Genomic DNA, 68,736 nt, shown 5'->3' on the forward strand with positions numbered 1-68,736 from the left:
CCAAATTGCCACTAGGTGTAAATGTGCGAGTGAATGTGAGTGTGAATGGTTGTCTGTCCCTATGTGTTAGCCCTGTGACAGACTGGCGACCTGTCCAGGGTGTACCCTGCCTTTCGCCCTATGACAGCTGGGATAGGCTCCAGCGCCCCCCGCGACCCTGAAAAGGATAAGCGGAAGCGAATGGATGGATGGATGGATATTACATTAAGCATTACATTGATATATAAAATGATTTTTTTTGTATTCCATATGGATGGATGAGTGGATAAGAATGTAGCTGAAGATTATGTATCTGAGTGAGTGATTAGCTAGAGAGAAAGAAATAACATTTTAAAAAAAGCATCAAATTGAAATAATATATACTTTTAATATTATGATGACTATACCTTCTTCTGTTTTTGGTTATGTTAGTGTACTACCAGTACACTGCAATGTACCAGATTACATCAGATGTTACCCATAGATTACTAGAATGTATGTTTATAAGTGTGTGAAAGCACAATTAAATATGTTGCAGTATGTAAGACTTGCTTTGATCCACGTTTATTGGGAAATATCGCAAATAGTTATCTTGAATCCGCAGTGAATTTCTAATGTGCTTGTTTCACTCCCAAAACTACATTACCCAGAATTCGTGTCTCACTTGTGATTCGCTGCTACCGAATGACAGCATGTGACGCAATCTGAAGGCGCGCGCGAAACTCCAGCAAGTGGTCTTGACTGAGTTTAAGGTGTTTCGGACTTTAACTGAAGACTTCTTCGCATTTTAAGTCTTAAAGACATTTTATTTACCGGCATGAATGTTTCCTCAGCACCCTATGGTTTTTACAGCACATAATTTTTGATGATATTACTCCTTTGACTCATTTTTTTTGTCTGAACAACGGAGTTCATTCGTCGTCTGGTTGGAGTTGGACGAGCTGAAGCTAACGTCAGTCAGTTGTTTTTAGCAGAACTCTGCTGAGCTCACCTACATAAACGGTGTGGTGGTAGCATGACGGCGCTGTTGCAGCACCCGGGATACGACGAGGAGAGGTTGAAGGGGGTAGCAGAGAAGTTGCCCTGCAGAGAGGTCCAGGCTGAAATGTTGCTGTCGCTGATGGGGCAGGTAAGAAGTCTCCACTCATCTCCGTTTAATGTTTTAAAGTATGCCACATTAAAAGACGCAGAGACACATGCTAATTCAGTTTTTAACGTCCTAAAAACTCAGTGTTTTATGTGTTTGATTTAAAAAGTTTTATTACTGATATATGATGCATTAAAGACCATTTTCACTCTTTTACAATTTTCTTGTATTATTATTATTATTACTATTATATTTTTTGTTTTTATAAAAAAAAGTATAGGAAAAATAAAAGTCATTTTCCTAAACCTTAAATCTCAATATCTCAGTAGCTCAATGTCATTTTCTTATTTCTAGGGTTAAGTTTTGCATTATTTGTGTTATCCAGTGTAATTTAGTAAATATGTCGACATATTTGGATCATCTGATGAGATTTCCCTTTAAAATTCATTGTTCAAAATGTTTATCTTAGATTATAAAATGTAGATCTGAAGCTTTGGACAGTTTAGTACCAGTAATTGATGTCTGTCTTGGATTAAAATCATTAATAGATATGCAATTCATTTTATCCTTGTTATAAAAATTAATTACTTGTCATTTGATCTCACTCAGGGTTTTAAATAGATTCGTTAAGTAAGCTGAGTCTATGAGCTGTTAGCACTATGGCTGATTACTGACATTAACACTGGGTTTAATCATATCAGAGCTTGGCTGTTATTACTTTGCGATGTGCTGATGAAAGCTGATAGAAGGTTTAAGTGGATAGTGGTCTTGATCGAGTGAGACAGTTCTACTGAGTGTAAAGATGCTGAATTTTGTTCTTCCAGCCGCACCAGTACAGCTACCCTTCAATCCTCATTTACGGTCATCGAGCCTCAGGGAAAAGCCACGTGATGCACGTTTTGATGAAGGAGCTGGAGGTGAGGGAGATATCTGCTATTTAGTGAACGTTCTGAATAATGTTCTTATGTGTTCATGCTACAGGGCCCTGTATTTAAAACCATAAAATAAAAACTAACTTCACTCTTAATTCCCCTCATACATGGCAGGTAAAAGTGCGATAAAGGATGGACAGCTAAATATTATTGCACTGGCAGTTACTTGAGTTAGAAAAATTTGACTTATGGACTCCTTTAAGCCTTTATAACTTTAATAAAAAGTTGACACTTGTGTTATTATGAACTTTTTCTTTATTCAATCACTTAAAGAGTCCTTGAAAATACTTAGTTTTACTGAAAGTACAAAATCACACAAGAACACAAATCTTTGCATAGTTTGAGTGTGTGTAAGGTGCATTTTTCCCTTAAAATCACTGGGAAAAAACATTAAAGAAAAGCAACAATTTTACTGCTAGCATTCTTGTATAAATTAAATTTAAAGATCAAAGACCTTCAGATGTTTTTCTCTCTTTGCACACATACTTTATGCCAATGCACTCAGTATAGATGGGTAATGGCTACCAAAGAAGTCTCTTTCTTAGAAAGCAGCTATTTTTTTTTTAAATATCCAAATATTTTTAATATCCAAATATCTAGATAGTCCCATTGAGACTCAGCGTCTCATTTACAAGAGAGACCCGTTTCATCTGCAGTGAGTTCTACTGTAATTTTGTGCAGAGCCTGATGTTAAACATTTAAAGGAGACAACCTGAACTGTGGTGCATGCCAGCATGCTATCCTGTGCCACTGAGGGTGTCCATATCGCAGAAAAATAAATGTGGGGTAAAGCGTATGTTACTCTGGATCAGACCTGGACTTCCAAGAAACCCTCACCACCTTCAAAGAGATGTCTGGCAAATGTAAAACTCATAGCATGCTTTGTTTTACAGTTTAATGATACTCCATTAATGATCATATCTCGCATAGCCACAAAAATGTGACTTGACAACATGGAAGTCTTCTTCTTTTTTTAAATAAATAAATAAATTCAAATACGGAGAATTTATAGCCTTCTTAGGACTATTGTTTCTTAAATCACTTGTTCTTGATCTTTTTGGTTCCTGCAGTTTCTGAATAATGTTTTACTCCCATCGGGTGGTTTCTCACAATGTGAAAATTTAATTGCCAACTAGGGCTGCAGCCTTTAATGCAGATTAATCCCTGATTATGATTTTGTTTATTATAGATGAATCCATATGTAGGGATGGGTACCGGTATCCGGTGCCATCATGGCACCGGTTCTGACATAAACGGTAGTAACCAGACCGAAAAGCAGCGCACATTTCGGTGCTTTATTTTGGTGCTTTTTTTCCCTGAGCTGTGATACACTTTAGATTCTAGCCAATCATTTTACGTTTCCGAGGATAGTAGGCGGGGCCAGGTACGTACGTTCTTTTAGAGCAGAGCTACAGATTAAAAATGACCAAGGCAAAGCGGTCAAAAGTCTGGCTGTACTTCACAGCAAAATATGCAAACTCAGCAGCCTGCAACAAGTGCTTTAAGCTGATACTGTGATACTGTCAAAGGAGGTAACACCTCAAATCCGATGAAATACCTGGCGACGCATAGCGTTTTTTTTAAAAGCCGAGAAATGCGCCGTATTTGATAGCTTGCTGTGAGACCTCACACCGAGCACATCTACTGCGGGTGGGTTGCCTGTTATCGGACCCGGAGTTAGCAACATCCCCCAAAAACACGAAGAGGAGAGTCCTGGCCCCTAGCCCTGCCAGTGTAGCAGAAATGATGACAGATGATGATGGCAGCAGCAGCCGTTCTTCTCTGCATGAGTAGCTTCATGTTGTTCGTGTGTAATTTGTTGAGTAGGCTAACCACGTTATTAAATTAATGCATGTAAGGTGAACTAGCAAACATCATCATAGCTACATACGGCTGTCTTCTTGTTTGATGGCAGATGCTCCCTTCACCCTGGCCAAAAAGGCTAAAATGACCAAAGAAAAAGAGGGAAACAGCTGAACATGAGAGGTTTTTGGACAAAGGGGCGATCGTGGCTCAAGAGTTGGGAGTTCGCCTTGTAATCGGAAGGTTGCCGGTTCGAGCCCCGGCTTGGACAGTCTCGGTCGTTGTGTCCTTGGGCAAGACACTTCACCCGTTGCCTACTGGTGGTGGTCAGAGGGCCCGGTGGCGCCAGTGTCCGGCAGCCTCGCCTCTGTCAGTGCGCCCCAGGGTGGCTGTGGCTACATTGTAGCTTGCCATCACCAGTGTGTGAATGTGTGTGTGAATGGGTGGATGACAGGTTGTGTAAAGCGCTTTGGGGTCCTTAGGGACTAGAAAAGCGCTATACAAATACAGGCCATTTACCATTTACCAAAGTTTGTCTTTTTTCCATTGATTAAGCACTGCTTCCAGCCAAGAGTGATGCCATAAATCCCCTATAGCTGCAGAAAAGGCTAACATTGTTATCTTTTTACAAAAAAACAGCTGAACATGAGAGGTTTTTGGACTAATTTTGTGTTCTCCATTCTTTAAGCACCGGTTTAAGCACCGTTTAAGCACCGGCACCGTTTCAAAAGTACCGGTTTGGCACCGGTATCGGATAAAACCTAAACAATACCCATCCCTAGTCATTTGGCTATAAAGTCCTGGGGAAAACAAGGAGTGACCTCTTAAGTTGGACCTCAAGATATTCAAAGTTATCTCTCTAATGAACCCACTGTTTATATAACTTGTCCTTGCTTTCAATAGGTAACACAAAATTATGTAATTTGTACATATTTAGGGTCCAGTGCAGTCAGAAGATTAAGTCAACACAGTGTGAAGATGTGTATCATCTCCACAGACATCAGACTGATTCTCTTTCATGCTTCCTTTTCCTTCTCTCTGCAGCTTCCTCACGCCACAGTGAGCTGCGTCGAGTGTGTTTCTATTGCGTTGCTGTTTGAACAAGTGCTGCTGTCCTTCTTTGGCTGCGATGCCCCCTCTCTTCTCCCCCGCAGTCCCTCCCTGTCTGACTTTGTCCGTGTCTACAGACAGCAGTGCTCCCAGTCTCCTGCCAAACAGACGCGATACATTGTGAGTGCCGTGCACTTTACACACAACCACTCCTCACTTGGCATACGAGATTATCCCTAATCCCATGGCATGTCAGATTATTTATTCCTCGCATGTGTCACCTGAATGTTTGTGTGATGATATGATTAGTAGTGATAACAAGTGCAAATAGATGCTAAACAAAGCTGCAGATGCATCAGCCTGGAGAAAACAAGTGTAATTTTCAGTCAGAACAGGAGTGGGTTTAATCAGTAATGCTCTCTGATAAAACATCCGTTCACTGCCTGTATTATAAATGCGATAAAATGAGATCAAATTAACATTAACTGTGTAATTTGTAGGTAATGGAGAAAGCCGAGCTTCTGAGAGATACTGATGCCAGTCTCCTCTCTGCTCTCCTGCGTCTTCAGGAGCTGGTGAGAAAGTGCTGCATGCTCTTTGTGTTATCTATAAAGTGAGTTGCTTTATTGTTGTTGCTCTGTGCGGATGATGAAGAGGGGACTGGAGGAGCCTCATTTGTAACGGATGACCTTGAGCTGAGTGTGTGGTGCTTTTTAATGCTATTAAGGAAGGAAGGATGGCAACCACTCACAGCATTTTAATTAAAAACACCAAAAGTAAAAAGACTTATGTGATTATTTGTGTTTCATCCCAATGAAAGCTAAGTGCTTAACGGCGGATTGTGAGCGTTAAGAGGAACCTGTCTTTTTAATGGCTTGCTGCTTCAGTGCTGCCACACTGGATTTTGAAGTGATAATTAGGATGCAGATTTACACTTACGTGGAGGACGGGAGGATGATGAGGAGTTGTTTCATCTCTAAACTTCGGGAAAAAATGTAATAAAACATTAACAGGAAAGACGTAAAATGTGTGTGTGTTACTGACATGCAGAAAATAATCTGGCTTAACTTTTCCTATATTTCCTACACAAGAAAAAAAGGTGACTGGTGCAGTTTTCCAGTTTCTGTCTATCGTCCATGCATCCTTTTTCTGAACTGCTTAACCAGTTCAGGGTGACAGAGTGGCTGGAGCCCATCCCGTTTTTCAAAACAGGCAGGTTATAACTTGAGAAGGTTAGCAGCCCATCACAGGGCTAAAAGAAAAAGAGAAGGAAGCTGAAGTACCCAGACCAAAAACCACTACCATGCCAAACCCCGATAAACATTCAAGAAGTGCTTCAACTCTAGATTAATGGTCTTGTGTCTAAACACATAGAAGTTATAGCGATTAAGGCTATTTCTTGCATTAGGTAACAGTGGTGGTCACAGTGGACATATTTTATTGATGTTCACAGATCCCTTTTATCTCTGCACATTATATACATGCATGTTTCAATGATGCAGCAGACTTTTAGAATTAATAGCAAATTATGTTGTCATCTCTTGTTTATAGGCATCTGCAGTATTAAAGCCACTGTGTGTGTTTAAATTAAGTATGCTTAACTGCAGGTGGTGTTTGTAGGTATAAGAGCAGGGCGATATGACCAAAAATATTTATCACGATATACATTTGAAAATTTGCGATAATGATATAACTGACGATATAATTGATACTAGACAAAATACTTTACAACTCCACAACTTTATTAGTGCAAAAAAAAAAAAAAATCAATGTATTTTCACTTAAACAAGCAGCTGTTTTTAATGTGCATTAAAGTTATATAAAAATTTAACAGTGCAAATGCAAATTCCTTGTTGTCAGTTTACCCAAAAGGCATTTCCAGTGGAAACTGGCCGACCCATTCTCAGCATAACCATGTATAATATCCACAAAACTTAAAAAGAGGTTAAACACACACAATACAGTAATATTATGTTGAAGCACAGTACGCATCACTCCACGAGGCTCCTGCCTACGATAGCCGTAATGCTCCGACAATCCATCAAGCGCTGCGGGTTCATAGCTTAGCAAAGTCGTACTGAAACATTTGACAGATTTTTGAGCGCCATGTACCACATGAAATTGTTTCAAGGTCAGTAAACACAACCAGAATTCATACATAAGGCACACGGGATTATAAAGGGCACTGTCGATTTTCAGAAAAATCAAAGGATTGATTTTAAGTGAGCCGTATTTAACAAAAAACACGGTAATAACGACGGTCCACTAGCATGCTCTACCAAAAGTAGTGTTTTGTTGTGTATCTGACGGACGAAAGCCAAACCAGTTCCACACCACTGAAGTTGCAGAATTTTTTTAAAAACAATTCTGGTTCATCCGTTTCATTCAACGGTCCGCTTTCATTCTTCATTCATTTCATTCTCCGTCGCCGCCGCCATGCTTTTTCCGCCATGTGCGTATGAAAACAAAGGCACTGTGCATGCGCGTTTTACCCATATTCTATCGCGATATTTCATTTTCTTATCATTGCCCAACATTATACCGGTATTACCGTGAATGGTATGATATGCACCTGCATGCTTACAAATTGACTTTAATAATAAATCTTAGGCCTTAAAGGGAATCTAAGTAAACAAATAAAATGAACTGCAGGATAAATCTTGCATACAATGAGGAAACCCAAGCAGTCATAGTGAGGCTTGAAGATGCTTGAAGGGACAGCCCTAACCACACTACCACTGTGCTGTCTTTCTAACATATCCTCTGTAGTCCTACCTCTGTCGCACCCTGATGGAGATGGGATTCCTTATTTACAGTATTTAATTATGATATAGGAGGAGGCATATGCCTAGGACGTCTCCTAGGTGAGGTGTATATGACATGGCCTACTGGAGAAGACCCTCGCGTACACTCAGGACATCCTTGGCAGACTTTCAGAAAGTTCAGATGTACCTTTAGAAGAGCTGGAGGTAGTGGGAGGTCTGGTATCTATGCTTAGACTGTTGCTCCTAAGACTCACAACTGGATAAACAGCAGAAAATGAATTGATGTTTTCAGAGTAGAGGATCTGAACTGTTGTGTATGCCATTCGTAGGTGCAGTACTTCTTCCTGTGTTGTGGCTGCTTTAGCTTTAAAGTGAATTATTTCTTTTAAATTTTCCCATATATTTAGAGACTCAAATTCAGAAGGTCTTTTATTATATGCTTATAAAATATTGTTCTCTTTAAGGAAAAACAGAACTATATTCAGTTTCACATCACACGTAAGAAAAAAACCTACAAAATGTTCACATTTGAAAAGCTGAAACCTGTGAGTGTTTATTGTTTCTGCATAATCAAAAATGCGTTCATTTGTTTTGTTTAGTCAACATGTCCAGTAAGAACTTAATCAAGCAAACAAAGCTAAACATCTAAATATATAAAACACATGAATCAACTGAGGAAAGAGGTCTGTAACTGTGAAGTTCTCAGAGTCTTCATCTCTCTGAGCTCCCTGATCCTAACTACATACATCTGTTCTTCAGGTTGGGGACAACGTTACCGTCATCTTGCTCAGTGAAATCGCCTGGGACAAGTTCAGACCAAACACAGGCTGCTTTGAGCCGCTTCTGCTGCATTTCCCTGACTACAGTAAAAGTATATAATCCTCCTCACACATGCTACGGCAGCCAGTGTCACGAGCAACTCACAACACGCTGCGTATTGATGACGCACGGTCAGCATATGCAGCGTGAGCTGTGACATTTGTACCTGTGATACTGTTCTCACACTCCAGGCAGCGACTCTGGGGAAAAATGTTGCGTTCTTAAGAACCACTGTATAAATTCAGCACTTGGCGTGTGAATGAATCATTTTACTTTATATTGTGAGACTTGGCTGGTTTTTGGAGAAGCTTTATTTCTTGTTCCTTAAACCGTTTGTAGGTGAGCTGCAACAGATTTTGTCCCAGAACGTGCATTCTTCATATTCAGCTGGGTTTTACTCTGCGTACATCAACATCCTGCTGGGAGTCTTCTACTCTGTCTGTCGAGACCTCAGAGAGCTGCGACACCTGGTCAGAAACACACATTAACAAGTTGTTGCATTGATTATTTTTAATTCTTCCACCTGTTTTCTCATTTTCTTCTGTTCTTTTCTACTAGGCTGCCCTGAACTTTTCAAAGTTCTGTGAGCCTTTGGCAGAAGGGAAAGGTAATTGTGAGGAGGTCTTTTCATTCATCTGAAAAGAACACACTAAAACGCACACTACCTGTATAAAGTTATCATGGAAACTGTAATTGCAGAATACTTACACATCCAGCAGACACTGCGGATCATTAGCTTTTAGATATAGATGTGACATTTACAGTGGCCAGAAACAGACCTAATGCTACTAATCATTGCTTTTGTGACAACTTGCAGTCAAATGCCATCTTGAGAGAGACTTTGGGGCCTCAAGATGGAGATAAAACAGCAATAAGACAGAGTCAGACTGCTATCAGTTTGAGACTGAATGAGGTCAAGCTGGAAATTGCATTTAATCTGTGATTAACTGTGATAAATTGGCCCAGATCTCAAATCTGTTGCAAAGCTTTTTCCGTCTGTGGAGACAGAAACTCTCATTCTACAGAAATTCAAACTAGTTCTGAGTGTCAGAGTCCAGCCAAAACCTCATACAGCTGCTGCAGGATGGTGATTTAACTGCAGAATGACAAAGGTGCTGGACAATCTTGCTTTAATATAGGAATATAACCTGAATACAATCAGTTGGCACCTAAGTTGTTTTCTATTGAGATTAGCCTCCTATTTCTAAGAGACGCATCACAGGCAAGTTGCGCTCATCGGAGTAGATAGAGTCAAATTGCAGTGTGTTGGCAGTCTGTCTACATATTAAATTAGAAGGCAGTTTTTTTTACAACCCTTTGCCAATATGTCTGAGAGTGATCACAGCCAGTCCAGTCCAGATCACCTTGCAATCTAAAAGTGGTCAACCAGAGCCTGACTTGCTGCATGCTGCAATCACTTGGTCACTGCAACTATTTCCAATTGGTCGCCAAATGTGAAAAGTTCAATGTGATCACCTGGTAACCACTGATTCTTTATAGTCAAAAATAGTTTACTGTCCTATTTTAACTCAAGTGTGTCTTTATCTTTGGAAATAAAATTGTTAAAATTTTATAATACAAATTACTTCCCAGTATAATGTGAAACTATGACTTTGCAGACCTGGAATTCTGCCTCTAACCAACCAAAAACATGTATTCAGATGATGTAAACACTCAGATCTAACAATGTTGCCTTAAAAATAAAAATAATAGAGCAAAACTTTTGTATTGTTTTGGGCTGCCTTCACTTGTACAGTTGTACCCAGTAAAGAGGCCACTGGGTGTATATTTCCTGAGTGTATGTTATGAGCGATGTTGTGAAGGCTCCCCTTTGTGCCATAACTGTCTTTGTGTTTATTTTCTTTGATTCAATGATGGTAATTTTCAAGCTACTTCATGTTGTCTTCAACAAGCTTCGAAGACAAAAACAAGAAGCCCACGCGGGTAAATCACAGTCCCTGCTTTCAAACCCTGTGGGGTAGCTCCACATTTCTGATATACTGTAGCTTCAGAGGCTCCTCATATTCCAGACACTAAAATGAATTTGACATTTAGAAATCCTATCTTGTCTCTTTTTGGGTCTATTGTGAAAACAGTATGTGGATGTTTGTCCGTTTGATGCTTCGGCTTCTCTCTGGGCGCCCGCTGTGATTGGAAATGAGTGTTATGAGAGTAGAGTTTGGAGACTGTCAGCACATAAAAAAATACCCAAAAAGCTTGAAGGAAATCTGTGAAATAGCTGAGCCGAGTGTTCATTCTCAGCTGGTTAAAATATTGATCTGTGCTGCTTTAATTGCTTTGTTTCTACAAATGTTTTTGAGGTTTTCCTGCTGTTTTTCCACCACTTTCTGATGGTGTTTGTAATTATGCTGTGTGTTTAGTGAAAGAGACTGACACCCACAAGCTGTGGAAACACATTGAGCCACATTTGAAAAAAGCCATGCAGACGGTTTACCTTCGAGAGGTGTCCAGGTCTGAACTTTTTGCATTATTTTGCTATGCGCTGCTTTTTAGACTATTAATGGGGTTTTTTTTTAGCCTCATCATCCATGTGTATTCTCTGTCCTCTGCTTAGTCTGCAGTGGGAGCAAATGCAGCAAATGGAGGAGGAGGAGGCCGGAGCCTTGCGAGGTATTTGCACTGATTTCGATTACAGAGCAGATGTCAAACTGAAACACTGGTCACTTACGCTTAAATTCTTTTCTTCTATGCAAGAAAACAGAATTTTAGTGCAGGAAAGAATATGACGACGTGGACTTATTGCATTTATTTTGTCTTCTGAAAGGTTTATCAGCTCACACTCATGTTGAATTGCCTTATTACTCCAAGTTCCTGTTGATTGCTGCCTATCTGGCTTCCTACAACCCTGCACGCACAGATAAACGCTTCTTTTTAAAGGTAAAGGAATATAATAATAATACTTTTTTTATGTTCAGCCATGTATACACTGTAATGCAAAAAATTCTTATAATGAGGTCAGCATAAGTACAAAGTTTGTAGTGAGTCAAAAGTTATTTTTTTTTTTATTCTTGGCTGTGTTAGTGAGAATGAATATCCCAAATATGCTCATCTTTGGGAGAAAAATACATTTATTAAGCTTTTTTGGGGGGGATTTTTTGTTTTCTTAACCTTCTCCCCTAAGTCATGGTTTTGTGAATGAACCAAATGAATCACATCTTCTGTTTCTGCTCAACAGCACCATGGTAAAATAAGAAAAACAAACTTCCTGAAGAAAAATGAAAAGGTGATTATTCTGACATAACTCTTACATCTTCGTTGATTTCATTTGGAAACATGTAACACAATGTTTATATTGATCTGTCTGTCTTCTAGACAAGTAATCACCTTCTGGGTCCAAAGCCCTTCCCTCTGGACCGCTTGCTTGCCATCTTTTACAGTGTGGTGGACAGCAGAGTCGCCCCGACAGCGAGCATCTTCTCACAGGTCAGTCTGGTTTAAAGCAGTCGAGAGTTGCTGTTTGTGCCAACTTTCACTAAAAATTCAGACCCCTGAGAGGATTGGCAGCTGTCTTGAATCTTTAACAGTTGTGGATAATATTTCTTAATGATGGATTTTGGACTTTTTGGGAATGGTATTAAAACCCTTCCCAGATTGATGGGCAGCCACTGTTGCTTTTTTAGCTCGTTCCCCATAAAGATGACATTTGACAACAACGTCAGTAGGTACGCAAGCGGGACATAGTTGACATTTTTCCTCCTTGGCACTGTGCTGACACATTTGAATGCTTGAGACCTGAAGGCTGCCAAAACTTCTGCTTTTATGGAGGTGCCCACATTTACTGAGCACATCTGATTAGCAGCTGGCTGCTGCTCATCCTCTTAATTCCTATTCCTGGCTTAATTTTTATTAAACAAATAATGGCGCTATTTTGTCATGTGTTGTTGTTCATCTGTTGTGTTTAAATGATTCTATAATGTGGTATGGAACAAATAATTTGAATTTGAATTAAAGAGTTCGTGTTTTCATTTCCACTGAACTGTGTGTGCACTAAGATAACTTATCCAAAAAGAATTCATCTCCTAAGAGATCTGATAATATTTCTCTCCTTAACTTGTTTAAACACCACCACCTTGTTATGTCAGAGCTCTGCAATAGTCTGTTTCCCCTCATTTAGTCCTGAAGTGTAGTTTCGTACCCTGAGTTGGCCTCAGGGTACGACCCAATATAGAAAATAATTTCACACTTTTTTCCAATTTGCCTGATAAGCCACTGAACAGGAATGTACACTGTTATAACAAAAGGATGGTAAAGGATTTTTTTGTTTCCTGTGTGTAACAGTGCAGTGTTTCATGTTAAATCAAGCCTGATTTTTTATTTTTTTTTTAAGTTTAAACAGTTTCCTAGCCATATGGTCAAAGGCAGCTAAACACAGACCTATCTATGGACCCAAGCATGAAATGTTTTTAGGCAATTAGGCTCGCCCCATATCTGTGTGACTGGCTACCATCATTTAATGGCTCTGCTTCAAAGTGGAGAAGCTGCGTTTTAAGAAGTGGAGCAGAGACTCATTTTGGTTTTCCTCTGTCCCCGTTTAGATTTCTTCGCTGGTGACCCTGCAGCTGCTGGCTCAGGTCAGTCATGACGACCAGCTCGACGCCCCGAAGTACAAATGTGCCGTTTCTCTGGACTTCATCTGCGCCATATCCAGGTCTGTGCGTGTGTGTGCATGCACGCTCATCCTTTTAATGCACATGAATGAGACTGACTGAATTATTCAAGTGAACTGACCTTTTACAGTTTTCCTTTTTTTTTTTTTTTTTTCACTGAAAATCTGCTTTGTGTGATTTATCTTCCAGGACGGTGAACTTTGATATTGTCAAGTATTTGTACGACTTTCTGTGAGCCTCCAGTGCATTAACAGAGAGATGACACGCAGTGACAGTCAGACAAAGGCACATTTGTTTCTGCAAGAACTCACCTAAGGACAAGTATTTGGAAACACAAGAAGCTCCAGGAGGAAATTAATCCAATTATTTCGCTGCCCCCTTGTGGTTGATAAATGAGCTCCTCGTTTAAATGTTTGTATTTGTAGAAAATAAATCTTTGTAACTTGAAACTTTATTTTGGTTTATTTTTGTGGTTACATTTTCAGTGTGTTCATAACAAATATACTAGAGATTTATTTAATTTTTTAGCATATTGCAAACATCTAGTTTAGGCTTTAGTATAACAAAGAAATTAGTACATACTCTGTTTGTTACGATTTAAATAAGAAAAAGGAAAAACAAAACTGGTGTGCAGCTGTAGAAGCACTGATGCAAAGTGATCCTGGCACCATGCAGGTGAGTCATCGTCCTTGCTCAAAGGCGGGATTTTATGTCAGTAATGTGTTTTTAATCTGTTGTATGAGCGTACTAAGGTCAGGGCATATTGTTAATACAATTTATAAGTGTTTATGAAAGATGATGTCTAAAAACATCCCCTAAATTCTGCTCCAGGATTTACAGTAATTTGAGGTTGAAAGAGCAAAGATCAGAAAAATACTAAAAATATGCGAGTCTTTAAAGTAGTTGGAGGACTCTCTAAATAGATCAGTGAGAAGATAAAGAACAAAAGCAGATATGCAGTACTATGTCTCCAGGCTGATATTATCATACCCACAAACTGCTAAGCTGTAAGAATATCACATAGTTATAAATATTCACTCACCAACTTTATTAGGTACACCTGTTCATCTGCTTGTTAACGCTAATATCTAATCAGCCAGGTGACCTGTTGAAGCTCAAACTGGGGAAGAAATGTGGTTTAAGTGGCTTTGAACATGGTTGTTGGTGTAAAACTACGTCCAACACCCAGTTTGACTGTAACTGCAATTTCTACCTGTTAAATTAGTAAGATTATTTCTGGGATAATTTGTTCCTGGTAAATCTTCAAAACATGAAAAGTAGACAAAGTGTGTGTGTTGGTTTTTTTATTGTTTATTTTTAGTGTACAAATAAGCAAAAGCTGAACTCAAACACATTCTGTAGTCTTCCAACAGAAGGCACAAGATGAGCATAGCCAACAAACATAACAAAACTAATCTGCATCAATGCTGAATAAAAAAAGCAAACCATTCAGCCAAAGAAACTCCCACACACAGAGAGAAAAGCTGCAAAACCACAAGCCTGCGTTTCGCTCCAACTTAAACTTTTGTTTTCAAAAGATTAAAAAATAATAATAATAAAGTTACAAATGTATATAAAAGGTAAACATTTGATAACTGTTTTTTCACTGCCACATCTCCCACCTGCTCCTGTTTTACAGCCACTGACTTAATCAAATTAGCATGGATGTTGAGCACACTGCAGTGTCATAGCTCCCTCCTGTAAATCCCCCCAGGCAAGAGCGGGTAAATAGAGATTTGAGTAATTTGGTGCAGAGGAACTCAGAAATATATAAAGAAAAAAAGATTTGGAAAGCCTAGTCGAGTGTATGTAATTGCCACTCTGCTACTCCACTATCTCCCTCCTTTATGCCTCAGGGTGTCTGAGGGTAAGTGGACCGTCTGAGAGATCATCCCTCATGCCGAGGTGGCCTTGGGAGCGATCGCCATCATTAAACAAGGACAATGAGCAGTCTGCAAAGGCTGACTGAGTCATCCCATTTAAAGTGCATATGTGTCACTCCTTTAGAGATCAAACATAAGATATGTGTCAGTCTCCAAGACACACTGGAATCATATTAAAGCGGATTCAATCTTAATAGAAATCTCAGTCTATAAAATGACCCGACTGACTGAGACACTCAGGTCAAATCGTGAATGAGGATGAGGTAATCGGAAGGGACGGATCCTAAACGCTTCGCCTCCGGTTGTGGATCATAGCCACGATGTGGGCGAGATCCAGACTCTTCATCATCACCTCCATGAAGTCTTCATCGCTGCGAGCGCCTGCCACAAACTCCTCCAGGGAAAGCTCCCCTGTTGGAAGAGACACATGTTGTTTTTGGTCAGATTTGAGTGGGTTTTCGGCTAATTTGTCATTTCTCCCTGCAACAAAGTCACGTTCATAACAGACAGTTTGATATATTGATATGATATTTTAATATTACTGGTGCCGTGATATTAAGTAAACAATGGAAAATGTCAGTAAATGTCACTAACTTTCCTCCAGCTATTTTCTTTTAAATTATTATCATTGGTAGCTTGCAACTACAAAGGCGATAAACGTGTTTTTAGAAACGTTTGAGATTCCAAAAACACGTTTAACACTTCCAAGTTTAAATTTTGATTTGGTGAATATTTTCATTTTATTTATGTCATTATTTTGTTTGTTTGCATCCCTTTAATCTCACAGTTATGGAGAACACATTCATACACTAAAACACCCACACCCAGCTAGACAGACACATAAGCTTACGAAGGTTTCTGGACTCATTTCACTCGTATTCTATAACCTATTTTGCAATTATAAATCCTCATTTAACTTCTAAACTTGCAAAAATTTTCTACATAGCTATTAATCATACAGAGGCAAGCTTACAGCATGAAGTAGAACCACTTATTACAGTATTTATAACTTAAGATAGTTTGCAACCTTGTTCCTAAATGGGTCTTTAAATATATAAAACCCAACAGTTAAAATGGACCTATCTATTGGTGGATGCTCATATTAAATATGGGGTCAGTGTATGTACCACTAAGTTCAGACTTCGGACCGCTCTAAATGCTCAGTTTAAGGCAATTTTTCTACTCTGTTGTCAAAGGGAGCAGATATTTATGGTGGCCCTGAGAGGTCAAACACACTGAACCTGCAACAACAGTTGCAGAAGTGACAGCAGAAACCAAAGCATGCGATTGCAATGAGACGATTAAAGAAAGCACAGAATCCATCTGTGTTGTGAAGGAAAATGAGATGCAGGTAACTGTGTTTTTAATCACATCGTTCATATGTTTGCTACGAGTTGTTTACTGTAGCTATTCATCACATCACTTGCATTGTGTTTTATTAGCTTTTATTTTATTTTATTGTATATTTTTTTTGTCTTTTGCAGGATTTTTCTATCTGCTTGTGTTTTCGTGTTAAGCTGCAGTGTGTTTGACTTGTCAGGGCTACTGTAGATATTTCTCATACGGTCTGAGTGCAAGTTTGTGGAAGGCAGTGAATCAGAGGAAAGCTGGCATGAAGAGAGAAAGCTAAAAGCGACAAGTTTTAAGGTGGAGTGTTTCAAACATTGAGATTTCCTATTAAATAACCTCAAAAAATGACCGACTGTACCTTTAAGAGCATATTTTTATTTCTAATGGTGGCCCTTTAGCTCAGATTTGCTATAAAAGTACCTTTAAGTATGACAGTAGTTTCACCTGTAGTAGTAATAATGTAATAATAATAATAATAACAGAGTAAAACTGAACTGTTAGTACTTTCTCAAATTGTAAACAAATATAGGTTAAAACACATGTTGCGGTGGTCTTTGGCTATGGTTCATTTCAGTACATGATGAACCATGTAGATATCATTTATATTCCTAAGTATACTCTATGTGATAAGAACTACTATAAGTAGTATACGTCTACTGTTTCAGTACTTTGTATACATCTAACTGAGCAACATTATACTTCCTGTTTTTATTCATTATAAATGTGTATTGATAGATATTAGAAAGCTACTTTAAACCAGTAAAAAAAAAAATCATCAGGTTTAGTCTCTTATGTTTTGTTTTGAGAGTGAATGTCTAATCTCTGTCCACCCATGATCTATTTTGTCCTAAACCCTTTTCTCCGTACTGTGCCAGCGCACACTCACCATCTCCATTTATATCAATCCTGTCAAACACTCGGTTAGTGAACTCCTCCGCAGATGTTTCCTGATTTTCATTTCCATTGATTGCACGGATGGCCTGGGAGAAGATGAGGAAAATCAGTATGTTTGCCAGATTAGAGGCTAAAACAAATATTCAGACATGCAGTGTGGCTGGTGCACGATGGAATGACTGTACCTTGATGATGTTCAGAAGCTCGTGGCGGTCAATGCAGCCGTTCCCATCCACATCATACAGTTTGAAATACCAGCGCAGCTTGTGCTCCATCTTTCCCCGCATCACCAGACTCAGAGCGGCCACGTACTCCATGAAGTCTATGTAGCCGTCCTGCAGAATCAAAGTGTCAACCACGACCATCCATGTTTTATATTCATTATAATCACTAAACAAATGCATCATCCCTCAGCTGAAATAGATCCCCAGCTCCAAAAACAATCCAAGGGGAAGTGAAGCACGCCAGGACGGAGGATTATCTCCTGTCTGCGTCTAAACAATCTCAGCATCAAAGCATGCATTCACAGATAATCTCACTGTCTAAATCATTCAGAGATTACCGTGGCATTTTTTGTAAGCTGAGCAGGGTGGGGGGCTAAATATAGCATGCAGCTCCTCAGACAGACATCCTGCCATGACCCCACTGCTACCTCAAAGATGCTCTCAATTAAACTGGGGATCAAAGGGGATACAGGGGACACACTCTCCCTATACTTAGAACATGCGTTTGCAAGTCTAATATATTTTGGTATTTAAAGTCTTTCTGTTAAATTGTTTTTTTTTTCCCCACATGGGTTTTCCAAACAGGCAGGAATTTCCTAGATATGTTGGTGCCTCACATTCACACTGGGTAGGACAGGTAGATTATGCACCCTACACTGAAACCACAAATCCAGGTATGACATCATCTGTTTTGTTTCTGTTTCTGTTGATTTTGCTTCTGTTTTTTGTGTGTCTCTGTAGTTTAATGGCGTCTTTGTGGTTGTTTAGCATGTATTGGTGTTTTCTTTGAATGTCTTAGAGGTATTTTTATCTTTGCTTGCATCGATTTGTGCACGTTGCACCTTTTTAGTAAGCTGTGTCTTTCAGTATAAAGTTTTCAGTCTCTCTGCAGATGTTTGGACTATATTTGTGTCTTTATAGTTGCCACATCAGCCTCTGGACCAGCCTGTCTGATGCGCAGTTTATTCATATATTCAAGCTTGTTGTAAGGGAGGTTAATTTTAGAGAACTCGTGTCCTTGAATGATACAAGTATTTTTAATCTAGACATGTTTTAAGAAGTTTTTTCTCTCATTTGTTTATTTTAAATGTAACATTAAAGATTTCAGAAGCAAGGAACAGACCATCTCAATTAACAGAAAGTAACCGTCAGGAAATATCAAAATAATATTTTCAACCCGCAGATATGAGGAATCCCAAACACTTATCTGTAAAAAACAGATAATTTTCCTACAATTTCTCATATTATGAAAGAAATACCTTTTTGCGTAGTCAACGTTCAGATAAATGTGGTAAGCAGCTATTTTTTAAAATAAAATATTTAATGCATTCAGTCTTATTTTACCTTTTTAACATTAAAAATAAAAAATCGATGAATTACTGGTAATATTTTGTTCCAGCTTCTACAGAAAGACTATCCTATGCTTTTTCTGCCTTTTTCATTATTGTGAATACACTATGTTATGACTCCTGTAGTTAAAAAATAATAATTCATCAGAACTTCCAAACATCAATTACAAATATGTAAATCAACAAAAACCAGCCTAAAGAATTAACTTTTTCTAATTGTGTCTAATTTTAATTAAAAGTTAATGTTTTTTTCACAAATAATAACAAGATAAAAGAGAAACAGTAATAATTTGGGTTCAAAGGAAATATGCAGGTAACATAAGCTTATATTTTTATTTAACATGTACATATGACACATTATAATAAATCCCCCATGGAGATACACACTGTTTAGACACACGTGTTGAGAACTAAAGAAAATTATTTGCTCATGTTTCATTTTCAGAGAATCATAGATGTATTCTTCTACATTAGCTTCTAATCGTTATATCGCTATTTTATTCTTGAGGCATCCTGTCATCTTTGATTGTGTTTAAATGTGTGGTGAAATCCAGACTCATCTCACCTTGTTCATGTCAAACGTGCGAAACATCTGCTCAATGTAGGCGTTGGCCTCTGGGTCCAAACCTCTCAGCCCGAAGAACTGCTTGAACTCGTGCAGGGTGAGCTGCCCTGAGGGGCACTCAGTCATGAACTTCTTGTACCACAGATGCATCTCCACAGCCTGCAGGTCGTCCACGGTGCAGCCGTTTGAATTGCCCATTTTTTATTTTTCCAAAACTCAGATAAGGTAGCTGGACTCTGTTACAAACTGGACTCAGACCTCACAGCCCAAGTGGTCTACTGTGAAGTAGGCAAAGACCGTCCCTCTTCACAGTCACACAACACTGGGACTTTTAGAGTGAGAGCAGTGGCAGGATGGCCCCTTTTGTAGCTCAAGCGTGTGTGTGTAGAGGGGGGGTTGAGGTGATCCACGCCTCTTGGTCCTCTCCTTGTGTCTAATCACTCGCTGTAATCCTGAGAAACATGCAGATGATCATCTTAATCATCCAGCTTGAAGGGCAGCCTGGCTGTTCCACAATTACCCTGAGATGTGCTGACAGACACAAATGCAGCTTTCATCCCTCACGTGCAGTGCCTGCCTCTAAGCGATGGGATACATCTGCCTCAGCATGTGGACTCGGGTATGAGCGATGCAGATTTAATGCTTTGGGTGAAGACTAAGCAAGCTTCAAAACATTCTCATAGTTCTTCTGTGTACGTTCTATTTAGACCTATGATATAAGTTAATGTTGACGAATTTAAATGTTTAAAATGACCGGGGGCCGGTCTCATCAAACCCACAAAGTCAAAACAATTGCAAATCAAATTTCTGGTACCTGCAACTTTTGCTAAAAACATCAATCAGCATTCTATTGGTGATTATTAGTGTGGTTTTTCCACACTCGTAAAAGAAGTTTAGGCAGTTTGTTAAATAGGAGCGTTCAGGTATGCATTAACAAAATCCAGAAAAAAATATTCTTCCACAACGATGTGTGAGACTGATAAAGTTACAGAGAAGACGATTACTTCATGTTACTGCTGCTAAAGCGGGGGTGTACTCACTTTTTCACGCACTGTTTCTGCATTTCAACTTAGGGTTTTTTTTGTTAGATAATATCTAAGTATGTATGTAATATGTAGCTACTTGTTTCATCAATAAAAAGGCCAAAGCAAGTTTCTTTAACAGACCCTGTTTGGCATGCTGTTTAATAATTATCCTGTGAAACAAATATCTTTATATATCGCAGGTTATAAATACTCTGTTTATCCTTTAAGCCATTTTTAATCAAGAAAAAAAAAAAGCTTCAACAGCATCAGCTTTTCTGTGGATTTTTTAAAAAAATGAACCAGAATTAGAAGGTTACTACAAATGATCTCATTAGAGAAGTTTATTTGGATACCACAGATTAATGCCAACAAGGCGTTACAGTTAAAGTTAGTGTATTATTATATCAAAACACAGAAAATAAAATGACATTCGTGTCTAAGTGCTTTCATATGAAATTAAACATCAGTGCTTTGTTACAATGATTTTGCAGTCAAACTCAAAAGCATACATATGTTGTGTTCTGCAGCTATGAGTGCATTTTAATTTTAACAGCATATTCTTGTAAAGGTCATAAAAAGACATAACAGATATATACTCTACATGTTAGTGTTTAAACTTCTTTTAAATAAAAAATAAATAAATTATATATATATATATATATATATATATATATATATATATATATATATATATATTCATATTCATTTGGGGATCATTTTAAAGCATCATTACAAGAAAGGTTAAACTAAAAAAAAAAGTGTTCTTCCTGCAGATTTGCATTAGCTTTCATTACCCTGCGACAGAAGGTATAACGGATGACTGGCCTGGATATTGAGCTTCCAATAGTTTGGAAGAGCTTCTCCGAAACATGGATATTTATCCACACATACATCAACAGACGTATGTTACAAAATAAACTCCATTTTAAAAGCTTAAAAAGGTAAAAAGCGTCAGTAAGGCATTATCTTCACTCTTTGTTCAGCTTCATATTCATTTACAGTGTCCTCTCTAGGTCTACTGCCCATGTAACATGGTTGGACACAGTTATAACAGATGAATAAATCACTGTGGTCGCACATCAGAGTCCGGGCAGATCTCTCTGGCCACACCATGGATGCTTTTCCTCTTCTTCCAGTGCAAGTGTCTGTAGATGGAGTCAAAAACTGCCACCGTGTAGTGTGCAAACAGGCTTGTCCACTTCACTGCATCCACCATCCACTGCACTGAGCGTCCAGCAAATGCCACAAACACTGTGGTGTAGTGTGCCAGCAGCAGAAGGCTCCTCCCCAACTGCTTGCAATGGTTGATGAGCAGGTGGACTCTTTGATCATGCCTTACCATTATTATAATTTGCTCTGTATTGCTCTACAAACAGATATGATTTTTTTAAATACCAGTCTTCGTTTTCTTAGTGTATATGTTTATGTAGATACTCCCCGACGAGCAGTAGGCGCTTGTAAATTTGCACACAGTCCCTTACACACGTAGCTCCCGGTCGTCCAATCAGAGCAGAGGAAGTTTTGTTTCCGGGAATGTTTGGTGATGTGGCTCTGCTCTGAAATCCATCCGAGGAAATATATCAAATAAAAACCAGACACATTTACCTGGAAAGCACTCGTACAGGTGAGTCAAAAGTGTTTTCTTTTAAAAGCCCACCCCTGACTGGGCTACATAACAGAGCTGTCATGCACAGAAGAGCGAAACTCTGCGAAGCCGCTTTAAAAGACGCTGTCCTTATTTACCTGTTATCAGCGTCGGCTAGCCGAGAGCTCCAGCTAACTTGTTACCGTATCGTGGAAACTACGGCCGCAATAAACGGATGTTTTCACAGAGCATCCTGTTCACGGCGCCGTCTCCTCATCTTCAGATGTATTTGCTGGTTTCTGAAAACATCAGCATCCAGCCGCTCGGAAAGTGTTCCCGTCCATTTTCGCGTTAGCTAGCTTATAATCTTTGCTGTTCTCAAAAAGAGTGACGCAGCCGCAGTGGAGCGTCCAGTAGGTTCGGAGAGATTCGGCTCTGTCCGCTCCAGCTCGGAGAACTTAGTAGGAATTTATGCTTCGGGGGGAAATATACACAGAAAAATACGTCGCAACCGCAAACTTCTGCGAAATCCAACGACCTAAACGACGACTTAACCTAGTTGTTGTTTTTCTTCTTTGGACCTCAATGGGGGGGCAGACCAACTTATACAGCGCACACCTCCCTAGAACTAAAACGAAACGACCCGTCGTCGTAGCCCGCATCTGCTGTGATTGGTCTGTTCAGTACCCTCCTAAGTACCCTCCTAAGCATTTCCGCAGTGGGAGAATAACAAACATCGCCTAGGAATAATAATTGAGATAATAGTATAAAGATAACGACTGACCAATCTCAGCAACTTTCTGGAGGGAAATTGCTAAAACTATCGGAATGGGCGTGAGGGGATCTACAAAGCCAAGTGGGAAAAACTTGAAAATTCCCAGCATTTTGCTTCTATAAAAAACAAAACAAATTACTGACTGGCACAGCATATAAAAACACTAGGGCACCACCATATTGTCATGAAAGCATACACTTTGATTTGTTGTATCTAATATGTTTGCTTATATTGGTTGACAACAAGATTTGTGTAGGAGCTATATATATTTTAAAAAAAAGTTACCCGTTTTGCTATGATACTAAGTGGTGTTAAGCTAAGCTAAAAACTGAAGAGATTTTTGGCTTTTTTTGTTTGTTTGTTTTTTGGCATACATCTTTGAAAAAGTTTGATAAATCTGACAAAACAACCTGTTTGCAGTTAGTGGCACTTTAATTGCTTTTGTAAAGCTTAAGAAAGACATTTGACCTGCTGTCAGAGCTGCAGATGATTAAACAAATTTGTCTACTTTGCTTCTGCAACAATGTGAATTTTCCTTCTCTGGGACTAATAAAGGCCATCTCATCTCAATATTTTTAAAATTTCCTGCTCGTTTTGGCTGAAGAACTCTCAGCCAAACCTCAGAACATTTTATACAATTAATGACAGCAGTGCCTTTGTGTGACGGGATAATTCATAACCTGCTACCTCCAAGTTTTGACCTTTACTCTCAAACACGCCTCTTTCCACTGCCTGCCTGTGCACACAAAGGAAAATCAATATGTTTGTATTCATGCCTTCACAGAAAGTGTTATAATTTCCACCACATTTGATGGGATACATAAATTTTACAGGAATAAATTATTTTTCCAACCTTTAATGTGATCACCTGTACAATTCAAATGAAAAACAAACAAATCTGTTATAGCACTTCCTCACTCTTCTTTACAAAAGCGCTCCAAAGGTGTCAGATTGTGAGGGCATCTCTTGTGGACAGCCCTCTTGAGGTCACCCCACAGATTTTCCTTTGGATTTAGGTCTGGGATCTAGCTGGACCATTTGAAAACTTCTATTTTCTTGTGATGAGCTCATTCTTTAGTTGACATGGATGTATAATTGTCTCCATGGTTGTGTTGAAAGTTAAAATCCCTTTATCTTCAGAATTCTAGCAGACACCTGAAGGTTTTAGGGCAAAAGTGACTGGTATTTTGAACTGTTCATAATTCCCTCCACACTGACTAAAGCCCCAGTTCCAGCTGCAGAAAAGCAACCCAAAGTATGATACTGCCTCCACCATGCTTCACCATGGGTATGGCATTCTGTTGGTGATACAAAGTGCTGGTTTTGCACCAAGTGTACCTTTTGGGTTGTGGTGTTGGGGTTAAACAGGCTCTTAAATTGAAGGGAAGTGTGGACAAAAGAAGACTGAATGCTTTAACAAAATATTAGTGTGAGGGTGTGCACAGATATGCAACCAGTTTATTCTACATTTCATTTTTTTATGGTAGTCTCATATTTTTAACATCATAAAAACCTGGCATTTTGACAGGGGTGTGTACAGTTTTTATATCTGCTGCATATAAAATTTGTCACATATCAGTACGGGACATAATTTATGCATTAGAGGTTCATCTAGACTGAAACCCATGATTTCTTTTTCTTTCTTTTTATTTATTTATTTTTTTACTTTCACAGTGCCATCTTTATGTTAAGCCGTCTGGCCACAGTCCTCCAGGAGCTCTCTGGAGAGGAGGGCCAAGATGGAGAACAGCAGGTGAGAGAGCATCAGATAAATTTTAACAGCCAATAATGAAGAGATTTTGAGCCAGCAGTGTCCCTGGTATTTAAAGGTGTAAACCTTATGTTGAAGAATCAGAGCTTTAATTACTCCTTTTACAGGGCACGCTAGTGCCTCAGCTCCCTTCTGATGACGGTCAGGCTCCAATGGGGTCAGAGGTACCTGAGGAGGCCATGGAGAGGCTGGCCCACCTGGAACAACTGGTGGTCCAACTGAAGGAGCTCATCCGAGACAAAGATACCCAGCTCCTCCAAAAGGACACTGAGCTGACCAACAAAGATGCTCAGCTTAAGGTAAGTAAACCTTTGTGTGTTTGTGCTTGTGGGTGATCCTTCATACTTTGACTGTCATATTTTGAGTGTTATTTTGCTTCACGTTACAGAACGAGAGAGAGGAAGCTGAGGCCCGTTTCACCAAACTCAAGCTGCAGGCCAAAGCCAAGATGGCGTCACTCACAAAACAGATAACTGAGCTAAAAGGACAAGAAGGCACAACAGTGAGTTTTAGTGCAGTTAAAAGTTGTGAAGCGAAGGCAGCTAACACCATTGGGTCTAATGCAAAAAAAAGGACATTAATTGATTTGTTGTTTGTGTAGACAAGGACACGCAGGTGGTTAACCACACACCAGCAGTAAAGCTCATGTCCTTTGATTTGATCTGACTTGAGCATCTGTTCTGTCTGCAGCAGAGTCCAGACAGCTCTTTCACTGGAGCCGGCGCTGCAGTCGAAGAGGAGCTCCAGGAGCTGAAGAAGAAGCTGAGCGAGGAGGAAGCCAGGAGCCGGGAGCTTGAAGAGCGACTTCTGGCTTCTGAGCAGCTGCTACAAGAGAAGGAGGCTGCCCATGCTGAACAGGTGATGCAGAATATCTGTGGATGTAGACCTTTAAAATTACTACTAGTGCTATCTCTGAATGGGTTCCTTTACTTTCAGCTGCAGAAACTGCAGGCGGTGGTCTGTGAGAAGGACGTGCGTTTCCAGGAACAGATTCAGAAACATGAAGAGGAGCTGCTGAAGGCAACAATGCAGTCTCAGGATGAGGGCAAGCTTCAGAAGGTAAAAGATTGTCAGTTTATTTCTCTAGCATAAGTAACAAATTAGGCTGTGGTTTCTTCATTACTAGCTGACTGATTCCACCTGTACAAGATGTACTGTTGTTTAACTTTGTATTAAGTGTTTAAAACGGTACAGAAACCCTGAAATATTGTATTTGTTCCATACAAATTGCAATACAAATAGTGGCTTATGTGAAATCTGACATAGCTGCTACTGTTTCTGAGGTCTAATTTAATTTTTGTAGCCCAAAATCATCCATGTGGCATAAGAATGATGCATCATTAAATGGTTTATCAGGGGAAAAGGGGGGACCTTTGCTCCTAAAAGTGTCAATGAACTACAATCAACCTTAGGGTCATAAACACACAAACAGTTTCAGTTTGTGAAGCAGTGAAAGTGCACCATAGTTTCCACCCTTCACATATACATTGACGGTGCGTTACACGCTGCCTGTTTTTATGGTGTTTTCCTCAGGCCCTGCATGCAGCTCAGCAGCGCTGTGAGGAGCTCGAAGAGGCCCTGATGTCTCGTGCAGGAGAGCTGGAAATGCTGCAGCAGGAAGTGAGCAGTGCTGATCAGCAGAAACAGGTACAGATCCTGTTTGATTAGATAGCTGATATGATTGTTTGCCTGCTTAAAGCTTGTTGGTTTTGACGCTGTTCTACATTATAGCAGTTATTTGCGCATGATAAAAAGATGATCAAACAAAGACACGCCCTACATTTTGATGACAAGTTGTTATTATTATACGTTGTTTCTCTGAGCTAGATAAAAAACACCCACTCATACAGTCTTTTTTGTTCTCCTCAGATCCTGACTGGTCAGTTCCGGCAGATGGAGCAGGAGCTGGCGGAGGCCGCCAAGCTGAGGGAGGAGGAGAAGCAGCAGTGGGCCGAACAGGCGAGCAGGGCTGATGCAGAACTCGCGGGTCTTCGAGCCAGCCTGGAGGCCCTGGAAAGAGAGAGAATGGAGGTGGTGAAGCAGGAGAGCGAGCTGGCCTCCGTGAGAGAAGCAGAGCGTGCGAGTCAGGAGGCGCTGGAGAAGGAGAAGATGGAAGTCGCCAGATTGCAGGCAGAGCTAACTGTGATGAAAGAAGCTGAGCTTGTAGCCACACAAACAAGTGAGAGAGACAGGGTGGAAATCGCTCGGCTTGAAGGGGAGCTTTCGTCAGTGACGGAGGCAGAGTCTGCAGCTGTCCACGCCAGGCAGGACGCCTCGGAGAGGGAGAAATCTGAAGTGGAAAAATTGGAGAAAGAACTTGCTTCCCTCAGGGAAGAGCAGGAAGATATGCAGAAGAAGGGCGAGCTCTTCACTGAAATCTGGAAGCTTCTACATTCTCTGGCTGAAGAAAATGTGACCGAGGAGATCCCTGTCCCCGTTGACCGGTCTCATCTCCTGGGCACCGTGCACTCCATCGAAGCACAAATGACGAGACTGAAAGACAAATGCAGTGCAAGTGAGGAACAATGTGCCCACCTCACTCACAGCATGGAAACTCTGCAGGGTATGGGTGCTTATCTTGACGTCTGTTTGTGGGATTCTGTGAATGAATCTTTTTACTAATACAAACATCTTATTTTCAGAACAACTTGAAAGAAAAACTACAGAACAGGAGGAGACCAACACTAAGATACAGCAGCTGGAGCAGCAAATTGTAACGGTGAGTACAAAAGTACAGAAGCAACTTTTAAACCTGCTGAAGTCTGACAGTTGTGGCCCTGCTTGACCCTGGCTCACTTAAACCTTTGTTTGTTATTCCCACTGTTGCCTAGTTCTTGTTCATATGGCATCATAATTGATCATTGGGATTCTCTATAATATTACAGGGGGTTGACCGCTACACTTATTTTATTTATGAAGTCATTCCTTTGCTCATACCTTTCTTAAAAAAGTTTAAGTTGTTGTGTTGTTTTTAGTTGTGCGTAGTGCCGACGTGGGACAGTTACCAATTTTGTTGTACTATTGTACTAGGTATGACTGTGCAATGACAATAAAGAGTTGTCTTATCTTATCTTATCTTACACCAGTAAGGTGAACGCAACAATACTTCTCATTATTAATTTCATCTTTATTATCTTGAGGCTCTCCACACCAGTCCCAGCTTTTCATGAGGGAAAATTAATTTCCCACCTGCACCTGCCTGACAGCATAAATGTCATTTAGATGAGTGTTTTTGTGAAGTGGTGCTTAACTGAAAATGGAACTCAGTAGTAGTAGTAATAGCTATAGGCTGTATTTAAAAGAACAATGTAGTCACAGTGTCACTCATCTGTGCGTGGACTTGGTTAGTATTTTGTCCTTTCCCATGTTGGGAGTTTTTTTGGAGCTAGGAGTGACCATAATAGTGGAGTGCTAAACTACCAGCTAATGCTAGCTAGCTTGGTTAGGCTGTATGGGTAAGCAATTGCAGTTACCTGTTACTCCAGAGATGCTACAGTGCTCGACGTGTCCTTTCTGAATGCATTGCAAACCGATCTCAGTATGCAAATAAATTGGTTGTGACCCACAGCCAGCAAAATGGCGCACACCCAGGAGGGAGGGACACAAGGGTGTTTTTCATTTTCAAAGGGCAAAACTTACAGCTACTACTCAGAAAGACTGGGTGGTATAAATGGTGTCCTAAAATAGAGGGCTTAAATCTTGCAAATACTTACCTGTTTGTTTAACACAGGATATAAGCAGCCTGGTTCACTAGAGATACACATCACAAAGCAGTCCCAAATAAGCTCTGTGATGACATGAAAGCTTTATCATCTCTACGGAGCTTCGGCCTGGGTTTCTTAGTGTCTTTGTCCTGCGGTTCTTTTATGGCATCTCTGTGTTTATTATTAGAAAAAGTGTGAGACTGGTAGCTGAGTATAAGTACTTCTGCAGATGTAGACGTGTCATTTGTATGTTTTGCCATCCGTCAACAAAGTCAACCTTTGTTTTGAGATCGGGACGGTCAAACTGGTTTTATCGGCTACTCCCAGTCCAGGTCACAGCTTCAGTCTGGACAGGTGATCTCTGTCAGACTCAGACAGGACAGCAGACAGACAATACTTCATGTCTGTGTTAGGAATATCGTCTAATCCCTCCTGGGCTGATCTGATGGTCAGACCGACTGACCCGACCGACATACAGCCTGCTGCTGATAGAGATTTAAACTAGACGAGCAGCCTTGGAGGGTTTCTGTATCAGTTTTTACTAATATTTTAATGTTTTATATGCTTTATATACTTTATTGGTCTGATTTCTATTTAGTTATATTGTTGAATGGTTTTAGCTTTGTTTAAGCACCTTTCACTTTTATTTTGAAAAGATTAAAAAAACATATGATCATCAAGTTCAAAGCACAACAAGAAGTCTTCTCCTGCATCCTTTCAAACTTAGTTTAAAGTCACAACACTGGTAAGAGTAGTGTAAACACAAAAAATGACATTTACCTGTGGACTGGGTGAATGTCAAAATCCTTATCCACTAGCTTTCTGCTTTTTGTGTAATGTGAAATGTCATTGTGGTTTCTTTGTTGAAGTCCTTTTTTTGCACCGTTGTAGTTTGCAGGATGTCTTTAAACTTGTCGCTTTTTTTGTTGTTGTTCTTTTAGATGTCGGAGAGACAAGAAGCGGCTGAACCAACACACGATTCATCTGAAGCTGAAAAAGGTACGGTATGATTCCTAAAATAAATGCACTCATTATTTGGAGACAGAATCGAACAGGAAGTTAAAATCTGTATAAAATATTTCTTTGAGATTCCAGAGTTTAACAGAAGGCTTCCATATTTGTTTGTCTTTATGAGGGCAGTCCATTTAGGAATGAGAATGACATTCAGGTCCTAATTTAAACCATTAGATAAGGTTGAATTCTGTTGCTTTTAAAATCGTTTGACTAAATTAATTTTTCCTAATTTATTAAAAAAATATAATGAAGGTGAAATCAGAGTGGATTTTCTTTAGAGTGAAGGTGTCTCTACTTTTATTCTGTGAGTCATGTTTCACTGCAAGAGTCCCACTTACAGATAGAATAAATTAATAATAAAAATATCATCCCACATTCATAAATATACATCTATAAAACTACAGTAGAACTATAGAAATACATCACAGCATTTTATTATTCTGTATACTCATTGCTTTTAGACACAAATGATCTTTATCATTATTATTATTATTATTTATTTTTGTATGCTGATTATATACGTACAGTTTTTCTTCAATCACGGTGACATCCAACACATTTTGATCTCAGGAAGGCTGAGCATAAACCACCTGCTTTTCTTTAAATGTAAAGAAGTGCACTGTAAAATCCTTAATATTTACATTACAAAGTCTTTGAAAAGTTCATAAGAAAAATTTTATTAAAAAATCGTTTTATTTTAATCTACTCATATTTGGTAAGTGTTTATAATTTCAGCAGTGTGTGTTTTTCACATTCAGTCTGCCATTGTGACAAATAAAACCTGCTGTTGTAAATCAAAGAAAGGCGTCAGTGCTGAGCTTCTGCTTGTCCACCCTACTTTGGTGTGACAGAGCAATAAGGAAGCTGTAAAACCGACAATAATTCAGACCTCGGGTTTAACTAAATTTAAAATTCCCGACAACCGTTCTCAGAACTCGATCCATTTTTAACAACTTTATCCATTTTCTGTAAGTTAAACACTTTGCACAGACATCCAGTGAACTTTCTGTTCCTTTGCCGCCAACTGTATGTTTCACACTCCTGGACCAGACAAGCTAAGATCATAAAAATGTTCTTTGGCTTTATTTGTCAGGTTATATATTCGTTTTCTGAATGCCAAATTATCTATGTGAACTTTGAACAATATCGTATTGCAGCAGCACACACCCTCTTTGGGTGTTTGTTTTTAGACTGCACTTGCATTTGTTTTTGATTTGGTACTGCTTATTTTAGATCATTCTTATCATTCGTTTCCTATTTAATTTTATCTCACAGCACACATACTGGCCCTGGAACAGCAGCTGCTGGAAAAAGACAACGAGCTGGTTGTTTTGCGAGAATCCCTCATACTTGCTAATAAGCAAAGCTTAAGTGAGCTTTCACCAAATGAAAACTGTGATCAGACCCCAGATCAGGTTGAGGATGCTGTTACGGCTCCCCTCGATAGCTCTGCAGCCCTTTCTGACTTCATGGCAGACACCCAAGAAGAAGAGAGCACTTTAGTTGCTGAGGACACCTCTGTTCTCTCCATTTCTGCTGAGAATCAGAGCAGTCCAGAGCTAATAGGAAACCAGTCAGATTCCCCAGAGGAATCCAAAGGCACCTCATCCGATGAAATGGTCGCCAGTAGTGATTCAGAGGTGGCTCACAGCAGCTGGACACTCCTGGAAGCTGTGAATCAAGATGGAGGTCAAGAATGGCCCTCCATCGTCCAGGACTTTGGTCAGTCGTGGGTGGCGACAGGCATGGAGCAAGAAACCACCACGGTTCAAGTCGAGTCCTCATCTGTCGTCATCAGAGAGACAGTTCAGGTTCATGTAAGTCAGCAGAGTTCTTCCTCCTTGTCCCATGAAGCCAGTGCTCACTCTGGCCAGGTCTTCGCTCAGGCCTTAGCTGAGGAGCTCCAAAAGAGGTACAGTGAACTTCTGGCTGAGCTGCAGAGGCTCAGAGAGACAGCTGCAGAGTCACAGGAGAAAATAAAGAGTCTGGAAGAGGAAACAGAATCCCTAAGTGCTGCTAAAGAAGAGGCTGAGTCCAAGGCTGCGAGTTTAGCAGAGGAGCTCGGTTCAGCCAGAGAGGAGCTAGATAAACATTCCCAGGAAAGCAGCTCTGTAGCGAAGAAGCAGAGCGTTGAATTTCAGCTTCTTGAAGAACAGATAGACATTTTAAACACTGAGAATAAAACCAAGGAAGACCGACTTCAGGCTTTGCAGACAGCTCTGGAAACGGCCCAACATGCTCTCTCTGAGCAGGAGGGTCAGGTTAGGATGCTCAGCACTCAGCTAGAGGAAAGAGAACTCCTCGCCTCTGAGCTGGAGAGGAGGCTTCAAGACATGGAAAGCAGCATGTTGGAATACTCCCAGACATCAGATCTCAACACTGAGTCTTTGTCAAAGAAGGACTCTGAGATTAGCGAGCTACAGCTTCGTCTCAATCAGAAAGAGCAGGAGATGCTGGAGCTCAATGACAGCATGTCTGCTAGACTCCTTCAAGCAGAAGAAGAGAAGTTCCAGATTGACAGCGAGATGAACAAACTGAAGGAGAAGATGGAAGAACTTCAGAAGGTTAAAGAGGAGGAGAAACAGCAAGAGACCACTGAAGACTCAGCTGTCCTTGTAGATGATGAAGTTGCTTGCTTACGGCAGGAGAAAGAAGTCATGGAAAAGCAGCTGACAAACACAAAGAAGAAGCTGCAGGCAGCACTTGTGCAGAGAAAAGAGCTCATGAAGAAGGTTGCTGACTTTGAGGCAGAAGCGAAGAAATGGAGCGAGAGGGATGAGGCAGCAACGGGAGAAATTCCTGAAAAGTCAGAAGGACACAAGATTGAGGAGATGGAGGTAAAACTTGTGGAGCTCGAGCAAGCTTTAAGATCCAAAGAGGAGGCAGTTGAGAGTCTTGAGCAAAAAATAACAAAGCAGGACCAAGTTCTCGCTGAGACTCTGGCTTTGAATAGAAAGCTAAGTGAAGAAGCTGAGATTTCTCCTGAAACAACCGCATTACAATCTCAGGTGACGTATCTCGAAGCAGAGTGTGAAATGCTGCAGAAGAAGCTTCAAGAGGTGCAAGAGTCTCGCAAAGAAACTATCCGTAAGGCAAAGGAAAAAGACCGGCACCATCGCGAACAGCTCAAGCAGCAGAAAGAGGAATACAGTGGCCTTATGGAGCGTTTTGAGGTCCAGAGCAGTGAACAGGAAGTTCTTCTCACTAAACTGAGAGAACTAGAAGGAAAGGTGAGCGCTGAAAGAGAAGATCCGACTCCTCAAGAACCAAAACACAGGGTGGAAAACATGGAAAAGCCTTCAGGAAATGTTTGGGTCCAGGAGGACTGGGTTGATTTTGCTTCACCTGAGACTGATTCATCACAACCGCAGTCCAGCGATCCATGTCAGCCTACGTCTGAGGTCCTCTCTGAACAAATGGAGGATTCTCTGAAAACTCTCAGAGAGGAGATCCAGACTCTACGGACAGCAGGTGAGGAACTCGAGAAGCAGCTGCAGGAAACCCAGGCCAGCCTGTTGCAGAAGGAGACTGAGTTATTGGAAGTGGGCAAAGAGCTGCAAGCACTCAGAGAAAAGGAAAGGCAGATTGATGCACTTTCTGCAGAAGTTGATGACCTCAGAGAGAAGTATCGCCAAGCCGAGTCTCACGCTGAAGCCCTAAAAGCAGAAATGGACGCTGCAGCCAAAGCAGCAGCAGCAGAGTCCTCGTCTTCAGTTGCAGCTCTTCAGGATGAAGTCGACAGCTTCAAGCAGTTTCTCGACAACAAGAATGTCGAGATAATGGAGCTCAGTCAGCAGCTGAGTGAGCAGAACATACTTATAAATTCTATGCAAGATACAGTGGCCCAGAAGGATCAGCTGATAGCTTCATTACAGGATGAGCTGAAGGCCGAAAAGGAAAAGTCACACAAGTTAGAGGTTGAGGTTCCACAGAAGCAAGAAGAGGACAAAGACAGCGAGGAGAAGATCCAGCAGCTTCAACGAAAGCTTCAGGCTGCTCTGATCTCTCGCAAAGAGGCTCTTAAAGAGAACAAAACCCAGAAGGAGCAGCTCGCTTCGACCGAGAAGGTTATAGCTGAGCTACAGCAGAAAATTGAATCTGCTGAAGATGAGCTGGAGAAGCTGAGAGCTGAAAGAGTTCGACTGATTGAAGAGGTTGACCGGACATTATTGGAGAACCAAAGTTTAGGATCCTCGTGCGAGAGCCTCAAGCTGGCAATGGAAGGTGTACTCAATGAGAAAGATGCCTGCAAGAGAGAAGTGGAGCTGGCAAAAGAAGAAGCGGCCAGAACATGCAGAGGATGGGAGGAAAAGGTTCAGACCATGAAGGATGAGTACGAGACACTTCTCAAATCTTATGAAAATGTGAGCGATGAGGCGGAGAGAGTGAGACGAGTCCTGGAAGCTGCGAGGCAGGAGAGACAGGAGCTGGCGGCAAAAGTCAGGACTCATGAGACGGCAAGGCAGGAAGCTGAAAGACAAGTGGAGGAAGCGCAGAAGGAGGTCAGTGCAGTGAAGGATAAAATGAGAAAGTTTGCCAAAACAAAGCAGCAGAAAATTTTAGAGTTGGAGGAAGAGAACGAGCGGCTCAGAGAGATCCAAGAAAAGCCGTCAATAAAACAAGAAGACAGAGCTCCTGGGGATGAACTTGAGCAGCTTCAAGAGGAGCTGAGAGCTTTGAAAGCTGAGCTACATGCTACAGTGGCAGAAAGAGACTCTTTAGGGCAGCGGATTGAAGGTCTGAGGGAAGAACTTGCCCAAATGAGAGAAAAGGAAGAGGTTGTCACTGCCCAGAAATCAGATGCAAGTACGATGACAAATGAGCCTGCTGAGATTCAGAATGAGGACAAAGAAAAACCAGTAACGCCAGAAGAAATTCAAGATGACCAAATAGTGGCAGCAACTGCAAAAGAAACCCATTCGCAACCTGCCGAAGAAAATGAAAAAGCAGAAATGAGTGAAAAAGCTCAGATGCTACTGGAAAATAAAATGAGGGAGGTCGAGGCTGCTTTCACCACTGAGGGGGAACAATGGCAGGAGCGAGAAGCTGAGCTCAAAGCTGAACTGGCCTCTCTCGAGCGACATCTCCAGGAGAGTAAGGAGAAGGAGAGCCTCTCAGTCTCCTTAGAGAAGTGCCTTGAAGAGAGCAAAGAAAGAGAAAAGAGTCTGATTGAAGAGGCTTCAAAGAGGGAAACCCAGTTCAAAGAACTCCTCAGAAGTCTTGAAGCCGAAAAAGATAATCTGGAGGAGCGTCTGATGAACCAGCTGGCTCAGCTCAATGGAAGCATCGCTGGCTACCAGCAGGAGGCAGCTGAGAACCGGGAGCACCTCACCGAGCTGCAGCGGGAGCTCGAAAGGTTAGAGAGGGAAAGAGCCGAACTCGAAGCTGAGGCTCGGAGCGAGAAAGACCGAGCTGCCAGGCTGGAAGAGGACATGAGGCAGGCCCAGCGGGAAAGAGCTGAGGCCGAAGCAGAGTCTGGTAAGCAGAGGGAGCTGGAGCAACAGCTGAGGTCTGCTCAGAGGGTCAAAGAAGGCAGCCAGAGCAGAGCACGACAGCTGGAAGAACTGCTGAGGGAGAAACAGCTGGAAGTCCGTCAACTGCAGAAAGACTGCATCCAGTACCAGGAGAGGATCAGCGAATTGGGAAGAGAAGCAAAGGCGCTGCAGATAGGTCACAGTGAGCTCTGCAACAAACTGGAAAAGTCCCAGCTGGAGGCCTCCAAAACTCTAGAGAACCTGAAAAGAACTGAAGCAGAGGTTGCTAGTAATAAATCCCAACTAGATGAGGCCCAGAAACAGGCGAGCGAGGCATTAGCTGCCAAAAAGACCATTGAACAGAGCATCCAGCAGAGAGAGGCTGCTCTAAAAGCTGAAGCAGAGGAAACCCTGGACTCTGTGAGATTCAGGCTGGGGGCTGAGCTGAAGGAGATGGAGCTGAGACTGGAGGAGGCTTATAGAGAAAGGGAGAAGGAGGAGGAAGCTACTCTGGAGGCCAGAGAGATAGCAGAAGACCTTGAGAGAAGAGCCCAGGAGACGCAGGCTCGTCTGGATGAGTCTCTGGCCAGGTTAGCTGCCTTCTCACGCTGCATGTCCTCCCTGCAAGATGACCGGGACCGAGTTGTGGACGAAGCCCGGCAGTGGGAGAGTCGCTTTAATGGTGCCCTGCAGGCTAAGGAGGCTGAAGTTCGAGAGGCTGAAACACGTGCCAAAGGCCTCGCGGAACAGCTTCAGAAAGAAACAGCACTGAAAGAGGAACTGCAAGTCACAGTTGAAAGGTAAGAATGTTCCCTTTGAATTTGTCTGTTTTACTGAGTTTTTACATTTTAGCCTATAATCCAGTTTGTTGGTCCTTTTCAGGTTAGAGAAAGCAGACAAGGATTGGCAGCTAAGATTGGAAGAAAAGGGGAAGAAAATCACAGAGACCCAAACTGCTCTGGAGGAGGAGAAGAAGAAGCTTCAGCAAACCGCAGCTGAATTGGAGTCTGCACAAAGTGAAGCTCACACCTTGAAAAATGAAATGGAGAGTCTTCATCAGAGACATCAGGCTCTGGAGGAGGCCGTGGGTAGGCTCCAGGGCGATGTCGAACAGGCCAGGTTGGAGCTACAGGAGAGGGAAGCAGAGGAGAGACGACTTTGTCTGAATGTGGAGCAGTTGGAGACGGACCTGCGATCCTCCAAAGCGCTGACAGAGACCTTACAGGCTGAGTTAAATGAGAAGGAAAGGAGAGAAGTGGAAATGCTTGGAGAGCAGGAGCAGGCTGTTGCTCAGGTATGCATGGACTTTAATTTACTGAAAAATTCAGAGAGAAATGTTGGAGATTCCTAACGTGTGTCATCTATTTCTAAGGCTGCAGACGAGGCAAGGAAAGAGGCCGACAGCAGGGCACGAGAAGCTGAGGAGGAGCTCGAGCAGAGAAGAGGAGAAGTGCGTGATCTGGAGGAAAAGCTGCGAAAAGCTGAGGAAGAGAGCAACAACAGAAAAGCCAGGCTGGACTCTTTCACAAAGGCAATGGGCTCCCTGCAGGACGACAGAGACAGAGTCCTCAACATGTACAAGCAGCTGGAAGAGAAACACTTACAGGTAATGTGTAAAAACAGTACAGACTCTAAGATGTACAGAGCTTGTTTTAGCATGCATTATAATATCTTTATTTTGTTCCAGGTGATGATGGAGAAGGATGGTTTAATCCAAGAGGCGGCAGGAGAGAATAACAGCCTTAAGGAGGAGCTGCGCTCTCTGCTGGTCCAGAGAGACGACTTGTATGCTGAAAGGGCCCAGCTGTCTGCTCAGCTTTATGGATATCGAGATGAACTTAAACAGGTTTTAAGCATGAAGGACTCCCAACACAAACAGCTTTTGGCAGCCCAGAGGCAGCATATTGTATCTTTAGAAAAGGAACGAGAGGAGTTGGAAAGTCAGTTAAAGAGCCTCAGCACAGTCAAAGAGACCGAAGTGGTGCACAAGGTCGAGAGCGAGACTCTTAGTCAGGCAGCTGAGAGGAGGCCTGCATCACAGGTGATGGATGCACCTGGTGCAGAAGTTGAGAAGCTTAGGGAGCAGCTGCAGGCAGCAAGAGAGCAGGGGGCGGCTTTGGAAGAGACTTTACATAGAGAGAGGAAAGAGCACGAGAGCAAGAGCAAAGAGCTAGCAGAGCTGCGATGGGAGGGAGGGGTGATGCGGACAGAGTCAGAGAGCGCTCAGGAGAGGGTGGCGGAGCTGGCCCGAGACCTGCTGGCTGTTGAACAGAAGCTGCTGGAGGAGAAAGAGGTGACAGAGAAGCTGAGACAGGAGAATCAGTCGTTCTCTAAAGCCATGGCTTCCCTCCAGGACAGCAGGGACGAGGCAGTGAACAAGGTCCAAGAACTGAGCCACAAACTGGAGGAGATGAGCAAGGCAGGGGGCCACACAGCACACAGCGGCTCTGCAGGCTCCACTGGAGAAGTGTGGGGACTGAAGAACGCACTACAGGCCCTGCAGAATGACAGGGAGAGGCTGGTGAGTAACCCCAAGTATGACAGATATTAATAGGGCATGCTTGAGTTTATATTCTGGTGACATTTTACAGAATTTCAACATATTTTTCATAGATTTTCTTTTCTTTATGTGCAGCTGGAGCAGCTTAAAGCCCAGGAGTCTGAGCTGAAGAAGCAGAAGTCAGAGCTGGCTCGGCTGGGAGCAGGAGAGCTGATTAAAGTCAGCCAGGAGCTGCTTGAGGAGAAGCAGAAGAGCGAAGACATGCTGGGTGTCATAACGCAGCTGGAGAACATGGTGGAAATGGGCAAGCAGGAAATAGAAACACTCAGGTGACACGACAAAGCCGGAATAGCATTTATTCAGATTTTTGTTGATTTTAAAGAAAAGGAGACTTAATTCAACTGTAGTGTATATAGTTTATGCCTCTGTGCTTATATGCTCTTCAAAGCAGGTTTTGTAAACATCATTTGTAGCTTTACAATAATACAATTATTAACCAATCAGTAACCACTGCTATCATTTCACTGTTTAATTAAAGTTCAAACTAAAGTTGAATTAGCTGCCAGTTTCCCATTTATTAACAATGGTTATTATAAAGTGCTCCCCAGAAAGGCACCAATTGATTTTGATTGACTTTTTCAGGCTTGAACGCAGTGATTTGATGGCTCAAGCGGAGCAGCTGAAGCAGCAGACTCTCGCCACGCTGTCAGAGAGGGACCAACAACTGAAGCAGCTCACCGCCATGCTGGAAGAGACCCGGGTGCATAAACCCAAACTCCAGCAGGAGCACTATCAGAGAGAGGTAAGCGCCTAGACATTTGCTTTTGACTCAAAAGGGAAAGCTATAGATTCCCGTGGGATTGTTAAAATATAAAGTGTTTGACTTGTTGCCTTTTAAATTTACACCTAGATCTGCTCATGAGGCCTTGTTATTAGTGTTTCAGCTCAGGCTGTTTTATCTTTGCCACAAATTCCCAGAAGTTGTCTTCTTGAATCATTCGTGTGGCACTTTAGTTATTTAAAAAACGATTTATAAGTTACTTTCCCTCCATGCTTCTTTACTATAAACACAGACTGTACGTAACAGCTGGCTGTAATTTCTGTGTCTGAAAAGTGAAGCCAGTTTCAAATTACCTGCTTTCTTTCTAATGATCAGCGGGAGGCGACTCCACAGGTTACAGAAAGTCAGCTTGTGTAGATATAAAATATTTTTAATAATAATATTATAAAAGGCAAATATATGTTTGGATTTGTAAAAAAACTGACCACTACAAATATAAAACAAATAAGCGTATAAAAAAACACGACCGCAAAGGAATTAACACAAAATGCACAAACATGTGACGGCAACAATATCGGCCACTTACAAAGGTAACACTCTCACCTCTGCAAAGATTGCCCATAGAAGTCTGAATCGGGCATGTGAGAAAATCACGTTATTGCTCACTTAATTATCTTGCCTGTGTTTTTTTTTTTTCTTAACTCTTGCTGACAGGTTTATGGCCCCAGTATCAAATTTTAAGACAACAGTGCGCTTCTTTTGTAAATGATGGTCCTCATTAAAGTCAGAAAGGAGGATAAAACAAGATCGACATGTCAGACAAATATGTGACGTCATGAATATAAACTGTGGAAACGCCAAACCACAGAATAGAGATGTTAGACTTCATGTAAAAGTCAAGGTCAGGTTTATTTGTATAACACATTTCAAACAACAGAGCTGACCAAAGTGCTGTACATTAAAAGTGTGTAGCACCAAAAGGAAAAAAGAAACAACAAATTAAATAGAAACTGACAATAAAATGAAGTCATCTATCAGGATGTCACACTGGAGCCAAATGCCAAGGGGAATAAATGTAGATTCGTTGTCTTCTGCAGGGCGCAGAGGTGCTCTCTAGCGCTCCCGGCGCCCCTCAGGAGCGCAGCAGCCTAATCGAGAGCCACACCTACATGGCTGAGGTCAAAGAGCTACAGCGGAGGTACTGTGAGATCCAAACCTTTAGAAACGTGTGAATATGGCAGGCTGGGAAGCATGAACACTGATTTTTAATTTCTGATTTTTTAAAATCAGACTGGATGAAGAGACGCAGCAGAGGATGGCTGTCGAGGAACAGCTGATGGCCACGCAAGACCGACTCAAACGGTATGAACTTCAGTAGGAGATAATCTCATACTGGAAGTTGAAGGTGCTATAAGAACATTATGTTATATTTATACTAGATGATATGAGGATGGACCAGTTCCCTGCAGCTCTGCGGTGCTTACTGGTGTCTCTTAGCAACTCTTGTCTTTAAGTTTCCTGTTTTGGTTTGGTGTAATCGCAGGCAAGGACGGGTAAACTTACCAGCCAGCTTGTAAATATGTGGGGGCACATAGATGCTAAAGAGGGTGTCTAAATAGGCTTATTAGAAGAAGAAGGTTAACTGGTCGAGGTCATTATCAGGGATGAAGTGATTTAATTTTGGAGTCAACCCAGTGTTGATATCAAGGGAAGGATCAGGAGAGTCTTACTTATTCGCTTAGGTCAGTCCAGGTGGTTATACTCCATGTTGCCTCAGTTACATGTTTTTAATTGTGTGACGCCGTTATTAAGAATCAGCAAGCAATCAGCAAACAAGGCACGTTTGCATCTGAATCTCTCCTTTTTTAGCTGCGATAAATTTGCTCCATCGACAGCGATGACAGCTAACTTCTGTTTTTATTATTATTAGCCACGGCCAGGCTAAATGGCACTCTGCACTGGACGGGGATTCCTCGGAGACTGCCGTTTTTATCGAGCCGCCGGAAGGAGCTGTCACTCGAGTAAGGCGCCGCTAATGTTGTCCCGCACCTCATCTGTCACCCTAATAACCGTAATAATAAAGACTTACGAGCTCAATGTTTCCCTTCACCTTGTCTCTCTCCTCTGCTCTCGCAGACCCGGAGAGGCGGTCCCGGTTTGATGCGGATGCTCCGAGTGGCCTTCTGCTCCCGTCAGCGCACGCCTCTGCTGCTCAGCCTCTACCTGCTCACTGTGCACGTCCTGCTGCTGCTGTGTCTGGGTGGATACCTCTGAAACCAGCTCCCTTTATAATAAACCTGACAGATAAGACGTGGGGAGAAACTGTAATGTGACCCAAACCATCGCTATGATTTATATTGTTACAGGAATTAATGAATTAAAGAAGGGCACAAACAAACAAACGTTGCACTTTACAGAAGTTTACCTTTTAGCCAAAGCATTTAGATTCATAAAGGGAGCGGATACCTTCGATTATAACTATTTGGTCCTAGTACATTGAGTGTGAATGGTGTCTTTTGAGCACCGAAGCAGAGGAGAAATAAAGGGACCACAGCACATAAAGAGTTTTAGGGGAAGAGCAGATCCAGAGTTGTTTTAGGAGACCGTGTTCGTCTTGTGCCTTTACATGTGGATAAGCTGTGTGTAAAAGAGAATGCAGTCTGTGAGTATAACCTGAAAGGGTCACTTTAAGTTTAACATTTTGGAAAGTGTGCTTTTTAGCTTTCTGGAAGAGTGTAGAGGCTCTGAAATGACTCAAATCTAATCCCAGAGTTAGTGACTGATGCCAAAGTCCTTCTAGACGAAAGCTATGTTGAAACACATCTGGGCACTTATCTGAGCATTATCGAAAGCATTATTGAGGGGCATGTCTGTCTGATCATTTATAGCATCTGTATGCAATCTAAAATAAGGCTAACTTATAGAAAAGGTGAAATGGTTGTGGAACTTTCCTATCAGCTGATTAAAACCCCTCATATATATCTAAATCTCTGTATGTAAGTAGTAAAAACCCCACAGTGTAATGACAGCTCTCTGTTTTGTAAGCTCTGAGCTGTTAATAGCCAACCAGAGAGAAAGAAAGCTGTGACCAAGAACCAGATGTTTTTATTGATCAGATGAACCACATGTAACCTGTTAATTGCTAACTGCCTGCAGCGTAAACGCAGGGATTTTGTGGAGCTAACTCCACCAGAAAGCGTTAAGCCTCTTTCTCCAAATGCCGGCTCTTCTTTTACGATGGCTTGAGGTTCAGGGCGTGCTCTTCTAGTCCAGTCTCTTCCTTATCTGTTCGTTTCATGCACAAAAATGGAGCGCAGTGCAATTTGAGTTACTTACACATTCCTGTATTATGCTGTCCTTTCTTTCCTTTTTTCCTAAATGGGACATTATATTAATATTTGTACATATGAACATGCGTCGTGTGGGGTTTTCCTCTTACATGTCCAGTATGATTCCCACTCCATGCTTCTGCTGCAGATTTAGATTGTTCACAGTTTGCTCTGTACTTTTGATGGCAGATGAAGATGAAGTTGCCTTCAGGTGCAATGTTACCACAGTGAGGAAGACTGCTGTGATTTCTAATGATATCCGTCCCATTATATTATGGACTTAACCGGATGTAGCATAACTTATATCGGAACCCTCACCCTCCTCACCCTCTGTTTAATCATTGTGTTGGTGAAACTCTTTACATTGCTTCACACCTTAAACACACACCTGCATTTGTAAATAACTGTTGAAAGGGCTGTGTAGGATAATAAAGTGTCATTAAAGTGTTGGTGGTTTAGAATCAGGTCTCTTCAAGAATGGATCCATTTTCCTGTTAGACAGTGGGCGGTTTTTAATTTACCCTGGTTTACCCTTTATTTGGGCTTTGTTAGTTTTAAATCACTTTCTTTACTTTTACATTCATAAAATGATTCTAAATAATTTGGTTATTATATTGGAAAGCCTGTTTACTCGACCATTATCATCTTCTTCTTCTTCTGAGAGATCAAATGAAGCTCAGGTCCAGGCCAGCTGAGAGAAATGGTGGCACACTGTAACTTTTTGAAATGCCCACATAATCTATAAAACACTAAAACTGCTTTTCTTTATGGGAGGAGGATCTGTATACACTCACTGTTACTGCTGACACAACAATCACAGCTTTTAATAAAGATATTTTTAAATGTAAGTGACGTCTGGGTGAAAGTTTTTTGCCTCTAGCATTTTTTTTTCTTGTAATAAGTCAGGGACTAAAAGACAAAATAAACAATAACCTGTTTCTGGTACTTAGAAATGATGCACATAGTTTATTTAATCAGTAATTTTAAGCAAAATCTGCTTCTCTTGTAGGTCTACAGATGCTTTTGTGGATCTAACAGAATAAAGACCCAATATTTCACAGTGCTTCTTTTTTTGGACATTTTCAGACATCTGAATATTGGAGCTTTAAATAATGTATGTTTTATTAAAGTTGAATTGTAAGGTGAATATATGTGTCAAAATGACCAATTAAATGGAAAAATGAGCTAAAGAAGTTAGAAATTAAATCATGAAATAAAACATTCTTTAAACAGGTGAATATAATGAAGACTTTAATATTTTAAAAGTAAGTAAAACGCTAAAAGTAATACAATTATCCATTTAAATATGAAAAATGCTCAAACTTCAATTAGACAATATATAAGGTAAAATGTGGACACTTTATTAGGCACACCTTGTTGGTACCAGTTTGGAAACTGTTTTGTCTTCAGAGCTGACCTAATTATTAATTTCACAGATTAAACAAAGTGCTGAAAACATTTCTCAAAGATTTTGGTCCACATAAACATGACTGACACAGTTTCTGCAGAATTGTCCGCTGTACATCCATTATAGACATCCCAAAGTTTCTCTTGTTTCGAGATCTGGTGACTGGAGACCATTTGAGTAGCCGGAATTCCCTGTCAGTGTTCAAAAACAAAGTGTGAGATGATTTGAGCTTTGTGACAATGTGTAAACATGTTGAACCCTAGTCCTCAAGGGCCAGCATCCTGTTTGTTTTTGAGATATCCCTGCTCTACCTGCTGCCGATTACCTGGATCAGGTGTGCTTTGCCAATAAGAAGCTACAAGGGCAGGTTAGTTGGAAAACAAGCAGGACAGCGACCATTGAGGCCTGTAATTCGACACCTGTGAGCTAAGATGAGCTTGAATGATGGTGGCATACCTCCTGTTACACTGACTCACTGCACCATCTTGTGGTTCTCGGTGGTATTACACGAGAATACAGCCCAGTCTTAATGCGCCGTTCACGCTCACATCTGCACAATGACACTTAGAAATCTTGCAAATAAGGTCACAGCTTTTGTTTCTTGACATTGTTTTTGTAGATTTAGTTTATTTTAGGTGTTTGACTCACTTTAAAACTGGTTTTATTACTTTTACTATGTAGGAGCGTTTTCGTTTGCTGACGTTATATAGGGAGGTGCACCAGGATGCATTGCTTGCTTTTTGGTAACGGGATTGATTATTTTTCCCGAATACTTTAGGACCTACCCTCCCATTTCGCACCAGTGGCCCTCTGAGATTGGTTTTGACAAGCAGAAACTGCAAACGCTTTTAACCAACCCCATTTTTATTATTGAGGCATAGACAGACTCCAAAAGTGAGTGCTCATTATCATTTTTCCCAGCTGTTTTAAGTTGTGTAAGCCCCCAAATGTTGCAACTGCACCACAGCAGCTGGTCTGTAATCAGTCTACTTAAATCGGTCTTAAACTGCTTTAGCTTGGAAAACATAAGAGGAGATTTTTATGACCTGAAACTGTTTAAGAGCGCATGTCTGGTGGACTTTCTTTGATTTCGGACGGTACTTGAATGCAGCACTTCACTATCTATATATATTTTTAAATCCCTACAATTAATTTAAACGCTTATATATGAAAAATAAAAGAAAACGGCCACGCTGCTGTCAGGTATGAACTCTTGAATCCCCAGGGCAGACAGGGGCGACACTTGTGCAGGTATTTTCACCAAAGCGCGCTCACGTGTGCTAGATCCGCGTTCACTCCTCGCCCGTTAGAGTGCGGCGACTCGTGCAAAGACCCCGCAGGACCGCTTACTGTTGCACATTATTCATCTAAACACGGGCAAACTGCGCAACAACTGAAAGGTAAAGATCTTATATTTGTATTCAAAGTGAAGCCACTAACAAGCCAGCGTCTAACTTTCCTCTGTTAATATTTCCGTTAAATTAAGGAAGTAGATGTAAGCAGTCGCAGTTTAAAGTGCTGCACAGTGAAACGTTAGTAGCGACAAATGTGACTTAACAGCCTCATGTTTTCAGATGCGAAGCATTTGAATGACATAAAAGTGATTAAATAATACGGGAATAACCTATTTTCTGCTTTTAACTCAGTGTTTACCTGAACTGTGTGTCCAATATTAAAAATAACAAGCCCAGCATTACTGAGACTGTCATTACTAGCCTAGAATTACCATTTATGGCAATAAAAGTGGCATAAAAATATAATTAAAGATAAATTGTAGCCAGCTACTGAAAAAGACTTCATTTTTATTAGATTATCTGCTTCCCTCACGACATAAAATCTCTCATTTCCACCTTATTAAAGATGATTTTAACATATGCAGTGCATAATGTTCTTAAATAATATATTATAATGCAGCTTTTTCAGTGTTTCAGTTACATGTTTTATAAGAAAAGTGTATGTTCTTTTTGGGGAAATGAACCATCACGTTCAGAATAACTTCCTTTTTGAGACTTGAGCAGAGTTTGGTCAGAGCTTGTGGTTGTGCGTTAGTTTATTTTTAGTGATCACCTAAACAGAGAATAATCATTTTAATGCACGAAGGGGTCGTTGATCTTTATTGCATCTGTCCTTTGTGGCTCACTGTGTTTTAATCTCCCACCCCCAGATGTGGAAGTCAGTGGTGGGCCACAATGTGAGCATGAAGGTGGCTGGAGAGGGGGATGACTGGGAGACGGACCCTGACTTTGAGGTACTGTGTACTTCCTGGAGTGAGCGTCACTGTAGGGAGGGTTGGGTAGACACCTCTGCGTCAATCATTTCTGATTTTGTGTTTATGTGTGTGTGTGTTTTTTAGAATGACGTGTCAGAGCAGGAGCAGAGGTGGGGGGCCAAAACCATCGAGGGCTCAGGACGTAAAGAACACATCAGGTGAAAAGACGTGCAGCCTGTTCCTGGAAATATTATTTTTATAGTGCACGTAGATGAGTTCAGGACATAGTGGGTGCTGTGCAGCAACAGGAAGAGGAAGTGAGAGCACAGCGTAAGCTGTCAGGCTGCGAGTCTTTCCTAATATGGATAATGTATGATGATGGTGATGTTGACAACTCTTTGACAGTGATATTTAAACCTCTGCTGACCGGGTGGGACAGATTTTGTATCAATTGTGGCTTATTCAGGGTCAATAATTCACTCATTAATGAATATTTGGTAACCTTCAAAGTTGCTGTGGATCCTCATCAAGCAGAAAACTTAATTAATCTTCTAAGAGAGTGTTGTGGTTAGTTAGACAGACACATGACCCACCCTATTGGGAAAACCCGCCCATTAGCAGTATCCGTGTACTCAGAGCTTCTGAGCATTTGTGACCTTGAATTTGTGACTCGTAAGAGATTTTAATATTGGAACAGATTAAGAGTAAGCAGCAGAGGAACAACTACTATACTAACAGTTTAAAATTACCATGATGAGTGTATGAGTGTTAGTGATTGAGTTCGCAATAGCATGAACTCCGTCTGTTTCACTATTCATGTGTTTTGGCCCCTGCAGTGTTGCAGAGCTCAGAAACAAGGTCACTGAGGAGCATGAGAAAGTGAAGCAGAAGGAGAACATTCCCAAAGCATCGTACGGATATGGAGGGAAGTTTGGAGTGGAGATGGATCGAATGGACAAGGTTAACACGTTTTTCTCATTGAAATCGGAATTATGGTGATATGCTTCTATCATTTACTGCGACTCCTCTTTACCCTCGACTCTGTGCCCACCATTTCTTTAAACGGTGTCCTTTTTGTTTGAACGGATGTGTCTCTGCTGTCCAGGTGGCTCTGGGTAGCGACTATGTAGCAGAGGTGGAGAAGCACTCTTCCCAGAAAGATGCAGCGAAAGGGTTCGGAGGGAAATATGGTGTTCAGAAGGACCGCGTGGACAAGGTGAGAAGACAAGCAGACTCTTTCACAATAGGCAACAATAAGTAAAAGGGAGCACACTGCACCCACATTAACATCTTTTCTTTGATATTCTGTAACTCAGATGTGATTTAAATGACATGATGAGGTCTCCGTCTCTGCTGTGTTTCTGTCTGCTGCTCTATGCCATCAAACAACAGGATTCATTCAATTCAATTTTATTTATATAGCGCCAAATCACAACAACAGTTGCCCTAAAGGGCTTTAATTATAAGGTAAAGACATTACAATAATACAAAGAAAAAAAAGAAAATCACTACATTCATATGACCCACTGTGAGCACGTGCTTTGGTGACAGTGGGAAGGAAGAACTCCCTTTTAATTGGAACAAACCTCCAGTAGAGACTGGCTCATGGAGGGGCGGCCATCTGCTGTGAACGGTACAGTTAAAACTGGGATCTATTATACTTTCCATTGTTTCTATTATACCTACATATACTGGTGGATACTCCTTTTAAACATGGTCAAAGTTAGCCAATCAGAAGCTGACTTTAAAGGAAAGGGAAAGGGATCAATGATAGCCTGTTTTTATGACAAATAGAGAAATGAGACTCAGTTTTTATGGGAAGAGAGCTCCAGCAGAGGCAGGTTCAGTGAGGGGCAGCCATCTGTTGTTGGGGTGTGAGGGGAAGGAGAGGAGAGGACATGGAGTAGTGACATATAAATGCATCGGTAGTGGAAAAGAAGAGCTCAGTTCATCATGGGAAGTCCTGTAGCATCCCCAGCTTTACAGCATCTGTGGGTGAGGCTTCAGTGTCACCTGATCCAGCTCTATTTATTAGCTTTGTCAAAAAGAAAAGTTTGAACCCCAATCTTAAAAGTAGAGAGAGTGTCTGTCTCCTTAATCCACACTGGGAGCCTGTTCCACAGCTGATGTTTCTTCAGTAAGAAAAGTTCCACACATACGATGCTTAATCTTTATTATGATTTCAATCTTTGTGCAGTCTGCCGTCGGCTTTGAATACAAAGGAGAAGTGCAACAGCATGGATCTCAGAAAGGTACGTCCACTGTCCTGCATCTGTCATTCACTATTCTCCTATCAGAAGTTTGTCTAAATCTTACATTCTTATAACTCACTGCTTTAGATTACTCAAAGGGATTTGGAGGAAAGTACGGTGTCGAGAAAGACAAAGTGGACAAGGCGGCTTTGGGGTACGACTACAAGAGTCAGACTGAGAAGCATCAGTCTCAGAAAGGTGAGTTCAGGTTGTAGCAACTGTCTCTTTTTATATTATGTGCTTTATATTTGCTTTTTTATGCATTTGAAATTTATGTTCACCAGACTACGCTAAGGGATTTGGAGGGAAATACGGGGTGGAGAAGGAGAAGGTAGACAAAGCTGCCGTGGGGTATGACTATAAAGGAGAAACAGAGAAGCATCAGTCGCAGAAAGGTGAGTTAAAATTGCAGCTTTTGCAGGTTCGGCCACCGTTTTTTTCATGACACTTGATTGCTTTATTCTGTGCAGATTACTCAAAGGGATTTGGAGGAAAATTTGGTGTTGAGAAGGAGAAAGTCGACAAAGCTGCGTTGGGGTACGATTACAAAGCTGAGACGGAGAAACATCAGTCACAAAAAGGTTAGAGGAGAGAGCCACGGATGTGTTATTTACAGGAACAGACTTCCTGTATTCATCACACTGATGAAGTGCTTCTGTGTTCAGATTATTCAGCAGGTTTCGGTGGCCGGTATGGCGTACAGGCAGACCGCATGGATAAGGTCAGCATCAAGGATGAAATTCTGTATTATTGTCTTTGGATTCATTGTTTAATCTGGAATAAAATGGAAAGTAGCCATAACATCTGGGGAATAATTAATACTTTGGAAAAAGTGAGGCACACATGCTAAATGTTGGAATTAACATCGATTATTTCTGTTTTCATTTTCATAAAATGAACTTAAAAATGTTTTAATACCTACCTAAAACCTTAAAGCCATTCTCCACCACTGTACATCTTATTCTTAGCCTGAATAGTCTGCTTGTTCTGTATAACCAGAATAAACATTCTTATTTATGAGACCAATGCTGGTCTGTTCCCATCTTACTCACTGATTTGACTTACTGTCAAAAAGGTAAAGGATGTTATTGTATTCACACAGTGGTGGATCTAGAAAATTTTACATGGGGGGCAAAGGAAGGGCAAGAGGTCTAGGGTGGCACATACCTCTTCAGTGAAGTATGTAAAAATACCTTATATGTAGTTGGGCCAGTTGCCCCCTTTGCCCCCCTGTAGATCCGCCCTTGTCTTTACAGCCCAGCCTGTTTCATATTGAGATGGTGACTGTTTGGGTCTTCTTCCAGACCTTTGCAAAGTGGTGACATATCTAAATAACTTGTACTTAGACGCAACTGAACTGATGTCTTGTCATGTTCAAAGTCACTGTAGAACCTTTGAACAACTTGTTAAAAGATTTAAGTGAGTGGGCCTGAACCTTACTACACCCCCATCTGGCCTGAGGCGACACTGACAGTTACCGATGCTTTATTGTATAATTTTTTTGTATATGTTGTTGCTGTGTAACCACTGTTGATTCTTAGCCAAGGAACTTCTGCAAAAAAAGATTTTTAATCTTAAGCAAAAGCATTAAAAAAAACAAAAAACCATCAAACATCTTGCTTCTTGGGACTTTGATCACATTTTTAGCTCCACTTATTTTGTGGTTTAGCCCGAGTATCAGAGGTCCCCAGTAACAGATTGGCCCAGATGTGCCCACATCATCAGCTGAAATAAGGCTGTTTCATAGCCTGTACATCATCCTGACCTGACAGGAACAGACAAGCAGCAGATTGTCAAACCTCCAGCTTTTAATTTTTAATTTTGATTTATTTCCTGCCAGTCAGTTAATCGCCTGCTTGAGTATTCTTGCAGCTGTAACCGTCATTATTGAAACATGATATCTGTAGTGACAATTCAAACTTCTGAAAAATAATTCTTTCTTTCTATTATTAACCTCTAGAGTGCAGCAGGCTTCACAGACATGGACTCCCCGACCTCTGCATATAAAAAGACACAGCCAGTAGAGGCTTGTAAGTTCATTTGTTTCTCCAACATAATCACTCACACTCTGCCATCTGTCTGGCAAGCAATTAAATCCACAACTGTTCAATGGTTTCCATGATGCACTGCATTCATATTCACTTTGGATTTTATTATGCAGCGAGTGCAGGTGCAGGGAAACTGAAAGCACGCTTTGAGAATATGGCCAAGGCTTCTGATGAGGAGAACAGGAAGAAAGCAGAAGAAGAGAGAGCGAGGAGGCAAGCCAGAGAGAGCCGAGAGCGAGAGGAGGCCAAACGCAGACAGCAGCAGGTACGCTGCGCTGCAAAAATGTAAAGAGCTACAAGGTGAGCTGTTTTCAGCTCACGTGATTGATGTTCTTTCTTTTAGGAGGAAGAAAGAAGAAGAGAGGAGGAATCTCAAGTACCACCAGGTCATCATGTTGATCCAGAGGACGATATGCCAACACCAGAAATCCACCGTCGCACTCCAGAGATTCAGAAAGAGCCGGAGCCGGAGCCGGAGCTGGAGCCAGAGCCAGAGCTGGAGCCGGAGCCGGTGGTGAGAAACACATATGAAAAATCAGATGTACCAAATAACAACTCGTGTTTAAAACATGGGACTCATATTCACCCATCTTTCCTCCAGCATGCACATATTTATATATATTTATATGTTTTTGTATATATAGGTATACATATACCTATATATGCAAAAAACTTGAATTTTACTATGTTTATTTATCGGATAAAATAAGTTAAATGTCACCGTTATTATAACAGCAGGGGTGTCCAAATTCAGAGGCTGCATCCACCTGAGGACCCGGGCTTCGTGGTCCTCAGGTGCCGGGCAACCGGAAATGAGCGATGGTGAAGGTCTAGCCTTCAGAATTACGTCACGAGCTCTCTCGGTGCAGTGAAACTCTGCCGTCTGCTCCTTGCTGTCTAAAATATAACCAGACGCTGGCGTAAATTCTCTACCATCTCACATTTCTGTTTAATCACTTTTCTGTTTGACATTTATTCAGCTGTGTGAAAACCCCGGAGGAACCCTCCCGAGGGATTAATAAAGTTTTATTTAATCTAATCTAATCTAATAACTTTAATCTCAGCCAAACCCATTTACTCACGAACAAATAAATCACTGAAAAAGGCCACACAATGTTTAAGTTATCTAAGTGACTTATATATCATGTTTAACCTGAGTAGCAAAAGGCCGCGGGGGTTTGAAAACGATATGCCGGGAGTTTGTTGTTCTCGCCGGCTCAGATATTTGAAGTTTACACAGCTACATTCTCGCCTGAAAATATGTTAAAAGTTTATTTTGCGACCCAGAAAGATTAATAAGAGTAATATTAAAACTAAGTGGCTGCAGTAGTAGTAGCCATTGTTGGAAACTGGCATTGGCTGGGCCAGTCTGGGATATGGTTTTTCAATTTTGTTGTCCGGATGGAAAATCGGGAGAAATTCGGGAGAATGGTGGCTCCGGGAGATTTTCGGGAGGGGCACTGAAATTCGGGATCCTCCTGGAAAAATCAGGGGGGTTGGCATGTATGCCAATCCATGACTGATAGTGTTTGGTTGTGTGCATTGTGATTTATTCAGGTATGCAGGTATTTCAGATACTGTTCATCTGCTGTAGATAGTTGTTTAGATCTGCCACTTCTTTTCTTTTGCCCTCCACATTTCCAGTTTCCTCAAATTTGTAAGGATACATACTATCACATACATATACTGCACACCATACTATCAAGATATTCTGTGTTTTTAGCTAACAGCTCTTTGGGAATCAACCTTATTGGTACAAAGATACTATTCAAGTCTGTCAGACTGTCAGACTGTCGTATCGTTGGAATTTTTCATAAATTCATTAAAGAAATGGAGACAAATTATGTGTTTTTGTGACAAATGTGTTTTTAGGCAAAGTCACCATTTAAAACCGGTTCTTTCTTAAGTTGTCTTTTACGTGTAGACACCTAATTGGTGAGTTGGGTGCTTTTTTTATCCTTGGACAATTCACAGGTCAGTAGTAACATAATTCTGCAGAATGTTTTTGGTTTGTGGATGTGGAAAAGCAGAAAGAAAATAGGTCCCATGTGAAAATGTTTACAGCAGACTTTGAGGCTATTAGTTTTTTTTTAACAAAAAAGACAAAACCATGTGGTGCAAAATGCTGTAAGAAGAGAGACATCTTCACAGCTGGTATCTCCAAAACTCAGCAACTAACCTAAGTCTCTGAAACGGGTTCCTTTCTAATGATCCTCACCTGTGATGCTTAACTACAAATCATCTAACTTCACTTTTCAGGAGGAACCAGAATACGAGGAGCCCCCGGCCTTGCCACCACGCTTGGACGATTTTGAGGAACCGGGCGCCCCTCCTCTGCCTGAAAGGTCAATAGATGTGGATGATGATGATGATGGAGAGTATGAAGACATCGGTCATCCCCCTCCTCCTCCTCCTCAGCGTAAAGGTCTGCCTCTAAGCAAAGCCGTGAGTTAATCAGGACCCCTTTCGTGGCTACTGATCATTAATCTCGCATATTTTATCTCCCAGCTGACGAGAACGACTATGAAGACCTGACATGTGGCCAGAAGGCAATAGCGATTTATGACTATATTGGAGGTAAGACTCTCCATTTTCTGTTTCAGATGTTCTGTTTCATTGTGGAATAGCTGATCTGGGCTACTTTGGTTTGCCTTGTTTACATACTGAAAGGGGATCGTGAGCACAGGTGTTCCTTTGGCGCTGTGACACAAGTGCTTTTGTTTGTATTTATTTTTCCTTTTAATGTGAGCATAAATCCTTTGCTTTTCTTTTTTCACGCAGAGGCCGATGACGAGATCTCCTTCAATCCAGACGACATAATCTACAACATAGAGATGATTGACGAGGGCTGGTGGAAGGGACAGTGTCACGGACGTACCGGTCTGTTCCCGGCCGCTTACGTTCAGCTGATCGAGTGAGCAACACGCTCCCAAAGTCTATTTTTGCACAAGCTTCACTTAAACAAACTTCAATATTATTGAACAGGAGGAGGAATTTGTATTTAACAATCAAATCAGAGCAAATTTTTAAAATCAGTTGATTTGTGTAATATTTCGCTTTGAATGTGCCGACTGAAAAAGCATCAGGCCAAACCTGATCAGGAGCAAACGTGTACACCTCTGCAAGGAACTGATGGTATAGGACCTTATTCTTCATTTCTTTCACTGGATTTTTATTTTACCAATGTAATCACAGTTATGACCAGAAATGGCTCTGCTATTCTAATAAAAGCTTCCTGGTAACCTGTGCTTTGTCTTTCCTCTGATGCGGTTACAGTGACCTGAAAACACTTATGTGGAGCACCAGCTGATCATTTTAGCCATCGCCATCTTGGTGTTTGGACACAGTGATGAGCGAGGTGATGATTAATCCTTAAACATGTAACGACTCTGCAGCAGGCGCAATTTCTTGCGCACTTAAACAATGCATGTTCATTGGTATAACACCATGTTTGTGTTAGTATTGCAAAAAAGGGAAGAGTTATCTAGTGTGGGAAAGAAAATACTTAATATGTATTTTACTGTGAAACAGTAGCTTCAAAGCTATGCAGGCCAAGTCATCTTCTCTATGCACAGCCACAAACCATAATGGCTGGAGAACATCTGTTTCATTATTCTACCCGTGTTTACAAAATTAAATTATAAGAAGCCAACATTGATAACATTTGGCAGACTAACAGAAATGGTAAAAGTAGGCCAGTATCACGTTAACTATGGCTAAGGACCGGCATTAAACAGGTCACTTTATTGTGCAGCGGTTCAGGCAATTACCTGACAGGTGAAAGATCCTGGTTCACTTTATTTTATTTTTTTAATTTAAGACCTATAACTGGGGAGACACAGGTCTGGCCTTTTATGATATACCTCCATAGCATCCACTGCTACACAGATGTAGCAAAAACAAATCACCAGATGATAGACATAGCCTATGATGCACATTTTAAGAAATGTTAAAGTTTTTCTTTTCAATATATTGTACGAGCCGGACCTTCTTGTAATTTTTTAAAGTGCTCTTGACCTGCTTCATAGTTTTGGACTTTGGCTGCTTTTTTTTAAACTCAGTTTTAGCCCAGTCATTGTACCCGACCAATTTAGAGGAATGTTTGTTTGATTGTTGAAACACTTAACACTGACCTATGAATCATTCAAGTGTAACCCCCCCCACACACACACACAACTCAAGATTTATGTGTATACACATAACAGACAACTTAGCAATGAACTAATTTTAAGTTGTGTTTACTAGTCTGTCACCAAAAACATCATTTATTGTCATTTCTTTAGTTGAATGTATGAAAAACGGCAAAGATAACACAGGGTGAAGGGCTTGAAATAGGAGTTTTGTACCAACGAGGTGATTGTCGGCATATCTCGGCATGTTGTGCATGCAGTGTGTCCATAAAAAGAGGAAACCGGACAAGTACACGATAAAAGAGGCACCATCACATCTGCATCCACCATGCACTTTTGCACAGTACTGGAATTGTAAAGAATGTGCGTAATGAATTAAAGTTATGACAAACAACAATTGAAATTATAAATCATATTAAAATACTAATAATTCTGTTTTTTTGACACACCTTCAGGGGCCACTGGAGGTGGGCAAGAGTTGCACGATGTCAAGAAAATGAAAAGAACAAGTGAACAGAATAAATCATAGGACAGATTTTTTAATGGGAGTTTAGAGACTTAACTTGCGGCAGAGAATACACGTGCACCACTCACATTTCTGCAGACACACTACACACACGTTTTCCGTCCTCTGATCTCAAGTCAGAGAGGGTTTTGCTGTTCCATGAGAACAAACCAGTTTCTGCAGTGAACTTCTGTACGATCTCAGGCTCTGTGGCAAAGCCCGGAAATCTTCAAATCCACCAGACACAATGAAATTTAATTAAGAAACACAACAATTATCACGAAAGGATGCTGTGTTTCAGCTTCCAGAGTCTTTAAGCTAGAATTACGGTCTTCCCGTTTAGTGGTTTACCAGGCAACATTCTTCTTCTTCTTTCCCTTGCCACCTTTCTTTCCCAATCGTTTGCCCCTCATTTTCTTGGCCTGCCGCTGGCTCATCCACGCCGGATACTGTCCATGTTCATCCAGAAGAGTTTTCTTGTTGCGCTTGCTGTCCATGTCCATCTTGCCATCTGAAACACAGACACACAGACACGCACACATGATACGATACACGTGACACAGAAAAAGGTGTGACATCACCTCGTAATAAAAAAAAACCAAACAAACTATAAAGTCTGCTGACTGTGGTGCTCACTGTCTTACCATCAGGCTCTGCCTCCTCCATGTTAACGTCGGCCTGCTTCTTTATCTTCTCAGCTGGCACCACTGTGGCGATCTCCTGCATGTCGGTCATGGCGACTTCTCCTTTCTTATCGAGGGTCAGAGCTTGTTTCAGACGATTCAGCTCCTTTGGAGCGTTCTTCTTCCTCTTCTCTGCCCGCATCTTTCGCTTAAATTTACTCCGAAGGCTTTTTGCCATTTTTAAAGATGCTGCGAAGACATTAACAAATCACCAGTCAAGCAAACTTGGGTTCACGAATTTTTAGGACTTTCACATGTATCCTTACACCACACAACAGTGAAAACAAGAGAAGACAAATGGATGGTCTGAGGCGACATGTCTCGCCAATGACTGCCGATTTCTTCCACACTGCCTGAGCTGAAGCCCGGGATTCAGGAGGATGTTTGGATTTTAATTAATTTATGATTTACTTTTAAGAACCTCAAGACGATGTATATTATTTAAATATGACATGCATTTGTGTAGGTAGGTAGAATAAAAAAATCCATTTATAACGTATTTTTTAAGTAATACTACTAACAAAAAAAAAAAAAACAGAATGAAAATAAACTGCAACATCTTTACAAACTAACTAATAAAGTTAAGTAAACCTGGGGGAGAGAAGTCTAAATAAAACTGATTACGCATTCAGACTGTCTTCTTCTACAACTCTATAAACATTGAGCTGGTCTCTAGTACCCAACACTAATATTAAAAATATTATAAATCCCAGCAGATCAGCATCTTCTTAAACACTCAGACCAACAACTATGCCGTATTCAAACTCGCCTACATCACCTTTCTTTCACATTTCACTAAATCCACCAAGTTGCTGCCGCGTGATTGGCTGAATCGTAAACAGATGTATCTTACAAAGTGGCCGACAAGTGCAGTACTACAATTTTCCTTCCATGATTAATAACGTAAACCTAAAGATTTTATAGGCAAGTTAGGATTAGCGAATCCACCGAGCTGTTAAATCTCAATAAAACGGGAATGAGCAGCTTCGGTGATAAACTTTAACGTTTGGTCTGTTGAACATTTACAGCACTAACATCATCATCATCATCATCACCCACCTCCCTCCAACAAGAAATGGTAAAATGCTGTTAATTCCGTTTAGTTACACGATACTGGCCGTCACAATAAGCCTAGCAAGTTAGCTACCCAACTCCTAGTGAGGCACCAGTCTTAAAAACACATAAAAATAGCCTCTTTCCCTCATTAAACTCATACAGGTGTGATCATTAATCCACTATATAACATACAAGTGTGACTTACTTTTCACAGAAGCAGCAGATGAGCTTTTTGACGCTTAAACTGTGTGAACAACACACTCTTCTACTCCGCACACGTGTTTAGAAGCTTGGGAAAAAATGTATCACGTGCTTTGGAAAGAGCTGCAATATGATTGGCTGCCTCGGACATTCTGAAGACTGTGGCGTCTGATTGGACAGTGGGCTAATACCAGGAAGCTAAACGGAAGGTAAACAAACCGTTGTGGAGAATTTCGTGCTTAGCTGCAAGCTAAAGTGCTTTAAACCCTTTGAGTGTTTGTTGGGTTTGTTTTAAGTTCATCCGGGAGTCATGAACAGCTTCCAGGCCGCCAGCCCTCCGCTCTCTGCTGCTGTGACCCAGATGTTCAACACTCTGGAGTCGGCTGCAGAACAAATGATGGTGCACAGAGACTTCCAAGCAGCTTTTGACACATGTCTCAGTGGTCTGGAGAGTCTCGCCGGCCTGGAGCCCGAGGACAGCAGGTGAGGGTCCTGAAGCTTCACGCACATGTTTAACTGGAAGCTTGGATTTTTGTGTTATAACAGAAACATCTCTTCCTGCAGATGTGCAGAGCTCAAGGCTGGTTTCTGCATCTTAGGGATTCAGGCTCTGGCTGAGCTCAATCAGTGGCGTGATGTCCTCTGCTGGGTTCTGCAACAGTATGAGCAGGAGAAAATACCAGCGAAGATCATGCAGATGTGGTGAGGAAAGAGTTTTATTGTTATTATTATTATTATTACACACTGATCTATTGATCCCCAACCTTTGGGCAGGTGGACGCAATATGAAATAAAGTATAAAATACAAATCGTATTACAGTTCAAATATGCAAATTCTCCAAGACATGTTTTTTCAATCAGCACATTTGATCCGTCATTAATTATATAATTAATCATGAATTAAAAATGAAAATAAAATGTAATTACAAATAACAGAAATATTCAAATATGACAAACTTACTAATAACGACGTTTAAAAATAAAACTTTTAAAAGACATGAACAATTCACTGTTTTTTACTGACTGATCTCAATTTAGATTAAGAGGGTACATAGTCACAGTTTCACTCAAACAGTATAAAGTCTCTCAGATGCTGAATTTCAAAAGAATAGCTGTTTGAAATCACTTATAGGAGCTGTGTTTTTCTGCTTCATTCTGAGTGCTATTATAATCAAACCTTATATTAATGACTTCAGCCTTTTGTGATAAAGAAATGTTGTTGTAGTAAATAAAAGACATCTGTCATCACAATTATTTAGGCTTAAATGTGTAAAATGACAGAGCGAGTTCTGCTAGCTCATTGCCCAGACTGTCCCATAAATAGAAAACTAGAAGTTTTGACTTGATGAGCCATATTTTTTTACCCAATGAGGTCACATTTGTAAAAGCCCACACTATTGTACAAAGTGTAAGAAAAAAAATGAACTTTTATTTATTACTCAATTGCTTTGATGAGGTCTGAATGGCTATGGAAGAGGTCTTTATCTGTAGGAAAAACTATAAAGTCTGTGAAGTCCAAAGTGTATGCCCTCCAAAGCTCTTCAGCAGGCAAAATTGGAGACTATAATCCCAAATCTATTATGTCAGTGGGTAGGTCCAATGAAAAACGGTTGGCTTTTTGAAATATTTGGACAACGACTGGAAATGGGTGATAAACTCAAAAAAATCCTACATAAAAGTGCCTTGTTCTAGTAACGAAACAGACATTTATCACGCCTTCATATCCATAAATTTGGAGCCAAGCTTCCCAGATACTGTGCCAATACTTAGGAACGCCATGTTTCCTACTTAAACCTCTGACTTCTGGGACTGATGCTGATATGTGTGGTGCCATCATTCTCAGAATTAAAGATTGAAGGACAAGAATGCAGGACACCCAAAATAACTTATTTCTGCTAAAAGGTGTGATGTGTTTGTCTGTGTTTTACAAAGAATTGAAAGATATACTTGACCACCACAGTGGATTTTAAGTCAGATGAACAAGATTTGACTCATGTGTAGACTTTAAGCTTTAACATAAGGGGTTTAGAAAAGTATTGCATTAACTATTTAGGATTTTATTTCTTTAAAAACCTCAGTAAAATACTAACTAATGTGATTTTGTGTCTCATTTTGGCAGTATACTTCTTTACTCCAAGGTGGGTGAGCCTGCTGTAATGCAGGAGGTGACCAGAGCCTGGTTACACTACCCATCCAACAGCAGGGCAACTAGCTTCGGGACGGTGGCAGAGCTGTACCTGCTGCATGTCCTTGTGCCGCTGGGAGAGGCAGACGAGGCTCGGGAGCTGGTCACAGGCGAGGTTTTTAGCAGCGCCTTCACAGAAGAACACAGACAGACAGCGCTGGATATCATAGAAGAAAAAGAGCGACAAAATCAAGACCCTCCTCTAAATCCCAGGATGAGTGGAAGCTCTGACGTCACCGAACATCCTGTCTCATCCCAAGGTCTGACACTTCAGCCTCAACCCTTATGAGATGCATTACACCAAGCGGCCTAAAAAAGACTGAAACTGTTAACTGTTTGTGATTTTGCTTTTGTTCTGCAGGTACTTTAGTCCATAAACTTGAGGCTGTGATCAGGTTTTTATACCGAAAACTCCTGATGATTGGCTCCGGCTCATTCCCTTTCCGGAGAATCTTTCTGACTGCCATCCTCCTCTACATGCTCTTTTTTCGGATGGATCCAGGTTGGGTGAAACCTTAGTTCTGCTGGTACATCATCATCTTTTAGAAGTTAAAATAAAAGTGACTATAAATGCGTTTCTGTTGTGCTTTTTTTACCTGCAGCTCTCCCGTCTGCGTTCATGTGGATTTCTAAACTTCTGCAGCTGCTCAAACAGATGTGGAACGCCATGTTTGCACCGTATTATCAGGCAGTCACTCAGAGCAAAGGACTGTAGAGGACTGAATATGCTTGGTCTATCATTTTAAATGAATTCTCTAAGGACTGTTTGTAAGACAACATGGATGATATTCACGTCAGATCTATAAAACATTTAAAGTACTCATTCCAGGAAAACTTGCATTTTTTTTAAGCTGCAGACTCTTCAGCTCACATGACACAGCTTCCCATGAATTCTGCCCAGCTCCTCACTAATACATCCTTTGTTTGTCCATCTCAAAGCAACACATGAGTCATCAAGAGTCTGATGTGTTTTTTTTCCATTCCTTTTTTAAGTCTAGGAAGTGACTCACTGTTCTGGTTCAGAGTACCTAGAATGATGAATAGGGGTAAGAAAACAGTTGCAGTCAGTGTATCACTGTAGGAATATGAAATTTGTTAAATGATTATAACAATAGTTATAATAGCCGGTTTAAGTTTTGTGTACTGCAATGTGCTGAGGTCCTGTGGCTGCAAAACAAGCCTAAACCATGACCCCTCTGCCACTGTGCATGACACGAGGTGTTTGTCCTGATATGCTGTATCTGGTTTTCAACAAACGTGGTGCTCTGCATTACAGCCAAACATTGCCACTTTGGTCTCGTCTCTCCAAAGGACATTTCTAGAAGTGTTGCATTTGACATGCTAACTGAGGTCGGTAGAGTCTGGGATGTAGTTGTTTGCACGTCCAAGATCATGCACTGGGTGTGGAATTTGCTGGGACGTTTACTCCTGAGAAGACTGGCGACTGCTTTGAATGTTTTCCAGTTGTGAATAATTGTTCTCACTGCAAAATGATGGACTTCAGATTGTTTGGAAATGACCCTGTAACCTTTCTCAGATCGATGGGAAGCCGCAGTTACTTTTTTAACTCGTTCCTCCACAATTACGACATTTGACAACAACGTTAATGGGTGTGAAAGGTGGACAGAGATGACGTTTTTCCTCCTTGGCGCTGTGTTAAGACACCGGAATGCTCCATTCCAGCAAACCTCAGCTTTTATAGAAGTGGTCATGATCAATTAATCAAGTGCATTATCAACATGTTACCCTTTTAATTCAAATGGAAGCTGTCAGATTGTAATTAGTTTTTCACAGGATTGGATCTCAAGAAAATGTACTTTCAATGTCAAAGTGAAGATATTTGTTGTGCATTTAAGTGTCCCTGTGACTGTTCTTATGTATTATTTTATTGATAATTCTCATAAATGAACCTTAAATTTTTATAGGTTAATCAATTTTGAATTATAATTTTGAATTATATGTGGATGTGACAGTGTGTGTAATAGGGCAGAATCCATTCACCTTGTTTTTTTATTAATTTTTTTTAATGGATGGATGGGTAGTTAAGTAACCGATTACTTAACATGCTGTCAAGCCTTTCCAAAAGTATCATCAGTAAAAATTTAAACAGGGAAAAACAAACTTTTTTATAATCCTATATTCCTGTTGTGAAAATTTGAATTTAATTTCAAATTCAAATCAAATCAAATTCAAATTTTATTTGTCACACACACACACAACCATACACAGTATGACATGGGGGTGAAATGCTTGTAGCTGTACAATGCCCGACCATTAAATGACAGAAAAAAAGTTTTACAATATTTACAATTTACAGGTTACTACAAAATTTACAAATTAACTTAGGAATTTACAGTAAAGAATGTGCAAATAGCAGAAGAGATTATAAAGATTATAAATTATAGGATTATAGGAAATGTGTGGTGGTGCGTGTGGTGATGTGATGTGTGTGAGAGTCCAGTCCTACACCTGGTTCAGGGCCCGAATAGCCTGGGGGAAGAAGCTCCTCCTCATTCTCTCTGTTTTGGCCTTAAGGGGGAGCGGAAGCGCTTCCCAGACCTCAACAGTGAGAAGAGTCCATTGTTGGGATGGGAGAGGTCCATCATAATCTTCCTAGCTTTGGACTTGCACCGCTTGGTGTAGAGGAAGAAGAGACGCTGACGGGCTTTCTTAACCAGGGTGTTGATGTGGCAGGACCATGACAGGTCCTGAGTGATGTGGACACCCAGGTATCGGAAACTGTCCAGTCTCTCCACTGGCGTGCCACTGATGATGAGGGGTTTGTAATTCCTCGCCTGCTTTGTAGTGAAGTCCACGATCAGCTCCTTAGTCTTGCTGATGTTTAGGAGGTTATTCTCCTGGCACCAGGTCTCCAGGTTCCTAATCTCCTCCAGGTAGGCCGTCTCGATGTTGTCGGAGATCAGGCCCACAACAGCAGTGTCGTCAGCAAACTTGACAATGGAGGTGGTGTCTGATGTGGCTACACAGTCATAAGTGTACAGTGAGTACAGCAGGGGGCTTAAAACACAGCCCTGAGGCGCTCCAGTGCTGAGTGAGATGGAGGGGGAGACTTGTTTTCCCACCCTCACTGATTGGGGTCTGTCTGTGAGGAACTTGAGGATCCACTGACACAGTGATGAGCTGAGTTCTAGATCCGTCAACTTGGTGAAAAGCTTAGAGGGAATTATTGTGTTGAATGCTGAACTGTAGTCCACGAACAGCATCCTAACATAATTCCCTCTGCCAGTGTCCAGGTGACTCAGGGATGTGTGGAGCAGGTGAGATATGGCATCGTCTGTGGAACGATTAGTCCGGTAAGCAAACTGAAGTGAGTCGATGGTGGCAGGAAGTGAAGAAGTGAAGTGAAGAATTTATGTGAAGATCTATTAAATGTAATCTTATGCAGCACTGTTAAGCAGTTTTAAATCTAAAACTGATTTAAATGTTTAAGTTGTTTTCTGAAAGCTTACAAGTAGCGAAAAAAGTGAAAGAGTAAATAAAAGTGTTCAGGTAAACGTACATGTCCCTGAAGTTTAGAAAAAGTGGTGCTGCAGGAAATTTAGAATATATTATCTGTAATTCATAAAGTTCTGCATGCATGTAAAAAAAATTAGGGGCCTCTTTTTTAAAAAAAAAAGTGGAAGTCACATTAGTTTAATCACATTTTTAAAGTGGGGCTGGGGTCACTCATTGCCCCCCTCTTTGGACACGCCCCTGGGTACAGGTGAGAAGTATTATTATAAAGTTGCACACAGTGGAAATACTTAAGTATTCGAGTACAGAGTACTGCCTGTGACTGTGGAGATAATCTGGACGCGTGTGTCACCAATTCTGTGTAGCTAATAAGCGCCGACGTGATCGCCGTAACATGTCGACGTCATAGTTCCAGCCGGTTTGCGCATGACAGTTTGTGAGTTTCGTTTCCAGCAAAGCGAAGAGAAAGCTGTAAAATGAAACTGCTGCTGGGAACTGTTTCTGTGGCGCTGATGTTTACAGTGGGGTGAAGTACAACAAACGCTCGACCCTCTGTTGGTTTAGTGACCGTCCTGAGACCCTGAAGAAGAGCAGAAGGCTGCACTGATGTCTACTGGGATCTCCCATTTCTTTTCTAGACTTACTCTGGAGAATCACTTATTTATAGTGGATCATTCTCAACCCGATGGTGATGTTTTTATATTATTTCCTGTTTGCTTGAGAACTATAAATACTAGTTTAAAGGTCCTACTTCAGCGAAATGCACGAGATGCTTGTTAAATACGATTAAAGCTCCTCAACGATTCGTAGACGCACTCGTTATTAATTTCACAGTAAATAAAAACGGAACAATTTTGAAGTCAAGTGTTATTCACAGATAGGAAAAATTATTTTAGTCAGTTAACTTTCTAAAGCTGTAGTGCTTTTTCGGTCATGAACAATCATGAGTAATGTAGTGCACAGTGTGCCAAAAATGCGCTCACAGCCACTTTGTTAGGTACACCTTGGTGGCGCTGGAATCTTTCCTCACATGACAGCATCGCACATTTGCTCCAAATCTGTTGGCTTTGCATCCATAATGGGAATCTCTGTTCCACCACATCCCAAAGGTGCTCTACTGGATTAAGAACTGGTGACCGTGGAGGCCATTTGAGTAGGCTACAGTGAACTCATCGTCACGTTCAAGAAACCAGTTTGAGATGATTTGAGCTTTGCGACATGGTGCGTTAACCTGCCCGAGGCAGGTATCAGAAGATGGGTTCACGGTTGTCATTAAGAGATGGACATGGTCAGCAACAACACTCAGGTAGGCTGTGGATTTAAATGATGCTCAGCTGGTGCTATAGGGCCAAAGACAATACCCCCCACATTACTCCCTCTCCACCAGCAGCCTGAACTGTTGATACAGGGCAGGCAGGAAAAGCCATGCTTTCACGCAGCAGAAATCAAGACTCATCTGACTAGAAAACGTTTTTCCAGTTATGTATTGTCCAATTTTGGTGAAGCGTGTGAAGTATAGCCTCAGTTTCATTTTGGTTACCTAATTTTAGTGAATATTTGAGTTGCTGTTTCTACTCTTCTAATCGGCTTGAAGCAGTCTGGTCGTTCTCTTATGACCTCTGACATCAAACTTTACAGTGTAAACTCTAGGGATGGCCGTGTGGGAAAATCCCAGTATATCAGCAGTTTCTGAAACACTCAGACTAACAACCATGCCATGTTAAAAGTCACTAAAATCACCTTTGTTTCCCACTCTGTAACTCTGTTTCAACTTCAGCAGGTCGACTCGACCACGTCTACATGTCTAAATGCTCTGAGCTGCCGACATGTAATTGGCTGATCAGATATATGAATTAACATGCAGTTGAAAAGGTGTACCTAATAAAGTGTCTGGTGACTGTATAATCTAATCATTTACTGGCTGATCTGTTTAAACTATGCTAATAGTCATATAACTGATCATATTCATGTTCATATTTACTCATATTTATCATACTGGGTTGTTAAGGAGGTGGTAATGCTGTTTAACAAACCTTTAAAGGATTTCTGCACCTCAAAAGAACTCTTTAAGCCTCATAAATTTATGACTGATTCATAAATGCTCTTTTGTCTGTTGTTGCATTTGACCTTCAGGTCAGGCATATTTCAGTGACACAGAAACCAAAATACTGACCGTGAGTCTGTGTGAAGTGAAGTCAACTTGCTCCACATCTGCTCAACACGGGGCCTAAAACTAATAAACCGAACAAGCCTCATGCTCTGTGATCTCTAAAACCATGATTTGCTATTTTAATAGAATATATATCAAAAATGCGGGGTTCTCCACAGCTGACTGTGCTTTTCCATTTTTATTTATTTTCACACATGCACACACCCGCTGGTGCTCTAGTGGGTTGATTCACGGTGTCACAGGCTGTTATTTAACCCTTGTTACTCTTACAGGGATGAGAGGCCTCTCCAACTATTGTCTATCATGCTGTGTGAACAGCTTGCTGCAGACTTTCTCTGCTACCTGGGAAATAGCAGAACTGCTAGAAAGGTAATCACACGAATTACTACAGCTGCTTTCATCTTGACTCAGTGATGTTGTAGTGCCACTTACTGTGGAAATCCTAAGGCTGTTTACAATATTAACAAGCTTTTATGAATTTTAAAAGGTGGGATGTAGCTGGTGCGAGAGGAGATGCTCGTAATGTCGCGCTGCATCTAAAGAGAGTTCTTGAGGCCATGCGGGGTGACCTCCCTCAGCTCGCTCCACATCGTGACTTCCTCCACTGTCTGGACCAAAACCACTTTCGACGTAAGAGCCATGCTTTTGCAGAGAAAATACCTCCTGCCGATGTGTCTTATTTCACACCTTCTAATGATGCTTTACAGTTAATGTGCAGCATGATGCAGATGAGGTGTTCCTCTCGATTCTCAACTTCATTCACCAGCAGATGGACAACAGAGTTCTGGTTGGACTGCGATCAAACTACTCTAATATTATTCATTTCTGCATGTGTTATCTGCAACAGTGTTTGTTTGCATTTGCCCTCTCTGAAAGGCTGGGGAAATTCAGGATCTGTACAAGATTTCAGTGGAGACACACCTGCAGTGTTTAAAGTGCAACTCCATCCAAACTGAAACCAGCTACATGCTCAGCCTGCCGCTTTATGTAAAGGAGGACGACAACTCTCTTGTGGGTCTTCTTCTTCTTTTGTTTAAGAATACTAAAACTGTTGGGAAACACACTATCTCTGTTTGTTATTTTTTCCCTTTTATTGGAGGCCGTATCTTAAAATCTCAAATTTTTACAGTTTATTGAAGCCAAAGATTTTAGCCAATCCTGATCCAATCATATGGGTGTAATAAAATACAGCATTTTCGACTGGGAAGTATTACATGGAGGGGGAGATTTTATAAATCCACACAACACAAGTGTAAAGAGGGAGAAAATGCACAAGTTTATTAGGATTACAAAAATCAGAGTCACCAGCAAATAGTCCAGCACAGAACCACTCATAAAAGATCAAATGAATGACATATGACTTGTTAGGTTACAAACCTTAGCTGTATTGCATTGTCACTGTTTATTTTACTCACTATTTATTTTGTTACGTTTGTCATATTTTCAGGAGGGCTGCATGAACTCTTTCTTTGAGCATCAGGAGCTCAAGGGCATAAACTCCTGCTTTTGTGCACACTGTGGAACTAAGAACCCATCCAGACAGGTGAGACTCGGGTTTAAATCGCCCTCCAACACATTGAAAAGGCTCTGATGAAATCAATTACAAGATATGTGAATGTGTCATTAATCTGTATTCTATCGTGTCAGCTCAAACAATCATTGTGAGATCTAATTGCTTGTTGTATAACAAATCTGTGTGTATCTATTTTTCTTCATTGCTTCAATCTAATAAAAATATCTTTGAGGAAAGAAAAACATATTTAAAGGGCTGAGTGGGATGAGTGGACGAGAGTGGGTGGGTGAAACATATTTGCCAGCATAATCATGAACTCACATTCACTCATTTGTTTTGTTCAGGGTGTCAAACTCCTCTCACTGCCTCGTATCTTGTGCATGAACCTGAAGCGATTTCGGAACAGCCGCGGTTCCACACACAAACTTGACTGCAGGGTTCCTTTCCCAGAAACCTTTGATTTCTCCCAGAGTCTCCAAGATGTGTTCTCCGAAAACTTTGCACAGGTACGTCTGAATTCTTTTTTACGTGAATATTGCATCTTTTGCTTGTGAATACTCTGATTATTTATTTGTTTTTCTTCCAGAATGAGTGCAGGTACACCTTGTACGCAGTGGTCGTGCACTCTGGTTATGCAATGTTTGGGCACTATACTGCTTACGTCCGCCACAGGGAGAACAAGTGCTGGTACTATGCAGATGATAGCCACGTACAGCAGGTACATCGGATCTAAAAAATAATTACAAATAATCGCAGTATACAGTTTGATGTGAAAGTATCTGCAGATATCAAAGGGAGAGAGGGATGTAACTTTTTCACCCTCTGTGCTTTTTATTGAATTGCCAATTTCTGATGAATTTTCTGTCTGATTCTCATTCAAATCCACAGACCTCCTGGGAAGAAGTGCAGAGAACATATGGAGGACGACACAGGTAAAATGCCCAGTTTCTGACTGGGGTCATGAAGTCCTCTCACACATTTTACACTCATAAACATGAAGCTGTCTACAGCAGCTGGAAATGGCTCATCAAAGCTTAATGAGGACACATTTTAACCTAGTCAGTCTGATTCTGGTCTGAATATCTGGAGCAAGGAGGTAGTAAGACTTTGAAAACATTAGATTTTTTGCCATCCTGTCACCAGCTACTTAGTACATAAATAATAGACTGTACATAAATGACCAAATGATCGAATGACACCGAAGCACCTTAAATCTGTTTTATTTTGACTCACCTGGTTGCAAAAAGACTTCAGAAACGCTTTCCTGGAGACATTAGTGCTACTTTCTACTTTACTGAATAAAACAGGCTGTTGGTTAAGTTATGATCCGCATTAGAGTCACAGTAAAGGCCTGCTTTATTTTAACAGGCTGTTGCCATATGACTGTGTGGTTTCTCAGTTTTTCAGTCAGATCCACCCTCAAAATGCCAAGATGACGATGGCGAAGGCTGAACAAACATCCCAGTAGCTTCTTTCAACTTTTTATATATGGCACAGACGTGAGAGTGATATCAAAAGTCTCATCTAACTCACGACTGTGTCAAAATGTCAGTGTGTTGTTCTTAAAGAGGAAAGTGTGGAGAGACCACAGGCTGAAGGATGTAGCCACGATGAGGTCAGACATTTCAACGCATCATTTTCAGCATTTCGCTAGTCGTGGTCTTAGTTTTTGGGAAAAATGCGTCACTGAGGTGTGGATCGGACGTGATGTCTAGTTTTAGAATTAGAAGTCTTTTATCGTATGTTTTTGTGTGTAAATAAATTACATGGCTGCACTTACAGATGCAAAGAGAAAAAAACAAAAAACAAATAGTCATTTGCACAGTAAATGAAAAAAGAAGGAACGAGTTCAGTGACCAAAAATGTAAGACACTGCTCGCTGAGTTGGCTTATATTACACAGAAGGGAAATTATTGCAGGAGTGGAAGATAAGGCGGTAGTTGCTTCAGAGTCGGCCTTTCTTTGATTTGAGGGATCTGTAGCGCCTACTAAAGGGCAAGAGGTTGTACAGCTGAGAGCCAGGAGGATGTGATGGTTTTTAAAAAAATGTTTCTGAAGGTTCCTCCTCTCTGCACAAGCAGTGTCCACACAGAAAGGTTTAATTCTTCAGCCGGTGGATTCAAACCAAGACCTGTTTCCTGTGAGGTGACAGAGCTAACCAGACAGTGCGTGCCGCAGAATTAACACTATACAAAACCCCCCCAAAAAACAACCTTTAGTTTTTAGTCTTCCACTTTTTCCAAGGATATTCATCTATTATTATCAGAGCACCTACATTTAGTTTGCAGGAAGAACCTGCAGCAGTCCATCTATTTATAACCGTCCCATTTCCTCTAGTTTATATGTCCTTCCATCCCCTGCAGTTGAAGAGCAAAAGTCACTTTTTCTGTTGATCACATTGAATTTGCTATATTTATGAAAAGACATCTTCTGAAGCTACCATTAAGCTTTCTTTGTTTGTTTGTTTACCTGCAGCCATGGCGATCTTTAATAGTTGTGCATCATCATTTTTTTCTTTTATCTCTTTTAAGAAAAAATGACAAATCTGCCCATAAACGTCCTTTCTGTCCAGTTCAAAGGACACAGTTTTGAAATTATTTAGTTCTTAGTTTGTTGTGTTACTCCAAAATGGCATTATACCTGTTAAGCTGTATCGTTTAGGCCTAGTTCACCTAGCCTCATATGTCAAACTGGCAGCTGCGTCGTTAAATACTTTACACTTTTGGGTCCTTTTGGTCCAGATGAATCGGGATATGTGCTTATCCCTCTCCCTGATATTCCCTGTTTAGTTGGGACCTCTACTGGAAGGTCACACATCATCATAGCGCCATCATTTTTCTCAAAAATAAGGCCCGAGGGCCAGAATCGGCCTGGCAAAGACTCCCACTGGACAGTTTTAGAAAATGTGAAGGAGGATGTACATTTCAGAATTTTAACTGTATTTTCACAAATTTTACAATTTTTCCTACTGAAAAAGAACTAAATGAAAAAGTATCCTCGGTGAATTAACGCAAACTTTCTGTTTCATAATTACAGGACAGTGTGAGCAATGAGCTACCAGAACTGATAGTACTGACAGATTTATTTCATGTCTTTATCACATAGAAAAATTGAGGAAATACTGTTGGAATTGCACCTCTTTTTCTTATATTGAGATATTTCAGGGATTAACTGGCTAATTAAACTTTTTTACACTGACAGTAAGGGCAGGTTCACTTCTCCGACACACTTAAGATCAATGTGGGCTGTAAAATGACACCGACAACCCTGCTCTTCTGCATCCAGAAGAGTCGCCCCTGCTGACTGTTAGAAAGAATGCAACTATGGGGTGCTTAGTGACTTCACCATTCATGTTTCCTACAGTTAAAATAGTTCAGAGAAATATGAAGGAGATCTGTTCAGAGAATTCTCTGCATTCGGGCTCTCACCTTCAAAAACTCCCTGTAAAACAACAGCCATGCCTAGAGCAAGGAGTAACCAAACATGTGACTCCCATTTTATCACACTTTAACTGGCTTCCACTTCTTTTCAGAGTTAAATCAGAGATTTTAATAATAACATTTAAAGCCCCATTTGCTTGACTCCTGCTGACATAATGGAGCTTTCATCTTTCTCC

General features: G+C 41.0%; 7 protein-coding genes across 10 annotated transcripts in view; 5 read left to right on the plus strand and 2 right to left on the minus strand.

Moving 5' to 3' along the window:
- Nucleotides 1-675: 675 nt before the first annotated feature.
- On the plus strand, nt 676-13,512 carry orc5 (origin recognition complex, subunit 5). The gene is made up of 14 exons (XM_026148010.2): nt 676-1,108; nt 1,891-1,983; nt 4,846-5,031; nt 5,352-5,426; nt 8,376-8,487; nt 8,775-8,905; nt 8,994-9,042; nt 10,817-10,907; nt 11,011-11,066; nt 11,221-11,333; nt 11,632-11,679; nt 11,769-11,879; nt 12,992-13,104; nt 13,253-13,512. Exons 1-14 carry the CDS (start codon nt 995-997, stop codon nt 13,296-13,298), a joined length of 1,338 nt encoding a protein of 445 aa, XP_026003795.2. The 5' UTR covers nt 676-994; the 3' UTR covers nt 13,299-13,512.
- An 840-nt stretch (nt 13,513-14,352) lies between these two features.
- guca1aa (guanylate cyclase activator 1Aa) lies at nt 14,353-19,667 on the minus strand. Its single transcript, XM_026146396.2, has 4 exons — nt 19,329-19,667; nt 17,376-17,525; nt 17,183-17,276; nt 14,353-15,357 (listed from the first exon to the last, which is right to left on the minus strand). The coding sequence occupies exons 1-4, from the start codon at nt 19,524-19,526 to the stop codon at nt 15,230-15,232; spliced, it is 570 nt and encodes a 189-aa protein (XP_026002181.1). The 5' UTR covers nt 19,527-19,667; the 3' UTR covers nt 14,353-15,229.
- A 2,187-nt stretch (nt 19,668-21,854) lies between these two features.
- On the plus strand, nt 21,855-42,134 carry golgb1 (golgin B1). The gene is made up of 20 exons (XM_026146394.2): nt 21,855-21,977; nt 24,388-24,466; nt 24,592-24,783; nt 24,873-24,986; nt 25,175-25,342; nt 25,421-25,543; nt 26,018-26,131; nt 26,354-27,047; nt 27,127-27,203; nt 29,130-29,187; nt 30,478-35,476; nt 35,559-35,970; nt 36,049-36,282; nt 36,364-37,197; nt 37,312-37,505; nt 37,819-37,978; nt 39,055-39,155; nt 39,248-39,319; nt 39,888-39,978; nt 40,094-42,134. The coding sequence occupies exons 2-20, from the start codon at nt 24,398-24,400 to the stop codon at nt 40,229-40,231; spliced, it is 8,844 nt and encodes a 2,947-aa protein (XP_026002179.2). The 5' UTR covers nt 21,855-21,977; nt 24,388-24,397; the 3' UTR covers nt 40,232-42,134.
- A 1,798-nt stretch (nt 42,135-43,932) lies between these two features.
- On the plus strand, nt 43,933-52,445 carry hcls1 (hematopoietic cell-specific Lyn substrate 1). The gene is made up of 16 exons (XM_026148277.2): nt 43,933-44,094; nt 44,859-44,942; nt 45,048-45,121; nt 45,740-45,863; nt 46,009-46,119; nt 47,101-47,155; nt 47,243-47,353; nt 47,440-47,550; nt 47,626-47,736; nt 47,821-47,876; nt 49,116-49,185; nt 49,317-49,468; nt 49,547-49,717; nt 51,463-51,628; nt 51,712-51,780; nt 51,985-52,445. Exons 2-16 carry the CDS (start codon nt 44,859-44,861, stop codon nt 52,119-52,121), a joined length of 1,602 nt encoding a protein of 533 aa, XP_026004062.2. The 5' UTR covers nt 43,933-44,094; the 3' UTR covers nt 52,122-52,445.
- A 1,411-nt stretch (nt 52,446-53,856) lies between these two features.
- llph (LLP homolog, long-term synaptic facilitation factor) lies at nt 53,857-55,932 on the minus strand. Its single transcript, XM_026147984.2, has 3 exons — nt 55,783-55,932; nt 54,483-54,710; nt 53,857-54,349 (listed from the first exon to the last, which is right to left on the minus strand). The coding sequence occupies exons 2-3, from the start codon at nt 54,697-54,699 to the stop codon at nt 54,186-54,188; spliced, it is 381 nt and encodes a 126-aa protein (XP_026003769.1). The 5' UTR covers nt 54,700-54,710; nt 55,783-55,932; the 3' UTR covers nt 53,857-54,185.
- On the plus strand, nt 55,866-58,786 carry pex26 (peroxisomal biogenesis factor 26). Its single transcript, XM_026147983.2, has 6 exons — nt 55,866-55,987; nt 56,075-56,261; nt 56,343-56,480; nt 57,898-58,223; nt 58,325-58,465; nt 58,566-58,786. Exons 2-6 carry the CDS (start codon nt 56,089-56,091, stop codon nt 58,676-58,678), a joined length of 891 nt encoding a protein of 296 aa, XP_026003768.1. The 5' UTR covers nt 55,866-55,987; nt 56,075-56,088; the 3' UTR covers nt 58,679-58,786.
- Nucleotides 58,787-61,875: 3,089 nt separating this feature from the next.
- Nucleotides 61,876-68,736, plus strand: part of usp18 (ubiquitin specific peptidase 18) — a 7,731-nt gene continuing 870 nt past the window's right edge. For 2 of the 4 annotated variants that reach the window (XM_080291789.1, XM_080291790.1), the window contains exons 1-10: nt 61,889-62,125; nt 62,547-62,743; nt 63,880-63,976; nt 64,095-64,237; nt 64,315-64,394; nt 64,484-64,618; nt 65,055-65,150; nt 65,465-65,626; nt 65,707-65,838; nt 66,009-66,052. In XM_080291789.1, coding sequence (XP_080147915.1) covers nt 62,692-62,743; nt 63,880-63,976; nt 64,095-64,237; nt 64,315-64,394; nt 64,484-64,618; nt 65,055-65,150; nt 65,465-65,626; nt 65,707-65,838; nt 66,009-66,052 — 941 coding nt within the window. In that variant the 5' untranslated portion in view covers nt 61,889-62,125; nt 62,547-62,691. Of the gene's footprint in view, nt 62,126-62,546; nt 62,744-63,879; nt 63,977-64,094; nt 64,238-64,314; nt 64,395-64,483; nt 64,619-65,054; nt 65,151-65,464; nt 65,627-65,706; nt 65,839-66,008; nt 66,053-68,736 lie in introns of all 4 variants that reach the window. The other 2 variants (XM_026147947.2, XM_080291788.1) reach the window with 1 other exon arrangement.

Source organism: Astatotilapia calliptera, chromosome 17 (assembly GCF_964374335.1).
Source record: "Astatotilapia calliptera chromosome 17, fAstCal68.1, whole genome shotgun sequence".
Taxonomy (NCBI): domain Eukaryota; kingdom Metazoa; phylum Chordata; class Actinopteri; order Cichliformes; family Cichlidae; genus Astatotilapia; species Astatotilapia calliptera.

Bases quoted from the DNA above. Each gene is read 5' to 3' on its own strand.
- guca1aa (XM_026146396.2), bottom strand. From the start codon at position 19,526: ATGGGCAATTCAAACGGCTGCACCGTGGACGACCTGCAGGCTGTGGAG. The intron at 17,277-17,375 runs GTACAGTCATTC...ATCTTCTCCCAG, and splicing joins AGCTTCTGAACATCATCAAG to GCCATCCGTGCAATCAATGG. The intron at 15,358-17,182 runs GTGAGTGTGCGC...CTCTTCCAACAG, and splicing joins GATTGATATAAATGGAGATG to GGGAGCTTTCCCTGGAGGAG.
- orc5 (XM_026148010.2), top strand. From the start codon at position 995: ATGACGGCGCTGTTGCAGCACCCGGGATACGACGAGGAGAGGTTGAAG. The intron at 9,043-10,816 runs GTAATTGTGAGG...CTGTGTGTTTAG, and splicing joins GCCTTTGGCAGAAGGGAAAG to TGAAAGAGACTGACACCCAC. The intron at 13,105-13,252 runs GTCTGTGCGTGT...TTTATCTTCCAG, and splicing joins TTCATCTGCGCCATATCCAG to GACGGTGAACTTTGATATTG.
- llph (XM_026147984.2), bottom strand. From the start codon at position 54,699: ATGGCAAAAAGCCTTCGGAGTAAATTTAAGCGAAAGATGCGGGCAGAG. The intron at 54,350-54,482 runs GTAAGACAGTGA...TCTGTGTTTCAG, and splicing joins GGAGGAGGCAGAGCCTGATG to ATGGCAAGATGGACATGGAC.
- golgb1 (XM_026146394.2), top strand. From the start codon at position 24,398: ATGTTAAGCCGTCTGGCCACAGTCCTCCAGGAGCTCTCTGGAGAGGAG. The intron at 27,048-27,126 runs GTATGGGTGCTT...TCTTATTTTCAG, and splicing joins CAGCATGGAAACTCTGCAGG to AACAACTTGAAAGAAAAACT. The intron at 39,320-39,887 runs GTATGAACTTCA...TATTATTATTAG, and splicing joins ACGCAAGACCGACTCAAACG to CCACGGCCAGGCTAAATGGC.
- hcls1 (XM_026148277.2), top strand. From the start codon at position 44,859: ATGTGGAAGTCAGTGGTGGGCCACAATGTGAGCATGAAGGTGGCTGGA. The intron at 45,864-46,008 runs GTTAACACGTTT...TCTGCTGTCCAG, and splicing joins AGATGGATCGAATGGACAAG to GTGGCTCTGGGTAGCGACTA. The intron at 51,629-51,711 runs GTCTGCCTCTAA...TTTATCTCCCAG, and splicing joins TCCTCCTCCTCAGCGTAAAG to CTGACGAGAACGACTATGAA.
- pex26 (XM_026147983.2), top strand. From the start codon at position 56,089: ATGAACAGCTTCCAGGCCGCCAGCCCTCCGCTCTCTGCTGCTGTGACC. The intron at 58,224-58,324 runs GTCTGACACTTC...TTTGTTCTGCAG, and splicing joins ACATCCTGTCTCATCCCAAG to GTACTTTAGTCCATAAACTT. The intron at 58,466-58,565 runs GTTGGGTGAAAC...TTTTACCTGCAG, and splicing joins CTTTTTTCGGATGGATCCAG to CTCTCCCGTCTGCGTTCATG.